General features: G+C 37.8%; 1 protein-coding gene and 1 long non-coding RNA gene across 2 annotated transcripts; one reads left to right on the forward strand and one right to left on the reverse strand.

Moving 5' to 3' along the window:
- Positions 1-13,074: 13,074 nt before the first annotated feature.
- Positions 13,075-14,766, reverse strand: LOC142164333 (uncharacterized). Its single transcript, XR_012695117.1, has 2 exons — positions 14,611-14,766; positions 13,075-13,385 (listed from the first exon to the last, which is right to left on the reverse strand). It is a non-coding gene; the product is annotated as an uncharacterized LOC142164333 (long non-coding RNA).
- Positions 14,767-32,271: 17,505 nt separating this feature from the next.
- LOC107802630 (UDP-glucuronate 4-epimerase 1) lies at positions 32,272-34,080 on the forward strand. Its single transcript, XM_016626157.2, has one exon. It carries the CDS (start codon positions 32,543-32,545, stop codon positions 33,821-33,823), a length of 1,281 nt encoding a protein of 426 aa, XP_016481643.1. The 5' UTR covers positions 32,272-32,542; the 3' UTR covers positions 33,824-34,080.
- Positions 34,081-72,089: the final 38,009 nt, after the last annotated feature.

Below are 72,089 nucleotides of genomic sequence, written 5' to 3' on the forward strand. Positions count from 1 at the left end.
CGGAAGGCTGGCTTTGCATAAACAGCCACCTTTTGGGTCATGTTTAGGATTTTTTGTCCAGTTGACCCACACAGCCTTAAAAATCTTCGTCCCCGAGGCGCTGAAGGACTGTGTTTGCAACATCAGGTTTTTATTATAATTTGAAAAAAAAAACAAAGAGTCGGCGGTCAGGTGAATACCATTTGAATTTTGTCATAATAAGCCGAGCCAGCTTCGGCCGCGTCTTAAACCGTTCTTGCCGAAATAGCCTTAGAGTATCTTTCAGTTGTCGAAAGGTTATTTTCGTAAAAGAATGGACAAGTTGGTAAAGTGTCATAAAATAATCCTCCCCGGCCTCAAAATTCATGTGAGAATTGGAAGGGGCCACATTTGCAAGAATAGCCATTTGGTCGAATTTGACAAACGGGGAAAGGAAGCTGGCCGTTTGTTATTAAGTTTGTAAATCTTTTGATTAGAATATGCGGGTTGTTTGATTTTCGAGTTTGTAGGTCATCTTCAAACCTTTGAAACCCAGTTTGTTCTAATATGAAAATTGAAAAAATGTTTATTATTGTTTATCTTTTATTGGCCCGAACTACGCAAGGTCTGATTCATGCGGGGTCATGATACGTAGGCAATCTTCATAAGATTCGACCACCACTAAAAAAAATAGTATAATAAATAAATAAATATAATAATAATAAATAAATAAAAGAGAGTGTGGAAGATTTTCAGAGGGGCACAATTGTTTAACTGCTTAGGTACATTGTATCTCTGATATATGATTGTCTGTCCAATGCTCTAACACTAACGTGATGACTTCCCTTTGATGTGTCCATATATAGAAAGTGGTTGGTTGTGGTAGCTCCTCCCTGCAAAGCAAAATCAAAGGACAATGGCTCATAACCGCAGAACCGAGTGGGTCGGTATCGATGACCGAAACAATTGTTCGAACGGAACAACGGGTTGGTAGAGGAAGTGAAAATGCTGAGACAACATGTGGCAGATATGTATCAGGCATGGATAACTGGAAAAGCACCACCCCCTCCACCGCCAAGCCTCTTGAACTCTGTCATTTCCCAAGCACCCAACACCATAACGGAAGATCCCCCATACTCTCCATCCCAACCCACTTATGGCAGCTTTCCCAGCTACCCGAGTAGCTCCATCACTCCTCAATGCTTCTCCGCTCCCCAACACCACTTCTTTCCCCGCCATACTTCACTTTCCAGGCACCCGGCTCCACAAAATGCCTACCCACCTACACAAGCCTACCAAAAGCCACCTGGATCAGGTTTCCGGCCCTGTCAACATGCAAGAATGAAGAGGCTATTGAAACGAGGAAAGACTCTCACCCCTATCGGAGTATCTTATGCCAGTCTGTTTGGAAGGCTAAGGCATGCTGGCTTGATTGAGCCACTCCCCGCATGTACTCCAGATCCACTTGCAAGGAACTTTGATCCGGCAGCGCGATGCGCATACCACTCCAATGTCGTAGGGCACAACGTTAAGAGCTGTCGTACTTTGAAAAGGGAAGTGGAGAAAATGATCCAAGAAGGGCGGATTGTGATCAATAACAGTGACATGGAGCACTCGAACCCTATCGAGAGCTTGTCGACGGAGGTTGATGATGTTGAAGCTGGCAATAGTCTTGGCAGTATTGATGCAAAACTTAGTGGCTAAGATGCCAGTTTTTGCTAGAGTGGGAGGACGCTTCGTTTCCTTGGTCAGCAAGAGAGAAGCTTGTGGTGGCTTATTTTGTTGTCATTTCTGTTGTTCGGATTATTAGGGTTATAAGCCGGATATTGTCTTGTGTCAAAACTGTCTTAACTTTCCGTTTTGTCATAGCGGTTGTTTAAATTTTGTCTAGTTTGTTTCAGGATTTTGTTCTGGTTTGTTTTGTTATTCAAACCATTTCACTGGTAGGCTAACGCAAGATCCGGTCTTTTATTATTTCCAGTCATCTTTTGTTTAGTCCTTTTGTCATTTTGTTCAGCGCCGATTCTAGTGACATGACATGCGCACACACTTTGGGCCTAATCTTAAAAGTTAATCATAAAACCCCGGAAAATAAGAACGGTTTGAGAATGTTCAGAGCTCGAGTCATGTGGAACTAGGGCAAGTTAAACACAAAGAAAAACCGTTAAGAGCAAGATCGGCATGAGGGTCGTTCAAGATAATGAGAGTGTCGCCCAACGGTGCTTTTGAAACGGCAAGGAAAAATAAATTGTTTAACATAATTGTCAAGTCCGGCACCATCGGAAGAGACTATAAATCTATGTTCAATTGTGTTGTTTGCACTTGGCATGTTTTGAAGACTGGAATGACGAAGGCATTTTATTCTGCTACCTAAACACTTTATCCTTCGTTACCCCTTTTTGAGCCTTATTTATTTTCTTTCATACCCCTCGTTCGGAATCAGTAGCAACGAAAAAAAAGAGAAAGAAAGAAAACAACAAAAACGAAAAAAAGAGAAAAGAAAAGAAAAGAAAAGAAGAATGATAACAAAAAAAAAGGTCAAATGAAAAAAAGGAATTGGGAGCTACGTTTGACCTGATTCCTCAAAGAGGATACGTAGGCGCTTCACGGCTCGGTCATAGTTTTGAAAGAAAAAATGAAAAAAATCAATTAAAATATCCTCAAGCAAGAAACTGGGGCAAAAGTTGCGTTTGTTGTAAATAAATCTAATTTCGAAGGTTGTAACTAATAACCCCACAAATTAATGTATTTTTTGAGCCTTTTATACCCTTTCTTTCTGGACTATCCAAAACCCACATTACGGTTCAAAGAAAGACCTTCTTATCAGTCTTTAAAAAATGTCAAGTCAGACAAATAAAGAGTCTTACCGGCGAACATAACATTCTGTTCCACAGCAGAAAGGACTCTAATCTCCAACAGAAGGAGTCATACCAGCAACACTCCAAATCCCCAGCTGGAGAGATATAAAACGAGAGAGTCTTATTGGTGAAAACCTTCACAAGCACCATAAGGCGATGAAAGCTGAGAAAAGAACCAAAAATGAGAGAGACTTGATAGTGAAAACCCTTCGGGCACTACAAGTCAAATAAGATTGAGAATCAGATGGGGAATCGCCAATTGAAGATCTTGAAAGATGATTGACGGTAGAGGATAGGCCACATACGCATGTCATGGCCATTAGAGTCGGTATCTGCGTTTGATAGATCTTTATTTATAGTTTCTTTTGTAAAAGAGTCATCGTTTCCTTTGTCTTTTATTTTGTTTCTTTTATCTTTCTCCTTTCATAGAAAAATTCCCCAATAGAGTCTGTCTGGTCAGAACAAGTATGAAATGACTTCAAATATGCCATCAGCTTTTCAAGATGAGATCTGACTAGTACATCCAAGTGGTATAGTCAGCGAGGAACAAGCGCGAGGCCAGTGTCAAAAAATATCCCCAGCAAAAGGGAATTAACCAAAGGATTGACGAGTGTCAAGAGGGATATCCTTGCCAAAACCAAGGTTATAAACCTCAAGGCCAAGGCCCATGAACGGAGCAAGGAGGGCAGTGAGCATGATTTGGCGAAATTCTTACTAGACTAAAAGGTTAGGGAAATGCCGGTTTCCGAACTATGCCACAAAAGAAGAGGGATATCCTCAGCAGAAAGGGATTATCCCCAGCAAATAATATCATCCCCAACAAGTCGTGGAACACAGCGCAATGAAGGAGAAAGGGAAAGCCATCTCAATAGGAGTATCACAGCCAACCACCATGTTTTAAACTAACAAATTTTGTTTGATTTGAAACAGGTAAAGGAAATGGCATTGATGCAGAAACGAATGCCACAAGGGATATTATCAAACTCGGGCAGAAAATTTTCCTTCCATTTAGAAAATTTTCTGGAAGTCAGGTACCCCCAGCTGATAACATTTTATCCCCCAACAGGTAAGTAAATAATTCCCCAACAGTGTTATCCCTAGCAGTTGCGAGGAGTCCAACACAAGGTTGGAAAGTCGGTATCCTCAGCGGTTCCTTTCGGGGAAGGGCAAAACGACTCTCAAGGGAGGTAGTCTTCGAAGGAAGAAGCTAAACAAAAAAAAAGAATAAAAAAAAAGAATAAAAAGATAATAATGAAAAAAAAAGGAAAAAGGGTAAAAAGTCATCCCCATCTAAATAATCCCCAACAGTTTCGAGGGGGGACAACACAAGTAAGTAAATAATTCAAAAAAAAAAAAGCGAAGGTTTCATTAATAGGAGACGCACTTCCTAGTTTGAAATCATTAGAGTTCTACCCATAGGAGATGCATTTCCTCCTAAGTTCGTTTTAGTTTCACCCATAGGAGATGCATTTCCTCCTAAGTTTGAGTTTTACCCATAGGGAGATGCATTTCCTCCTAAGTTTGTTTTAGTTTCACCCCATAGGAGATGCATTTCCTCCTAAGGTTGTTTTAGTTTTACCCATAGGAGACGCATTTCCTCCTAGGTTTGTTTTAGTTTCACCCATAGGAGATGCATTTCCTCCTAAGTTTAAGTTTTACCCATAGGAGACGCATTTCCTCCTAAGTTCACTTTTACCCATAGGAGACGCATTTCCTCCTAAGTTTAAGTTTTACCCATAGGAGACGCATTTCCTCCTAAGTTTAAGTTTTACCCCCTAGGAGACGCATTTCCTCCTAAGTTCGTTTTAGTTTCACCCGTAGGAGATGCATTTCCTCCTAAGTGGTTGTTAAAGATAAAAAAAAACAAGACCTAGTCCGATGAACCTTCTCCTAGGATCAAAATCTTAGTCTGACGAATTTTTCTCCTAAGATAGAGACCTAGTCTGACGAACCTTCTCCTAAGATCAAAATCTTAGTCTGATGAATCTTTCTCCTAAGATACCAAAAAAACAAGACCTAGTCTGACGAACCTTCTCCTAGGATCCAAATCTTAGTCTGACGATTTTTTCTCCTAAGATAGAGACCTAGTCTGATGAACCTTCTCCTAGGATCAAAATCTTAGTCCGATGAATCTTTCTCCTAAGATACCAAAAAGAAAAGACCTAGTCCGATGAACCTTCTCCTAGGATCAAAATCTTAGTCTGACGAATTTTTCTCCTAAGATAGAGACCTAGTCTGATGAACCTTCTCCTAGGATCCAAATCTTAGTCTGATGAATCTTTCTCCTAAGATACCAAAAAAAGAGACCTAGTCTGATGAACCTTCTCCTAGGATCCAAATCTTAGTCTGACGAATTTTTCTCCTAAGATAGAGACCTAGTCTGACGAACCTTCTCCTAGGATCAAAATCTTAGTCTGATGAATCTTTCTCCTAAGATACCCAAAAAAAACAAGACCTAGTCTGATGAACTTTCTCCTAGGATCAAAATCTTAGTCTGATGAATTTTTCTCCTAAGATAGAGACCTAGTCTGACGAACCTTCTCCTAGGATCAAAATCTTAGTCCGATGAATCTTTCTCCTAAGATACCAAAAAGAAAAGACCTAGTCTGACGAACCTTCTCCTAGGATCAAAATCTTAGTCTGATGAATTTTTTTCCTAAGATAGAGACCTAGTCTGACGAACTTTCTCCTAGGATCAAAATCTTAGTCCGATGAATCTTTCTCCTAGGATACACAAGAAAAAAAACAATGTTTGAATTTGAAAAAAAAACAACGATTGAAAAAGAAAAGAAAAAAAAAGAGTCATTTTTAGTTTTCTCAAAATTATCAATGTTTAGTTTTCCTAATCAGGAGCCCGCCTGAAGAGAGGAGTGGCGTTTATTTTTGAAGTTGTTTAAATCTCGCCAACCTAAAAAGAGGAATGACATTTTATTTTCAAAGTAGTTTAAATAGGCGCCCACCTGTATAACGAGAGGAATAATTTTCAGTCTTAGTTTAAATAGGCGCCCACCTGTATAACGAGAGGAATAATTTTCAGTCTTAGTTTAAATAGGCGCCCACCTGTATAACGAGAGGAATAATTTTCATGTCTTAGTTTAAATAGGCGCCCACCTGTATAACGAGAGGAATAATTTTCAGTCTTAGTTTAAATAGGCGCCCACCTGTATAACGAGAGGAATAATTTTCATGTCTTAGTTTAAATAGGCGCCCACCTGTATAACGAGAGGAATAATTTTCATGTCTTAGTTTAAATAGGCGCCCACCTGTATAACGAGAGGAATAATTTTCAGTCTTAGTTTAAATAGGCGCCCACCTGTATAACGAGAGGAATAATTTTCATGTCTTAGTTTAAATAGGCGCCCACCTGTATAACGAGAGGAATAATTTTCAGTCTTAGTTTAAATAGGCGCCCACCTGTATAACGAGAGGAATAATTTTCATGTCTTAGTTTAAATAGGCGCCCACCTGTATAACGAGAGGAATAATTTTCATGTCTTAGTTTAAATAGGCGCCCACCTGTATAACGAGAGGAATAATTTTCAGTCTTAGTTTAAATAGGCGCCCACCTGTATAACGAGAGGAATAATTTTCAGTCTTAGTTTAAATAGGCGCCCACCTGTATAACGAGAGGAATAATTTTCATGTCTTAGTTTAAATAGGCGCCCACCTGTATAACGAGAGGAATAATTTTCATGTCTTAGTTTAAATAGGCGCCCACCTGTATAACGAGAGGAATAATTTTCATGTCTTAGTTTAAATAGGCGCCCACCTGTATAACGAGAGGAATAATTTTCAGTCTTAGTTTAAATAGGCGCCCACCTGTATAACGAGAGGAATATTTTCATGTCTTAGTTTAAATAGGCGCCCACCTGTATAACGAGAGGAATATTTTCATGTCTTAGTTTAAATAGGCGCCCACCTGTATAACGAGAGGAATAATTTTCATGTCTTAGTTTAAATAGGCGCCCACCTGTATAACGAGAGGAATAATTTTCAGTCGTAGTTTAAATAGGCGCCCACCTGTATAACGAGAGGAATAATTTTCATGTCTTAGTTTAAATAGGCGCCCACCTGTATAACGAGAGGAATATTTTTATGTTTTAGTTTAAATATTTCAGGTTTTGAGAGCAGTAACCCCACCGGAAGGTAGAAGGTTACAACAGGAATATCCAGCAGGTAACAATAAAAATCCCCAGCGCCGGGAAGCAGAGGGCGGCAAACTCAGGCACACGAGTCAGAAGGACGCGTAAGGACGCATTTTGAAAGAAGCAGCTTGTGAACATTGAGTCATGCCCAGCGTGGCAAATCTGATGAAGAGAGCCATACCACCGAAGGAACCATTGAAAGGCTTGATGAAGAAGGCCATGTCCCCAGCGGATCAAGCAAAATGAAAACTGGTACTCAGAGGAGCAAAAGGCCCGTACCATCCCTCAAGTTCACAAAATAAAAGCAACGGAGGAAAACGCAAGCCGACAAGGAAGAAATCAAGCGTCCACCTGGAGAGCAAGGACAAAGAAAAGAAGTAGTCAGGCGTCCACCTGGAGAACAAGGACAAAGAAAAAGAAATCAGGCATCCACCTAGAGAACAAGGACAAAGAAGAAATCAGGCGTCCACCTGGAGAACAAGGACAAAGACAAAGAAGAAATCAGGCGTCCACCTGGAGAACAAGGACAAAGGAAGGAAGAAATCAGGCGTCCACCTGGAGAACAAGGATAAAGAAAAGAAATAGAAATCAGGCACCCACCTGGAGAATAAGGGAATACAATTGAAATATTGAAGCCAAAAGCCCGCGCATATGAGAAGGGAGCACACTTAGAATCAATAAAGCAGAGGAATACAACAGGAATCCCCCGCAGGAAACAATAAAGATCCCCAGCTCCGGGAAGCAGAAGGCTACAACAAAAATCCCCAGCATTCAACCAAGTTATAAATAGCAGAAGCTCGCCTCAAGAATACGAGTCAACATCTGAGATGGTCGACAAAAGCTGGACACAACAAAAAGAAAAAAAAAGAAAAAGAAAAAAAATGAATGAATCCGAAGCACGGAAGTAGAGAACGGATGTGATCTGCTCAAGAACTAGCGCCTACAACTAGCAAGTATCAAGGTTCAAATCCAAAGTCTGTATGAAACACCATTCAAGACTCAAGACCAAGTTTCAGAAGACTTGAAGATAGGAATCCTTGTAACTAGTAGCTGATAGGCTTAGTTAGTCTTTTTCAGTTTTCATTTTTTGTTGTAATGACAGGACCGCGGACAGGAACCTCAACGGAACGGCACCTCGATCGGCTCTTCACCTCGGTACACTCTACCATCTCTCTCATTTCCGAACTACACGTGGCCTGATTCCTGTAAAACCAAGGATATGTAGGCAGCTCAGATACCAGGGCTCGGTCACATTCCCTCCCTTTCCTTAGTGTAGTCCGTCCAAGTAATGGTCGGGTCAAAAACATATCTAGTCGTTCTTTGTCGAAAACTCTTCGTGTTTTCAGTCAAAGAGGGGCAGCTGTAGACACCTGATTTTTGACCCTCCCCGAGAATTTTCACATTTTTAGCGTGAATATGTGAAATTGAGTCTAATATAGCAATTTTAACTATTTTTACTTTATTTTGTTGCAAAAAAGAAAAAATCACAAAAATACATATATATATTTTAGTTTATGTATTTCTCATAAACTTGAAAAAATACAAAAATTGTACTTTATTTTGGTACTTTATATAAATTCGAAAATTACAAAAAATAATTCTATTAATGTTTTGTAGTCATTTTAATTTTTGAAAAAATACAAAAATACTACTTTATATTTTATTTTTATATAAAAACGAAAATTACAAAAAAATAGTTTTATTAATATTTTGTAGCTATTTTAAATCATGAAAAATATACTTAAAAGATATAGTTTTGTTTAAATATTAGTCTTATTTTTGGTAGTTATTTTGCTTGCATAGGACTAGTTAAGCAACGTCGTGTCCTTAATCGGGTCCGAGAAAAAGAATAATATTCGGGTTCAAACTTACCCGCTTTTAGGCCTAATTTTCGGACCTAGCCCATAATAATCCGAGTCCGCCACACGTGGGGAACACGGACGGAATCCCATACACGGGGAACCCCACCACGCGTGGGGAACACAAGCCTCGAACCCCACCACGCGTGGGGCTCATTTTTCGGGACAAATGGGCATTAATACACGGACAAAACATTTTGGAAAGAGGAGGATTTTTGAAATTTTGGACTGGGAAATTTCTTGAAAAAACTGGTGCACTGTTCACCATCTTCTTCAAAGAAGACACCAACGAAACCCTACCACCAAGACTCCAAACGACCACCTCCATCGACGCGTCAACCACTGCTCGTCGCCACCACCAAACGACCACCCCGTCTCCTCCCAAACTCCCTCGACGACCATCCAAACTACCAGCCTCCGTCGACCCACTGTCGCAACCAAACAGGTCCGTCACCTTCCCCAGCACCACGACCAACAGCAACCACCAGCTCCCTCCATCGTCTCACACAGCCCACGACCATCACTTCTCCTCCTAGCTCCATCGTTGCACCCACCACCCCCCCCCCACCCCCCCACCCCCACCCCCGTCGTCAAACACCACCGCCCTCACGTCCAAGAACCAGAAAAAAACCTACCCGTCGCCACTGCCCAAACGACCCCTCCCTCCTTGCCACGACTGACCAAAAAAACACACGCACACGCCAGCTGAAACTTAACCGAAAACATTCGAAAAGTAGCCCAGAAGTTCTGTCCGGGGCGAGGTCGTTGAGGTCGTCTTTGGTTCGCCGAGGTCCGGTACGTCGAGGTTGGTCGTTGAGGTCGCTGTAGAGGTTTGGTCCATGGCTCTATGCGTTTCTGTTTGTTCAGGTTAGTAAACCTCAATGTATTAGACAAAGAAATGCTATTTTAAATGTTCGAAGATGCAATATAGAAATTGGTATGATAATTTTCTGCTTATGTTTCACCGTATGCATTTTGGTTCATCTTTGTGTTATGTTATTCTTGTTTACTTGATGTCATTTGATTTAGTTGTATTAGGAGTTCTAGGACACAATTTGACGTTGATTCGTTTTTCCCTTCGTTTTCTTAGTTTATTTGGACAAAATTAGTATTAGTACCTGTTGTTACTACGCCCGAAACACTCATTCGCTTAACTTCTTTTATTAAACTTTTGACAAGTTATGAGATTTTAGTTGTAAAGAAGCGGTAAGTTTTAGTATGGTTAAAGGCGTAAAAATGACATCCTTTCAAAATAAAAATAATAATAAATAAATAAAAAAACGAGACTAGCTTCGCCAAAATAAAAATGTGCAGATTGCGGAGCCCTCACAAAATATATGTATTAAATGCTTAGATTCCGGGACGTGCCGTTTAGCAAAATTCACGGCCCTACCCAATATAATAATGCGCTAGTTGCTTTAGGTGCGCCTTTAATAATGTTATCTCCCTAAACTCGGGTGCACATTGATGCGACCCAAATCCAAATCTCAACGAAATCGAAATGTGTCTCTAATCACGGGTACATTGACTGTGACGTGGTATGAGATGCATTTCCATGACGTTGTAAATCCTTTTAATAATGAAGGAGACGAGCCTCGACAAACAAAAAATGCACAAGTCGCGGGGCCCTCTAAATGTATATATATTAAAACACTTAGAATTCGGGACAGGCCGTTTAACGAATTTTACGGCATTCCCCAAAATAACAATACGCTAGTTGCGTTAGGCACGTCTTTAATAATTTATCTTCCGTAATTTGGGTGCACATTTATGTGACCCAAATCCAAATCTCAACCAAGTCGAGATACGTCAATAACCACGGGTGCATTGATATAACGTGGTTCGAGATATATTTTCACGATGTTGCAAGTCCTATAAAAATAACAATGAATGATAAAAGTGGTTAAAAGATAAAATTGGCACATAAGTTCACATTTGTATAAAATCAGATAATCAAGCCGAATATAACAGTTGAGCGACCGTGCTAGAACCACGGAACTCGGGAATGCCTAACACCTTCTCCCGGGTTAACAGAATTCCTTATCTAGATTTCTGGTACGCAAACTGTAATATGGAGTCATTCTTTTCCTCGATTCGGGATTAAAATTGGTGACTTGGGACACCCTAAATCTCCCAAGTGGCGACTCTGAAATAAATAACCAATCCCGTTTTGATTGTCCTTTAATTGGAAAAAACTCTCTTGCGCCCTCGCGGGTGCGGAAAAAGGAGGTGTGACAGCTCTGGCGACTCTGCTGGGAACTAAACACCCAGAACCACTGGTTCAGGGTTAAAAATTCGAGCTTAGAATAATTGTTATTATTTGGCTTTATTTATTATCTGATTATTACATGTTTTGAGCCTAATGTGCTAAATGCTGCTTTTACCGCTTTGATATTATTTGAACTGTATATAAACTATGCCGAAACCTTTCTCTTCTTACCTCCGGGGATGTGCTTACTGGTTGAGACTCCCTATTTTGTTAGTGCCATACCCTGAATAAAAGAGGCTCGGAAAGTTTCTAAGCCGGCTGGCCTTTTGGTTCCCGGAAAGGAGCTCCTTCCTCAGCTCGAGTTGTCCGCTCGGGTACACCGTCTAGAACACCGACCCAGGTTTTTGAACCTAGTATAACAAAGCCACATGCCGGATCCCTAGTAGGAACGTTTATTTGCATCATGTGCATTTGACTTAGGGGACTCAACATAGGGGTTGGGTCCGTCTAGGACAAGCAACCTGAAAATAATAGACCATCTTTTTGGGAAAGCACATGGGGAACATTTGTGGAATCCAAAAAGCCTTGGAATTCCCCTATGTCCCCCACGCTTCATTTTTGAAAAGCACATGGGGAACATTTGCGGAATCCAAGAAGTCTTGAAATTCCCTATGTCCCCCATGCCACATTTTTGAAAATATAATAAATATAAAAAATAAAATATATATGTATACATATAGAAAGAAACATTGGAAATTCAAAAAAAAAAAAGATTGTGTATGTTTTCATCATCCACAAACTAGACAATAGTGGAAAAGAGGAGAAAATAACAGTGTAGAGATGTGGCTACTTATTGTTAGAAAAAAGAAACCAATGTCCGAGTAGTATCGAAACTCTGCCAAAATTTTGAGAAAATGAAAAAAAAATGTCTTATTAGTTTGTTATATTAAAAAGAAACCAATGTCCGAGTACTAAAAATGTCTTATTAGTTTGTTATATATGAAAAACAAATGTCTTATAATGAACGAGACGAGCCTCGACAAATGAAATACATAAGCTGCGGGGCTCTCTATAAGTATTTGTAAAACTCCTCAGACTTCGGGATGGGCCGTTTAGCAAAAGTTCACGGCCTTCCCCAAAATGATTATACGCTAGTCGCTTTAGGCGCGCCTTTAATAATTTATTTTCTTAAACTCGGTTACACATTTATGTGACCCAAATCCAAATCTCAACGGAGTCGAAATGTGTTGATAACCACGGGTACATTGATGTGACGTGGTTCGAGATACATTTTTTTTACAATGTTGCAATTCTCTGTTAAAATAATGATGATAATAATAAAAGCGGTTAAAAGTTAAAATTTGCACATAGATTCATAATTGTATAAAACCAGATAATTCAGCCGAATATGACAGTTAAGCGACCGTGCTAGAACCGCGGAACTCGGGAATGCCTAACACCTTCTCCCGGGTTAACAAAATTCCTTATCTGGATTTTTGGTGCGCAGACTGTTAAACAGAGTTAATCTTTTCCTCGATTCGGGATTCAACCGGTGACTTGGGACACCATAAATCTCCCAAGTGGCTACTCTGAATTAAATAATAAATCTCGTTTCGATTGTCCTTTAATTGGAAAAACTCCCTTTTACGCCCCTTTGCGGGTGTAGGTGAAAAAGGAGGTGTGACACCATCTGTGAAAGAAATATTCCAAAGTCAATCTCAAGTTATCTCAATGCACAATCAAAGAATGAAAGAAGGGAAAATATTCCTAGATGTTCAATAGCCTCAAGATCATAAGTATGGGCGCCTACATACCCATGAACAAAACTCTACTAAACATTGCTCCATACCTCGGGACTTAAAGCCTAAGCTCTGATACCAACTTTGTCACGACCAAATTTAGGATCGTGACCGGCGCTTAGGAGCAAGTGCTCCCAAGTAAGCCTCATCGGTAATTTTACAGAAAATCGGACAGAGTTTCCCTTATTTTTGGACCATCCCAAAATGTTTCCTGTCTCAAATCAACAACCAAACATCCTAATATCATACCAAACAATTAACAACTTGTCAATTAACCAATACAAGTCTCCACCATAAATAAACCACCAACTCACCACTAGAAATATTAATTTATCTCCAACTTTGATAAATGAGAGCGATACTCAACATAAGACTATAATAACAAAAGAATACTCATGACACTAAAATAATGACTATGGAGCGACTCTAAGAGTTCAATGAAAAGACCATTACAATAAATAAAATCTCTGCCCACGCGAACAAGTGCGAGGCTCACCGAGAAATATCAACTCGTGCGCTCTAACTAACGAAATCCTCGCCTGCGTTAACTGTTGTCTCTGTAAAAAAATATTAGCGGGAAATGAGTCACTAGCTCAGTGAGTAATAACACTTAACCACAACCGTTTTTATTGGGGATAAGTCAGAAAACATGCTAGTATATCAAACAGAAAATAACATAAAATGTCCTTTCAGGAACAATAAATAATTTTCAGTCTCGTCATGCTTTTTTGTAGATTAATACAAGTAACAGTTCGGTAATAAGCTCGGTAACCACTGTCTAATATCAATATTCACATTTGGGAGGTTTTAATGAACGGATCATGTAATCGGTATAACTGTGGACTTCTTCGCAAGAAGCCAAATATAACGGTAGTCCCTACTCGAGGGAAATCAGTAACGGTATGCTAGTTCTACCTTCCCACTAGCGAGGGCTATAACGGTAATCTATAATTACAAGGTACACCAGGTCTAACGAACCCGCCGTTAGCTACGGGATCCTTCAATATCTACTCTCATTTATACTTGTCTCTGTAATCCGTATATACTCATAGAAAATATCTTAAAACAATATAGGCCATTTCGGTTCTTATCGAATCATATAATTTCTTTTCGATAACAGTAAATTCAAGTAATGGTAAAACAGATCTAGTGACAACGAAAATATTTAAAACAACGGTAATCTTCTCAAATAACTATTTCGGTATCATATCGAGTAAAAGACTTGTCCCACGTGTAACTTAAAATAATCGGTAACATATTCATATTAAAAATCATGTGTAAATCATGCAAGTTATGAAAACACAAATTGCGGTAAGATTACTACCACAGTACTTGTGCCGAAATACCAAATGCTTCACCTCGAGCAATGCATACAAATTTCTCCAATCAATCTATAATTACATAATATCGATCTCATGTTAATTTCCTTATTTAGGCTAATTCATAGCTATTTTAGAAAACCCAATCATCGGGGTTCATGTTTGAGTCTTAATTGTGGATTTCTATTTACCCATACTATGAGTAATTTAAATCAGTCCAAAAATCTTGTAAATAAAAAGGTATTTATATTTAATCATAGAACTAGTTCATAATTCTATCAACTTCAAACTATTTAATATACTTTATTTCTCCAAAATTAAACCTATCAGTACCTAAATCAAACCTTTATAGCCTTACTATCTATAATAATTATTTATGAAAAAACTGATATGAAATTCTTTTGTACTACATGAAATCGCGTAGATGTAGTAAAATAATTCAACTGATAAGAAGAAGGTTAACCTCTTGAGCCGAAGGATTCAATTTCAACCCCCAGTTCTTCTTAAATCCTTTGTCCAAAGCTTTCTTCTTCTTACTCTCTTTTCTTCTTTTCTCTTTCTTTCCTTCCCTGCTTTTGTATTTTCCCGTTTCCTGAAGTTTCTGCTTCATCCCCTAATCCTTTTTAATATTTTAGGGCAGATGTTTGTTATGGGCTTCGGCCCTTTGTCTTAAATTCTTTGTCCCCCCCCCCCCTTTTGATTTTTTCTTTTTTAGCTAGTTTCTTATTGTTGTTATTATTATTATTATTATTATTATTATTATTTTGCTAATGACCAATACACCCTTATTAAAAATATAGGGCATTACAAGATATCGATAGTCCACCATCAAGAGTCGTGATAGATGAATAGCATCTCTCTACCGTTAATTAAAGTTCTCGAATTCGAATCTTGAAATATAAAAAATACTGGCAATGAGTACTTTTGTCTTTAATAAATCTTATACAACAGTCGGGGAGTATCCAAAAAGTGTGCTTAGGTAGTTCTTTCATTGAGCACAATAGAATGAAGAGGAATGGGGACCAGGAATGTCAATGGATATTTAAAAACTGACTAAAACGATCGAACTGTACCGTATGTACCAATTTTTAGGTTTCTTTTAATAAAACCGTAAGTCTTTATATAAATCTATAACGGTACCGATAATAAGGATAGGTTTTTTATTTTGTAAAAATAAATCGAAAAAAATACGGAACTGTACCGAATAAATTTACATTATTTAAAACTAATAAAACATTAAATTTTTCTTGGGACCTTGGAATTATAAAAATTGTTACAAGCCAACAAGTAATTAAACCCAAACTATTATGCTACTCCTATTGAAATTAAATTATTTCCAGCATATTCACTAGCAAGATACAAGGTATTTTAGCGATTATGAGTAGCAAACTACGATATATTAAATATGTTTCCTTTTGTATGAGTTAAATTTATCTTTTTGAATATTTAATCTTCTATAGACTTTATTCTTGAGACATAGCATGGTTAATATCTTTCCACTCGTATGATTTATATTTTTCTTTGTATTTGCTTAGTTTCTTCTACACTGTTGTAGAATAGTTGACGGATCTATACTATGGACATCTTTCATATTTTCTTAATTCATCACCTTTTAAACTGTAAAAATGTCTAGAGAGTTCTGATATGTCCTATAAAATACGTATATTATTGTATTCTACTTCTACTAGTGATTGTTACATGATATTTAAAAAAATACCGAAAATTAACTGAACTGTACCGATACCGAAGAGAAACCGACATGATTTGGACGATTTTGAAAAAACTAATTTTAATTATACATAATAGAATAATCAAAAAATAGTATGATACAAATTTTATAAAATAACCAGCCGAATCAAATATTAACACCCTTTATCGGGGACGACAACACAAATATTGAACACATGATAGAAACCCGAAAAAGAAGATATCAATAGTCCAATTTGCTAAATTCATTGGCCTTCCATTTCCCAAAATCAGTCGTATTTGCCGTACAAATAGTAATTAGAATCCTTAAAAAATTAGAATCTCTATGCAAATAGTTGTAGTCTTTATGGGTACGGAAAAGGGCAGTGGTGGAGTAAATGAAATTTGATATTTCACAGCTCATATGCTACTGGATACTATCTCACCAAAAGTCAGAATTTATACCCACTTATTGCGCCACACATCATTCATATTTCTACTAAAGTTAGCTCTTCTTGGATTGAGTAGATTCAAACCTTCGCATTAGAGCCGATAAATTAGTCACCGATACTTATGCTAAGATAGACTATATATATCACAATTACTTTATGGCACCGGTTAGGAATATCGGGAGGTCAAATAATAAGGTGGTAGGTTAAGAGATAGTTAAGTCTTGTCTTATGTCATAACTTTGTGGGATTGGTTTGGTAGGGATACTATTTCGTTTTTACTTTGTATATTTCTTATGGATTTCATGTTGTTCCTATTTTTTCTATTATTTCTGTGGTGTTACTGATTTTGTCTCCTTTTGTCTTTTTGTCCTCTTGAGTCGAGGGTCTTTCGGAAACAACCTCTCTATTCCTTCGAGGTAACGGTAAGATTTGCGTACACAGTACCCTCCCCAGACCCACTAGTGGGATTTCACTGGGTCGTTGTTGTTGTTATGGTGCGGACATGCAGTCAAGGGCAGATCTTTCCCTTTGGTATCGGGTTCATCGGAAACCAATACTTTCAGCACAAAGTATAAATTTATATGAATTTACTAAAATTACCGCAAATAATATGTATGAACTCATAACTTTAAATATATTATGAGTTTAAAGCTAAAAACCTTAAAAGTTTAATTCATAAATTAAATATTGTATCCGTCTCTATATGCTGGACCCTGCATGAATGCATGATGCATATCACGTATCAGGTTGCCCTTTTTTCTTCAGGTGATCGTTAAAGTTTGAACTAATCAAACTTATGACCTCAAGATCTATGTTGTATCAAGATTTTTTTTCATTTTCTGACCTCGAATCCAAAATCTCTTATTAAGGATGGCAAGATTCTATTCATCTCATTGCAACCTTGATGTTCTTATTTTTATCTGTATTGCAAAATATGATAAGTAATCTCTATTAAACTCCATATATCATACTATTATTTAGGGTGCAGTCCTTCTCTAGAACGCATGAAATATTATGCATTAGATTGCTCCTTTTTTTTTTCCTTCCGATGTTTGTTACCCTCATTAGAGCTTCGACTAATTAGGATTTGTGTTGTATTAAGATTTTTTTATTCTCCAAACTAGAACCTGAAATCCAAGGATGGAAGATATTATTTATTTCACCATAACCTTGAGGATCTTCTTGATTTTATTCGTATTGCAAAATATGATAAGTAATCTCTAGTAGATTCACAACTACCTTCATGCTTACAATTCTAATTTCAATATTAACTACTTTTTCAAGTAGTGTATGTACATTTTGTATTTACATTAAATTTATTAAATTGGGAATCTTAAAGCAAAAAATATTTTTGAAATATTTGAGAATAGCGTAGTCAAAGAGAAAAATAACAAGAAACATTCTTCCTTTCCAACTTTACTCCATGATTCCTCTCTTATCTTATAAGTGGCCGTCCATTAGCCAATCATTTTAAAAATATAAACATAATATTCTCTTTTTTATTTCTCTTAGGGTAAATTATTTTATCGCTCTAACATTTTATTAAAAATCAAAATTCCTTCCAACTTTAAGACAGAGATATTCTTCTGCTCCTATTTTAATATCCAACCTTTGTCCGATATAATTTTAAAAACATGACTATTCAAATATTTTCTTGCAAATAACTGTTTAAATTTCTTGCTAGAAAGGATAATTGATAGATTAAAGTTTTTTATACGCCAGTCATAAAATAATTTTAGAAGAATATGGAAATTGAGTAAACAAACAAATTGCAGTCACTAAAGTTAAATTTCATGGCATGTAAATAAAGTGACATATGTACATTATTGTAGTTCATATTATTATTATTATTATTATTATTATTATTATTATTATTATTATTATTATTATTATTATTATTATTATTATTATTATTATTATTATAAGTTTATAACAGACAGAATGAGCTTGTTAGGTCAAAAGAAGACTTCACTTTAAAGCAATCACGTCATTAAGTTCACATTCAAACCTTATTCTATAAGCTTTGTTTATTTTAGTCTCATTCCAACCACCAAACGTTGGCATCTTATCATTTCTTTGAAAAAAAAATTACAGAAAAAATAAGCAAAAGAGATTCACTACTTTTATTTAAAAAATAAATAAATAGTCCCATTGGTCGGCTTACATCTAAGTATTTTTTTAATGTATTTATTTTGGTTCATTTCATGTGATACCTTTCAGTTGTTTCTAGAACTAACTTCAATAATAGAAAAAAATAAAGTGAATCAACTTCATATATTTCAATGGATGAATACTTATATAATCCAATATAATGATAAACTTGTTTATTTCCAATAATGATAGTGTCCGTTTAGAGGTGGAGCTAGGATTCTAAGGTTGTGGGTTCTGATTTTGTCGCCGAACTCGAATTTGTTTTAGTTATTGGGTTCGCAATTTTTTTTTTTAATATTTACTAATATTTTCAATACAAATACAGAGTTTAAGCAAAAGCCACTAAGTTCGACCGAACCCGTAGCTGCGACACTACCTCCGCTCCTGTCCGTTAGTTTGCAGGCATATCGACTATTTTATATCAATACAAACAACGCATAACTCTGTTTTTCCCCCTAAATTCGCTTTATTTATTTATTTTTCCAAATATCCTATAGTTTAAAATGCAAAACGTACTTGAAATTATTAAATTCGACCACCACCAAAAATTGTAATAGGATGAATAGAATCTCTTTATCCTTAAGAAAAAAATTTGGATTCGAATCTTGAAGTAATATCTTGGTCAGAAGCGCTCCCCCTTTAGGGGTCTTACACGAAGTAAATTAGAGTAATTGGGAAAATTTAGGAGCTCAGTTGATTGATTACCTAAACTTTCATCTTATTTGTGAGGGTTCGATTCTCCACCTTGTAGTTCTATCTCCCATTTTTCCTCCCAACTTCCAAAATTTTTATTAGAAAAAAAAGGAGAAAAAAATCCGGAGTAATTGAGGACTCTAATGCGGATACCAAATAGAGGTGAAAATGAAAAATAGTTCAGTCCCCTCAGCTTCATAGAAACTTCATCAAGGCAATAAATATAGTAATTTTTAAGTAAATTAAAGATAATAAGTCAATCAGGTTACACTGATTATCTACAAAATAAAGCTGGCAAACAGACTTTTTATAGTGAGACAAAACAAGCAGAAAATGTGGGCATGTATGAGAAAACTGCCACCGTCCTTAGGGGTAAAATTGGGATTTCACCTGCCGATTCAAACTTGTGTGAGCTATTGAAATTCAATTTCCATACATTGATATATTAAGGTGTAAATATTTGATTAGAGAAATTAAAAAAAAAAAAAAAGGTAATACTTTTAGGCATTATTAATGCAATATTTGATTGTCGTAAAAGGAAAATGAATCTCAAAAAATTAAAGAGTCTATACTCTATAATACAACCGAGAGGGGTTGCTCTGATGGTAAGCAACCCTCACTTCCAACCGAAAGGTTGTGAGTTCGAGTCTTTCCAAGAGCAAGGTGAGAAGTTCTTGGAGGGAAAGATGTCGGAGGTCTATTTGGAAACAGTCTCTCTACCCTAGGGTAGGGGTAAGGTCTGCGTACGAGATTATACTGGATTGTTATTGTTGTTTGTTATTGTATACTCTATAATACAAAAGATTGTAATTCTAGAAGCTTCTTTTCATACACGTTCAAACACATCACGTGCATCCCCTATTTATAATTGAATAAACATGACAAATCTAATTAAATTCATTTGTAGCTAGTATTATAGCTAAACTTCAAGAATAAAACTCATTTATAGCTAGTATTATAGCTAAACTTCACTAGAAATAAAATCAAAACTAATTAAATTATGTATAATTGAACCATAATGCTGCGCTGCATTGTTTGCATTTATGGCCTCATCTAATGGAGTATACTAAAATTTATTGTATTACATTCAAACCTCTCTATAACAGCCTCGTTTGTTCCGAATATATTATAATATAACATGAAAATTAGTTCTGGAAAAAGGTTGACTTTTATAGTGAAGTGTTTGTTATATAGGGATGTTGTTATAAAGACCTCTCACATTAGAAATTGCGATCAATTCCTATATTATTCGCGCACCTACTTACCACAATCCGGTTTCAAGTCCTTTATTTTAAAATGGAGGAGTAATTCAACTTTTCTCTCTTCGGGACTAAGAGAACTTATTTACTAACTAATTGAAAAACAAAAAGATAAATAGAACGAGGTTATTTTTTAGAAATTACCCGTCGATGATGAACCAATACGCAAATTAATCCTAATTTTATAAAATGAAACAGAAACGGATATTTCGTGAAAAGTTCAAATTGGATATTTTGGAATATAATTTGAAGAAAAATATTTATAAATCCACCTGTAATTATTTAACTATGCGTATGATACTCTGATATAAATGTATCATTTTAATTTAAATGACACACTTTTCTTATTAGGTTGTTTCAAAAAGAATGACATATTTCTATATTTAGAAATAATTCAACTTCAAACTTTTTATTTTACTCGTTTTACCCTTAGTGAGAAGATTTTATAGTCACACAAATATCATAACCTCATAAAGCTTTTGTCCCTTAAGCTTTTAGGACCACATATTTCAAAAAGTCTCCTTTTTCTCCTTAAATTTTGTGTCAAGTCAAATTACACCATTTAAATTGAAACAGATGGAATAATTACCAAGAAAAAACACAGAAGACGATATTATGTCACCATATATGAGACCAAAAAGTAAAATGGAGAAGCATTCCGGGATGATAGTAAAGGGCAACCTGATGCACAAAATATCTACGTTTACATAGGATCTGGGGAAGGGCCGCACTGCAAGAGGAGTGATGCAGACAGCATACCTTAATGCAAGCATTAATGAGTGCTTCCACGACTCAAACTTGTGATATATAGGCAGAGGTGGATACAAGATTTAAATTATATGGATTTAATTTTTAAGTGTTTTAGCGAACCCATTATATTTTTAAAGTTATAGGTTCATATCTATTATTTTTGTAATTTTAATGAATTTTTACAAATAAATTTTTACTCTACGTCAAAAGTTATGAGTCCAATTGTACTTGTTGGTAACACACTACATATGCCCCATGTATATATGTTACACGGGAAGACAGGGGTGGACCCACCTTGAATCAAGGAGTGTCATGCGACACTGCTTCGTCGAAATTTTTTATTAGATATATATATTATTACTGGGCGTGATTTTGCTGGCCGAGGTTGCAGGTTCGAACTTTACCCTAAGTATATTTTTGGCAAATATGACCTCTGTGGCTAAAAATTATCGTTATGTAGCATCGAACCCACGACTTGTCTCTTAAAAAAGTATCTCGCCAATGGGTCAAGGCTATATATTACCTACAGATGTGATGCTAATAATTTTGCAGTCTTTTTATTAAATATCGACACCGTTTATGAGAAATTTTATGTACGCCCCGCAGGAAGATATTCACCATACCATATTTATTTGTACAATTTGAGGTACTCCGATCAACAAATAGTACCATCGTAATATTAAGGGGTCGTTTGATAGGATGCATTAGATAAAATACTGCTTGCATTAGCTTTGTGTATTAATAATACCTTGTTTGATAAACATTTTGAACCTATGCATTAGTTATGCAAGCATTAGTTATACATCCTATTTGGTATTATCCTATGCATAACTAATGCATAGAAAACCATGGTATTAGCAATGCAATGGGTTTTAATGTATGCATTAGCTTAGTTAAAGACAAAATTGTCCTTCAAAATTTATGCTTGATTAAAATATGCTAGTTATTATATTAATGCAAGTTTAAAATAATTCAAATAGTGAGAAATAAAATTATATCTCTAGTAAATAAATAAATACTTAGCATATTTCCTTTTTTATAGATAAATATTTAGTTCTGTATTACAATATAGGTAGACAAATCAAATAATTTTTTAAAACTCTTTCATATAAAAATATTTCTCAACGTATGTTTCTTTTAAAAAGTTTTAGAGTAATGGACTGGTTTTGAGGGTATTTTGTAAACAAGCAATTCTTTTAGAAATTGTGCAATGCTTTAATACATCAAACCAAACAATGGATAAGAAATATGTCAGCATAACTAATACCAGCATAACTAATGCAAGCATAACTAATACCAGCATTACTAATACACCATATTCAGCATTATTCTTATGCACCCTTGTGACGATTCGGCCGGTCGTCTTAAGAATTAACGCCCAAATCCCATATTAACTGCTTTTCCCGTATTTATTTTTGCTATTTTGGGTTGCTGGGACGTTCGGTTTTGGAGTTTCGGAGAGTTTTGGGACACTTAGTCCCTAAATGAGAGTTTAAGTGTTGGAAAGTTGACCGTAGTCGGAACGATGTGAAGACGGTCTCAGAATTGAAATCTGATGGTCCCTTTAGCTTCGTTGAGTAATTTCCGGGTTGGGAGCGTGTTCGGAGTGTGTTTTGGATGTCAGTAGCTAATTTAGGCTTGAATTGCCGAAAGTTGAATTTTTGAGGTTTCCGGATCGATAGTGAGATTTTGATCTGAGGGTTGAAATGGAATTCCAAGAGTTGTAGTAGCTCTGTCATGTCGTTTGGGATGTGTGTGCAAAATTTTAGGTTATTCGGACGTGGTTTGGTTAGGCTTTTGATCGAAATCGTATTTTGAGGCAATTTGGAGTTCTTAGGCTTAAATCCTTGATTAATTCGAGTTTTCGATGTTGTTTTAGGTGTTTTAAGGATTGGTACAAGTTGGAATAAAGTATTAGGTGATGTTGGTGCTTTTGGTTGAGGTCCCGGGGGGCCTCGGAATGATTTCGGATGGTTGACGGAAAGATTTTGAAGTTAAGAGATTGCAGATTTTTGCTGGTACCTGTCATAACCGCGCCTGCGGCGTGGAGACTGCAGAAGCGGATTCTTGACTTTTCCTTCAGATTCCGCAGATGCGGAAGTTATACCGAAAAAGCAATTTCGCAGATGCGAAAAAAAATGATCGCAGATGCGGTCCTGGCCTTTTTAAATGGAAGTCGCAGGTGCGACATAGGATCCGCAGATGCGGTCCCAGGGCCGCAAATGCGGTAATCGATGGGCAGAACATATAAATAGTTGCCTTTGTGAAATTTAGCTATTCTTCCACCATTTTCATCCGGGTTTGAAGCTTTTGAGTGGGGTTTTTGAGGAAAACAAAGGGGATTCACTAGGAGGTAACGTTCTTCACTTTATAACTCGTTTTCATATGATTAAAGACCTAAATAATGGTAAAAATTTTGGGAAAATGGGGTAATTAGGGCTTGAGTTTAAGAAACCTTTAAATGAGGATTTGAGGGGTCATTTGGACTCCGATTTCAGTGTTTTTGTTATATATAGACTCGTGAGAGTACGAGGTTTCTGAAAATGTAACTTTCACCGGATTCCGAGACGTGGGACTAAGGAGCATTTTGGTCATTTTACCTAATTTCGCGTATTAGCTTTGAATTAAATCGTAAAATCAGTCACTTGAGATGTTATTTACAATATGCAATTAAATTGAATATATTTGAGCCATTTGGAGTCGATACTTGTGGCAAAAGTGTGGTTTCGGGTTGAGTTTGAGCTTGCTCGAGGTAAGTGGCTTGTCTAACCTTGTGTGGGGGACCTTCCCCTTAGGATTGGTATATTTAGTAATTGAAATGCCTTGTACATGAGGTGATGAGTGCATAGTGCTTACTAGTATGTTTCCTTTCCTATTTCTATTACTTGCACTATTAAGCCTATTGTTAGCTTAGGAAAGCATGTCTAAGTGACTTAATTGATTCATTTGATGTAACCTGCCTTACTTGAATTATGTGGAGCATGCTAGGCTAGAATCACTTATTGCCTTAATATGAAGTTTGCTATTTTTGTTTATCTTCCTGCTACTGCTGTGTAATTATTTTGGGACTACGGATGTGGGATTCCGGTAGCTCCCCCTTGTCTGCTTACTTTGGGACTACGGGTTAGGTTCCCGGTAGATCCCCCTGCACATTTACTTTGGGACTACAGGTTAGATTCCCGATAGATCCCCCTGCACAGTTATATGGAACTACGGGAATGCACCCGGTAGATTTCTCCAGTATTGGGTATTTATATTTGAGACTACAGATCAGGATTCTGGTAGATCCCTGCGCATTGATAGTTGGACTATGGGACGATATCCTGGGAGATCCTTCGGATATATACATGTGATGGACTACGGGACGGTATCCTGGGAGATCCACTGGACAGTTGTAATTGGGACTACAGAACGGTATCCTGGAAGGTGCCCGGATGACATTTACTGACTTGAGCTGTATTTCTTCTATGATTTGTGGTCTTTGAGCTAGTTGTTGTTGTTCCTTCCATTCTATGATATTTTCTTACTGTTGCACTTATTTATACTGCTTCATTTCATACCGTTCAACCTTATATTTTATTTAATCTCAGTAGGGCCCTAACCTTTCTCGTTACTACCCGACCGAGGTTAGACTTGACACTTACTGAGTACCGCTATGGTGTACTCATACCCTTTATACGCATGTTTTTCATTTGCAGATCCAGATACCTCTACACAGGCTACCATCCTTGAGGCAGAGAGAGCTTTTGGAGTATAGGTACATCTGTCGTGTCCGCAAACCGAAGAGTCTCCATCTTTATTCTATCTTGTAGTTGTAGCCCTTCTATTTTACTGTTGATGTAGACATTTCAGAGTTAGAGCATTTTACTATATTTCTTTCAGTTTGTGTTCCCGTGAGTTTCCGAGTGCCGCAAAGATGTATCAGGACTTGAGACAGCACTATTGGTAGAGGTGGATGAAGAAAGATATAGTTGGATTTGTAGCTAGGTGCCTCAATTGTCAGCAGATGAAGTATGAGCACCAGAAGCCGGGTGGGTTGCTTCAACAGATAGAGATTCCGGAGCAGAAGTGGGAGTGGATCACCATGAACTTTGTAGTTGGACTCCTGTGGACTTTGAAGAAGTTTGATGCTATTTGGGTGGTTGTGGATCGGCTGACCAAGTCCGCTCATTTCATTTCGATGTGTACTACTTATTCTTTTGAGCGGTTGGCAGAGATTTATACCTGGGAGATTGTTCGTCTGCATGGTATTCCAGTTTCCATTATTTCAGATAGAGGTACTTAGTTTACATCACGGTTTTGGAGGTCCGTTCAGCGTGAGTTAGACACTCGGGTAGAGTTGAGTATAGCATTTCACCCTCAGACGGACGGACAGTCCGAGCGCACTATTTAGATACTTGAGAATATGCTCCGTGCGTGTGTGATTGAGTTTGGAGGGCCTTGGGATCAAGTTCTTGCCATTGGCGGAGTTTTCTTACAACAACAGTTATCAGTCCAACATTCAGATAGCACCATATAAGGCTTTATATGGTAGGCGGTGTAGATCTCCGGTGGGTTGGTTTGACCCGGGTGAGGCCAGACTATTGGGCACAAATTTGGTTCAAGATGCTTTGGAGAAGGTTAAGGTGATTCAGGAGAGACTCCGTACAACCCAGTCCAGACAGAAGAGCTATGCGGACCGGAAGGTTCGTGATGTTTCCTATATGGTTGGAGAGCGGGTTCTACTTCGGGTTTCGTCTATGAAGGGCGTCATGAGGTTTGGAAAGAAAGGAAAGTTGAGTCCGAGGTTTATTGGCCCTTTTGAGATATTGAGGCGTGTTGGGGAGGTTGCTTATGAGCTTGCCTTACCTCCCAGCTTGGCAGGAGTTCATCCGATATTTCATGTTTCGATGCTCCCGAGGTATCACGGTGATCCGTCGCACGTGTTGGATTTCAGTTCAGTCCAATTGGACAAGGATCTATCATATGTTGAGGAGCCAGTGACTATATTGGACAGGCAGGTCAGAAAGTTAAGGTCAAAGAACATTGCATCAGTAAAGGTTCATTGCGGAGTCAGCCGGTCAAGGAGGCAACTTGGGAGACCGAGCAGATGCGGTCCCAGGGCCGCAAATGCGGTAATCGCTGGGCAGAACATATAAATAGTTGTCTTTGCAAAATTTAGCTATTCTTCCACCATTTTCATCCGGGTTTGAAGCTTTTGAGTGGGGTTTTTGAGGAAAACAAAGGGGATTCACTAGGAGGCAACGTTCTTGACTTTATAACTCGTTTTCATATGATTAAAGACCTAAATAATGGTGAAAATTTTGGGAAAATGGGGTAATTAGGGCTTGAGTTTAAGAAACCTTTAAATGAGGATTTGAGGAGTCATTTGGACTCCGATTTCAGTGTTTTTGTTATGTATAGAATGTAACTTTCACCCAATTTCGAGATGTAGGGCTGAGGGGCATTTTGGTTATTTTACCTAATTTCGCATATTAGCTTTGAATTAAATCGTAGAATCAGTCACTTGAGGTGTTATTTATAATATGCAATTGAATTGAATAGATTTGGGCCATTTGGAGTCGGATACTCGCGACAAAAGCGTGGTTTCGGGTTGAGTTTGAGCTTGCTCGAGGTAAGTGGATTATCTAACCTTGTGTGGGGGACCTTCCCCTTAGGATTGGTATATTTGGTAATTGAAATGCCTTGTACGTGAGGTGATGAGTGCGTACTTGTGCTGATTGTTGAAAATCCAGTTTTCTTTAAGTGCTTACTAGTATGTTTCCTTTCCTGTTTCTATTACTTGTACTGTTAAACCTGTTGTTAGCTTAGGAAAGTATGTGTAAGTGACTTAATTGCTTCATTTTATTTAACCTGCCTTACTTGAATTATGTGCAGCATGCTAGGCTAGAATCACTTATTGCCTTAATATGAATTTTGCTATTTTTGTTTATCTTCCTCCTGCTGCTGCTGTTGTGTATTTATTTTGGGACTACGGATGTGGGATTTCGGTAGCTACCCCTTGTCTGTTTACTTTGGAACTACGGGTTAGGTTCCCGGTAGACCCCCCTGCACATTTACTTTGGGACTACGGGTTAAATTCCCGGTAGATCTCCCTGCACAGTTATATGGAACTACAGGAATGCACCTAGTAGATTTCTCCAGTACTGGGTATTTACATTTGCGACTACAGATCGGGATTCCGGTAGATCCCCGCGCATTGATAGTTGGACTATGGGACGGTATCCCGGGAGATCCTTCGGATATATACATGTGATGGACTACGGGACGGTATCCCGGGAGATCCACTGGACAATTATATTTGGGACTACAGGACGGTATCCCGGGAGATCCACTGGACAATTATATTTGGGACTACAGGACGGTATCCTGGAAGGTGCCCGGATGACATTTACTGACTTGAGTTGTATTTCTTCCGTGATTTGTGGTCTTTGAGCTAGTTGTTGTTGTTCCTTCCATTCTATGATATTTTCTTCTTGTTGCACTTATTTATACTGCTTCATTTCATACCGTTCAACCTTATATTTTATTTAATCTCAGTAGGGCCCTAACCTTTCTCGTCACTACCCGACCGAGGTTAGGCTTGACATTTACTGAGTATCGCTGTGGTGTACTCATGCCCTTTCTGCGCATGTTTTTCATGTGCAGATCCAGGTACATCTGCACAAGCTTATCATCCTTGAGGCAGGGAGAGCTTTTGGAGACTTCGAGGTACATCTGTCGCGTCCGCAGACCGAAGAGTCTCCATCTTTATTCTATCTTGTAGTGGTAGCCCTTCTATCATACTGTTGATGTAGACATTCTAGAGTTAGAACATTTTACTATATTTCTTTCAGCTTGTGTTCCCGTGAGTTTCCGGGTTTTGGGATAGTGACGTAGAAGTTTGAGATATTGTGTTGCATATGCCGAACGATATTTTTTTTTACACCGTTTCTTTCTAGTATTCTTGGTTTTAAATTTATATTTCCGCAAGTTTCGATCTGTTTCCGCACTTGGTAGGCTTACCTAGTCGTAGAGACTAAGTACCGTCACGACAATTTACAGAGGGTGAACTGGGGTCGTGACAACCCTACCAAACGACCCCTAAATGTGATACGTCTATAATTCGAATAAGTAAACTAGCAAGAACGAGTTTAATTTTAAGAATAACTACAAATTAAAGTGAGAATGTAATTATTTAACTATTTTTATTAAATAATAAAAATTTATATGTGAGAAATGACGTGCAGCCACTGTTTGTCATATTGTACAAAACCGGCCCAACGAAATGGTGTCCACTGCCCATGTTCTGTGTGTCACCATCAGTGAGACTCATAAAAATACTCAATTGTACTGTAGGACCCACTCCACACCTCTCGAAAGAGCGCGTGAACGTACAACTCTAGCCGTGTGGACGCTTTATATAGGAAAATTTTATTTTGTGTCTCGTACAACTGATACTCGTTGTATGAAGCAATTTTTTTGTCTAACAGTTTTGTGGACCCAGATTTTTGTGGACCCAAAAGTGTAAGATTGGGGTCCACAAATTTGTGAGACAAAAAAGAGCCTCATACAACTAGTGTAAGTTGTATAAGACACAAAATAAAACTTCTCGCTTTATATACGTCCCTCTAGTTAACATTGGGCCATATGGCTTCATCATAAATACACTTTGCTTTTGTGTACATATTTGCAAAAATAAAAATAAAAAAAGTGCTTCTTATCCACCCCCTTATATTTTCAATAATCCGATATCTGAAATATACTAATTCGATTAATTTAAGTTGGTAATACAGTCAAATTTTTTTTATAATAGTCATCGTCTAATATAACATTTTACTGTAAGTACTAATTAGTGGGAGTTTGGACGTAAGAATTGTGAAATTCTGGAAAAACAAGTATAAAAAAAACCAAGTGAAAATGATATTTGAAAATTAGACTTGTGTTGGGACATGAATATAAGTTGGAGTTGTTTCTAAATTTTTATGAATGAAAAGTGAATATTTTGACAAATTAATTTTTGAAATTCATTTTCAAGTGAAATTTGAAATTTTAATGACCAAACAGTGATTCTGAAAAAGTAAAAAAAATTCAAAAAAAGTGATTTTTTTTAATGGTCAAATGGGTTGTTAAGTCTTTTTTGGAACTACTTTTTCATGTTGTGTTATATTATATAGTCTTTATAATAACACTTGATTGTAATAATTAAAAAATATTAAAACAAACAAGGTTGTTATGAAAAGGCTAACAACAACAACAACAACAACGATCCAGTATAATCTCACAGGTGGGGTCTGGGCTAAGTATCCGCGAAAATAAAGAGTGTTATTAATTGACATTCATCTCTTCTTTACCACGTCTATGCAAATCAAGTTATCATAAACAAATATTGAAATAATCATTAAAATAACACCAATTTGGCATATTTGAACAAACACATTACGTGTAACACTAGAATTCATTTAATTTATGGAAATTCAATAGTTCTTTGATGGAAGCAAGAGACAATTTGATAAATTAAAATGCCATATAAAACAAGGTCAATTATTTACTTCACTTAATACAACATCCTTACGTGTAGATTAGTGATGTTCACTCACTCCCTTATTGACAATAACCCCTCATTAATATAGTGACGGGGCGAACTTTATACCTTCGAAATTTTAGAACGATAACTTCAAATACTAATAACTTAATTTTAAGATTCGGCAGAACATCTTTTAGCTACGGCCCTAATATTAGTACATATGTGCTAATCAAATAAAGGTGAAAGAAGCAAAACTAAAGAATATTAATGTAAATGGAATTTAAAAAGAATAATATATTTTGATGATTTAATTTCCTCACTTTTAGAATCAGAATATTATTCATGGATTTTGAGAGGAAAGCAAGGGGGAGCACATTGAGAGAGTTGACTCCAACTATATGCATTTTAATTTTTTACAAAATTTCCGAATAATAAATAATAAAAAAATTCGGCACATGATTTACTATCAGTTATGTAATTTGAGTATTCGTATATTTCAAGTTGCAGAATTAAATTGGTAATTATTATTTACTTTCAATTTTTTTTTATCAAACGTTAATTCTATACACTCCTAATAAGTTCGATTTTGTTTCTTTTTTATGTAGTTACAAATGTGTAATTTTATATAGATAAGGAAATCACATATTTTTTCATTTTTATTTTAAGAATTAACATAATCAACGGTCAGAAAAAACTTATTCATTTTTTGACATATTACTTTTATACTGCCCAATCACAACTAAAATATACGTACATATTTTCGAAGTGCACTAAAGCATAATTTTTTTAAAAAAAGTATACATATTTTTATATTAATTTTACTTAATTATGATAAATTAATATACTTAGTATATAAGCATTCTAGTAACAAATTACGAATAAGTTTTACCCAAAAAAATCCATACATGAAGTGGGACATAAGAATTATAAAATTCCAAAAAAAAAAGTGAAATTTTTTTCAAGTGAAAATGATATTTGAAAATTAGAGTTGTGTTTCGACATGGATATAATTTTGGGTTAATTTTGAAATTTTGTGAGTGATTTGAGTGAAATTTTTGAAAAACATCTTTTTTGAGTTTTTAAAATTTTAAAAAAATTCAAAATTTATTTTCAAGGGAAAATTAAAAATTTTATGACCAAATACTGATTTCGAAAAAAGTAAAAAAAATTCTAAAAAAAATATAAAAATTCTTATGTCCAAACGAGCTCCAAACATGACAGAGAACTTAGCTAGCAAAATCTTAGTAGGAGTAACTATATATAGTAAATCTAAAAAACGACAAAAACCTACTTATTTAAGAACATAATGATTGAAACAAGATTCATTGGAATATCAAATCAGTAATTAAGATCTATAAACAAATTTACACCATCTTCCAAAAACTTTAACCAAAGTTAGAAAAGTCAAAAAAAATAAGCACACAATACCAATTTGAAAATAACTTTCCAACACATTCCAAAAATTTCACACCACATATATATCAATTTAAACCATTTTCCAAAAACAAGTTTTAGTATATTTTTACTTTACTAATACTCCCTCCGTTCCGGTTTATGTAAACCTATTTTCTTTTTGATCCGTTTCAAAAAGAATGACTCTTTCTAAATTTGGAAATAATTTAACTTAAATTGCCAATTCTACCCTCAGTGAAAATCTTTTATAATCACATAAATACTATGGACCCTTTTTTGAGTTGTTTAGTTATTAAATAGAGTACCAAGAAGGTGTGGCTGAATGAAAAAGACTTTACTATCATCAGTAACAGTAAAGTTATTTTCATGTGACTTATAGATCACGAGTTTAAACAGTAGAATTAGCTATTAATGTTTGTATAAGGGTATGTAGGCTGCCTACATCACACCTTTTAGGCGAATGCAGAATACAATCAAACATCTCTATAACAACTTCGTTTATTTCGAATATTTTTTGATGTTATAACGAAGTGATGTTATAGAGAACATATATTATAATATAACATAAAAATTGGTTCTGGAAAAGCTTGACTTTTATAGTGAAGTATTGTTATATAATGATGCTGTTATATAGAGGTCTAACTGTACTTTGTGCACCCGGCTGCCCTGTTTGTTTAGAGACTTCAAATTCGAGCTCGAGAATAAAGTTCTCATTAAACTTCAAAAATTTATATAGTGGATTTTTTTTATGTTGCTGATTTGGATTAATCAAATTAATGGTTTTGGACACCAATAATAACAACAACGAAATCGGTGTGATTCCGAAAGTGGATTTTGAGAAGGGTAAAATATACGTAAATCTTACATTTACCTTACGCAAGGTAAAAAGGCTGTTTCCTATAGACAATCGGCCCAACAAAAATATTTGCTAAATAAACTTGCTATGACAATCTGAATTAATCATACTAGTAATTCTGAACACAGAACAATTAAAGAAAAAAGGTTATTAAATGAACCAAATATAAGTTATTACCAATAACCTTTTCTCCTAAAAAGGGAAAATCCCATTTCATTTTCAAACTTTTACTTTTTTAAGATTTGTACTTCTTGGCATTGGCTGTCTCCTTATTTCTCGTCAGAATTTTCTTTTTTAATCTAAACATATTAAATACTTTTCCTATTTTCTTCTCTCTCTCTCTCTGTTCTTTTAACGCGTTCACGCGTTTACAATTGTCTCTTATTTGTGGCCATCCACTATATATATTCCTCCTTCTTCCTTCTTTCTTCCGCAGGTGCAGACTCCAATTTCACAAAAAATTGTTCTCTGCATCTGCTTCTTATTAGAAAAAAAAAATCCCCATTTTTCAAAAATCCCCCCAAAAAATCTTAAACCCAGTATTTTTCTTGTTACCATATTGAGAAAGGTAGAGGAAAAAAATACATTCTTGATTTTCCGGCGAGCATTCTTCATTTTCCGGTTGAAAGATGCCGTCGTTAGAGGAAGAATTGTTTCCGTCAACACCGGGAAAGTTCAAGGACAGGAACCGTCATTTCCACAGATGTTTTGCTTCAACAAGTACAATGTTCCTTTGGGCATTATTCTTGATAGCTATAACGGCGTCGTATTTGTGTTTCCAATCATTCATGGATACCGGCAACCGGTATTTCTCCGCCACGTGGGGCGGTCATCATTGGGAGAAACAAGTCCGTACTTCTGCTCAGATCCACCGTTCTAACGGTATGTCCGTACTTGTTACCGGCGCAGCCGGTTTTGTCGGTAGCCACGTGTCCCTCGCCTTGAAAAAACGAGGCGACGGAGTCGTGGGACTCGACAACTTTAATAATTACTATGACCCGACGTTAAAAAAGGCGCGAAAAAACCTCCTCAATGACCACAATATTTTCATAATCGAAGGTGACATAAACGATATGCGGATGCTAGCAAAGCTATTTGAAATTGTTCGTTTTACGCACGTGATGCATTTAGCGGCTCAAGCGGGTGTCCGATACGCGATGGAAAATCCGGGTTCTTACGTTCATAGTAACATTGCCGGTCTTGTAACTCTTCTAGAAGCTTGTAAAAATGCCAACCCGCAACCCGCTGTTGTATGGGCTAGCTCCAGTTCCGTATACGGGTTGAATGAAAAGGTTCCATTTTCTGAATCGGATCGGACTGATCAACCCGCTTCGTTATATGCTGCAACGAAGAAAGCGGGCGAGGAAATTACTCATACGTATAATCATATTTACGGGTTGTCAATTACCGGGTTACGGTTCTTTACGGTTTATGGCCCGTGGGGCAGACCCGACATGGCGTATTTTAGTTTTACAAGGAATATTTTACAAGGGAAACCGATCACGGTTTATCGGGGCAAGAATCGGGTTGATTTGGCCCGGGATTTTACGTACATTGATGATGTTGTGAAAGGGTGTATTGGGTCACTTGATACCTCGGGTAAGAGTACCGGGTCGGGCGGGAAGAAACGGGGACCCGCTCCGTACCGGATTTTTAATCTAGGTAATACATCGCCGGTAACTGTCCCGATGATGGTTGGGATTTTGGAGAAGCATTTGAAGGTTAAAGCAAAGAAGAATTTCGTCGAAATGCCCGGAAACGGCGACGTTCCGTTCACACATGCGAATATTAGTTCGGCCCGAAAAGAATTCGGGTATAAACCAACAACCGATTTACAAACCGGGTTGAAAAAGTTTGTTAGGTGGTATCTCTCTTATTACGGCTACAATCAAGGAAAGTCTGTAAAGTGATAATATCCCCTTTTTTTTTCTCTTTTTAATTCTTTTTCTTATTGTGGTTATTTTTGATTTTTTTTCTTCTAATTACGAGGGGAAAAAAGAATTTGGAGGAAAAAAAAAAGGAAAAGAAAAGGTGAATACCAATTCTTTTTTTAATTCGGGGGAAAGAGGAGAGAAGAAGATTTGATAAACTCCCTTTCCCCTTTGTTAGAAGATATTGTTGTTGCTTTCCTTGTAAAGGATAAAAAAGTTTCTCATTCTTTGTCTCATATTGTGTCTTTACTTTTTATGTAAAATTTTATATACCATATTCTTGTTTTTCTTCTATTTTATGACAAAGTATAATAACAAGATCAAATGGTACACAATATTTAGAGCCTGTTTGGAAAGCCAGCTAGGAATTGGATTTGAATGTAATTGAATGTAATTACACCGTGTAATTACAAAGGTTGCATTTTAGTTTCTTTCCTTTGTTTTTATTTTTATTTATTTTTCATATAATTTTATTTCTATTTTTATAATTTTATTTTTACTTTTTAGTTCCTTTTGAAAATTTTAAAATATATTTTTCTTTGTACATTATTTATCGTTTATTAGTCTACTTTTACTTCTTGTGATTCCATGTAATTGCTTATATTTTATTTATTATTTATTTTATTATTCTATTTTTTGAAATTACACCTCCTAATATTAGAAATAATGAGTCATTAACAAACTTGGCATATAATGAGTGATGCAATTGAAATGAAATTTCCCTGTTGAATATGATTATAAACTTATTATGTTTCCTAATCTTAAGTTGTAATGAAATCTACTATTATTATATTGGAATTTAACATATGTTATTTTTTGGATTTTGAAATTGTGTTATATTCATGGTTTCAATTTACTTATTCTAGTAGAATTGCTCACATGTTGTTCATTTTTTTAGTTAGAATTGATAGATTAGTTTTGTCAAACATTTGAATAATGTTATGACATTATATTTATAATATTAATTTATTTTATCAAACATGAATTCTATGATGTTCTTACAAGAGCAAGGTGGGAAGTTCTTGGAGGGAAGGATGCCGGGGGTCTATTTGGAAACAGTCTCTCTACCCTAGGGTAAGGGTAAGATCTGCGTACACACTACCCTCCCCAGACCCCACTAAGTGGGATTATACTGGGTTGTTATTGTTGTTGTTGTTGTTGTTAAATATCTAAACTAAATATTATTAATTTGGAATATATAAAAACATTATTTTTACAATATTAGTTATAAATATATGATTATTAATTAATGTATATTCACGAAAAAATATACATCTTAAACACCAAATATAATATCATTTATACTTATTTATTATATTAACTTTTAAGTTTTAATAATTACTTCATTTAAAATTTAATCTAACTATGTAATTACACTTGTGCAACAAAACAATAAACTTGTAATTACACTGTAATTACATTATGGCAAACAAACATGTCATCGTAATTATATAACTATGTAATTACTAGTAATTACACCAATTCCAATTACCTGGTGGCTTTCCAAACATATCCTTGTAGTGTAAAAATTTATGTTGCTTGGACTCTTTAAAAATATTGCCGCACTCATGTTGGATCCTTCAAAAAAAAGTATCTAACACGTACCCAGAGACATTTTTTGAAGAGTCCGAGTAACATAGGTAAAAATTATTGCTATTGCCTACTAGTAATAATAAAATAATTAGCAAAGTGTTACTAGTGTAAGTAGGGATTCAATAGTGTTAAGGTCAATATAATTTGCACCCAATATGAAGCATTTTTCATCCAATTTCAATAGTTAAGGTGGTAGAGTTGAGTTTGTAATTTATAATAGTGTTTACATTAAATCACATTAGCTTATTATAGCTAGTACTATTATAGAGTAAGGTAAAAGAGTAAGCAATAATTAAAGTATGGCTGAGTAATAATTTAACACATCTACAGAATCATTTATTCATAAAAAGTAGTATCAAGTTCAGTAACATTTTACCTTATAAAAAAAAAAGGTAACATTTTTACTTTTATATTAGTATTTTCTTGTAGAATGTAGTTGGAATTTGGATAGCCATATGGTTTTTGCTACATATTGGTGTTTTTATTAAGGAAATACAATTAAATCTGTTTATAACAATTTTGTTTGTTTCGATAATTTATGATTGCTATAGTGAAGTGTTGTTATACACACAAAAAAAAAGAAAAAGAAAAACTTGGCCGTTGTAGTGAATTGTTATGAGTAACCTAATGCACAAAGCATCCCGGGTTCATGCATGGTTTGTGGAAGGGCCGCATCCCAAGGGATGTAATATAGACAACCTATCGTAATGCAAGTATTAGTGATTGTTTCCACGGTTCGAATCTGTATTCTATATATTATACGAAGATAATTTTACCGTTACTTCAAGCCAACTGTTATTATAGAAAGAGCTGAATGTATAATTATTTTGGTAAAATATTTAGTAATAGTAGAATTTGTATAGGCAAATGGGATTTTTTAAAGACAGCTAAGTTGAGCAATAAATAGCGGAAAGGGGACAGCTAAGCTTGACTGTGAAATACGGCTGTAGAGGATTTTTATTAAATTTAAGGGCCCACAACCATGTGAATGATGTAATTGCTCTTATTAAAAGGTTTTTATTTTAGGCCGTTGGATTGGATTGGATTGGGCTGAATCGTACGGATGCGATCCAACTGTAAAGCGACAATCTAAGTTCTATTCTATTATTTCTTGGCTTTTTCCTACCGACACTTCGTGAGGAAGTGCACGGTTGGCTACTAAAAATATATGTATTTATTTTTAAGTCATCGTTTAAAATATCTTTAGTCTTTAGTCACTGCTTTAATAAACTTTAACTGCCCGAACGAAAATACCTTTTTGCTCATGTCCTTAACTTTTGTACTTAACTTCAGGACTTCACGACTACATGACCTTAACTTTTGAACATGAAACTCTAAGTTCAGGACTTCAGGACTACATGTCCTTAACTTTTGAACCTGTAACTCTAAGTTCAGGACTTCAGGACTACATGTCCTTAACTTTTGAACTTGGAACTCTAAGTTCAGGACTTTAAGGCTACATGTCCTTAACTTTTGAACTTGTAAGTCAAAGTTAATGACCTATTGTCCTTAACTTTTGAACTTGTAACTGTAAGTTAAGGACTGCTTGTCCTTAACTTTTGAACGTGTAACTGTAAGTTAAGGACTGTCTGTCCTCAACTTTTGAACTTGAAAATCAAAGTTAAGGACCTATTGTCCTTAAACTTTTGAACGTGTAACTGTAAGTTAAGGACTTCTTGTCCTTAACTTTAGAACTTGTAACTGTAAGTTAAGGAATGCATGTCCTTAACTTTTAAACTTGTGTCATTAACTATTGAACTTAACTTTAGGATTTCAAGACTACATTTCCTTAACTTTTGAACTTGAAACTCTAAGTTCAAGACTATGTCCTTAACTTTTGAATTTAACTTTAGGACTACATGTCCTTAACTTCTAGGAAAGAATTGCATTTCCTGTTTACTCATCACTCTTTTTCTTATTTTCACAACTTTTAGATCTAAAAATAAATTCAAGGAGCTAAGAGCAAATAAACCCTATTACATTAGACTCACTAGAAAGAAAAATAATCAGCACACCGATTCTGCCACAAGAGAAATGGCAGAAGCATAATAGCTTCTTGAGAAAGTAAAACAGTAGCAATGTTTTCTTCGGAGGAATCTCATTTGGAGGCCAAATTTGTCTTACGCGAATCACAGCCATGACAATGAAGACGATAGCAAGTCCAAAAGTAAGGAAAATCCCGCCGATCATAACAACTTAGAAAGGGTAACACTGTTTTTTTATATTAATTTTAATAGACTAGTGGTTACTATTGCTAAGCATTAAAAATGCTAGATAAAAAGTAAATACCACTTTAAAAAGTGGCTACCCCACACAATTTTTACACACTTCGTACAACTTGGTTTCTTGGGCTTTTTTTCTTTCAAAATTGGGCTTTGTGGGCCCATGTTGTTTTTATGTAGGGACACGAATTTTGTGTTTGTGTGTGTTGGGGGAAGGGGTAGTGGGGTTGTTTATTCTGATATCCTATTTTCTATTTCTTGTTTCTTATATACGTATTGAAGTCTCGACTAATTTGGACGTGTAAGTTTCAATAAAACAAAAAACACTACCTACCATAAATATTTTCAGTCGCAAGGCTTGATATCATTTCTCAATACTTCTAATTAAGGTGAAGAAATTCGATCCATCTCACGATAATCCTTGGTGGTACTTTCATCGATCCCACTTTAATTATAACAACTGTGTACGCAGACCTTATCTATGCACTGGGGTAGAGAATCTGTTTCCAATAAACCCTCGACTCCCTCCCTCCAAGAATTCTCCGCCTTGCTCTTAGGGTGACTCGAACTCACAACCTCTTGGTTAGACGTGGAGGGTGCTCATCACTAGAGCAACCCACTCGGTCCATTTTAATTAATTTTTTAATTATTTTCACACATATTACGAAATTTATCTTTTAGCATTAATTAACAATAAATTTGGCCATATTAACTTTAATTTGTTCATTGGATATACAACAAATACTCATAGGCTCTTTGCTCCAAGGGTAGGGGTGGCAAAATGGTTCAAAGAAAATAGTTAATCTGTGACGACCCGGCCAATCGTCTCATGAGTTACCGCTCTATTTCCCCATTTATGCTTCTTTATGCTTCGTTATCTGTATTTTATGGTATCGGGTTGGTCAGATCGAATCCGAAATGATTTTGGTAAGGTTTGAGACACTTAGTCTTTTTTAAGGGAGTTTGAGTTAGAAAAGTCAACCGAATGTTGACTTATATGTTAGAGGGCTCGGATGCGAGTTCTGATGGTTCAGTTAGCTTCGGGAGGTGATTTATGGCTTAGGAGTGTGATTGGAATGTGCTTTGGAAGTTCGGAGTAGAATTAGACATGAATTGGCGAAGTTGATATTTTGGCGATTTCCGATTACTAGGCGAGATTTTGATATAGGGGTCGGAATGGAATTCTGAGAGTTGTAGTAGCTTTGTTGTGTCAATTGGGATACGTGTGTAAAATTTCAAGTCATTCGGACAAGGTTTGGTTAAGTTTTTGATCAAAATCGTATTTCGGAAGATTTTAGAAACTTAGGCTTGAATCCGATATGATTTGGTAGATTTGATGTTGTTTGAGGCGTTTTGTTGATTAAAACAAGTTTGAATAAGGTATTGGGTTATCTTTGTGCTTTTGGTTGAGGTCCTGGGGGCCTCGGGGTGATTCAGATGGTTGACGGAGAAGTTGGATGTTTGTGGAAGTTGTAGATTTTCTGCTTCTGGTATTTCCGCACCTGCGGATTGATGTCGCAGGTGCGAGGGAGAAGGCCGCAAATGTGAAATGGGACTGGCGAGCAGATACCGCAGAAGCAGTCAAGATGGCCGCATTTGCGAAGCTACAGATGCGGAAGTCCCATCGCAGGTGCGATTTTGAGTTTTAAGTGAAGGACCGCAGAAGCGGTGATTTGGATGCATATGCGATACTGTAGAAGCAAGCATTGTACCGCAGTTGCGGAAAGGCCTGGGCAGATGAATTAAAAGAGCCATTCACGAATTTTAGGTTATTTCACCGTTTTTGACTTCGGCTTGAGAGCTTTTGGACGATTTGGAAGAAGGATTTCAAGGGAACTTCGTTAAGGTAAGGATTTTGGACCTAAAACACATTTCTATGTTAGAATTTCATGGATTAAGGTTGTAATTAAAGGAATTAGAAGGTTAAAATTGGGGAAACTAGGGCTTAAGAACTTAGGCCTTTAATTGTGGATTAAAGGACCATTTGGGGTCGGATTTGAGAACTTTTGATATGTATGAACTCGTGGGGAGATAAGGAATCTATTGATGTGAAAATTTCCGATTTTCGAGACGTGGGCCCGGAGTGAGGTTATGGTAATTTCGGGATTTGTGCACTTTGTTGATTGTTTTTGCTTGGGTTTTGTTCCCTTAGCATATGTTGATATACTCATTCTGATTTTGGATAGATTCGACGCGCGTGGAGGCCGATTCTAGGGGCAAAGGCATCGCGAGCTAGAGATTTAGCCAGTTCGAGGTGAGTAATGATTGTAAATGATGTTTTGAGGGTTTGAAACCCCGGATTTGCACATCGTAGTGCTATATTGAGGTGAGGCACACGCTTGATGACGAACGTGAGGTCATGCACTATTGGGGATTGTGACTTGGTCCATCCTGATTGATGATTTTACCGCGTATTTGATTGAAAATTATTTTCTATCATCATTATTTGGGCTGAATGCCATATTTGGGCCTAGCGCCAACTATTTGAACCCGTCGGGGATTTTTATTGATATTTCCTCATTGTTTTGACTTTACACTTGAACTCAGTCATGTTATTTTTCACTGTTTTACTACTCAACCATGTATGTTATTTTCCACTGTTTTACTATTCAGCCATGTTTACTCAATTTTAATACTTAAATTATATTTTAAATGATGTTTGGGCTGAGAAACACTGTTTTACTATTTTTTTTAGTCAATCCGCTAGGCACTGTTTTACTATTGCCTAAGGGGCTTGTGATGATTTTGGCTGAGTAAGGCTGAGGGCTACGTTGTGAGGAAACACTGATACTGATATGAGGCTGAGGGTCTGAGATATGTACGCCACGAGGTGGCTTGATTGATATGAGGCCGAGAGCCTAGTTTGATGACACGAGGTGACTTGTTATTGCGCTTGAGCCGTAAAGGGCCCCTCCCGGAGTCTACACACCCACCAGTGAGCGCGAGTACCCATTGTGATGTGAGATTGAGCCCGAGAGGCTGGTATTGTTCTGAGATATTGCCCGAGGGGCGGATTTGTTGATACTGTGCCCGAGGGGCGAACTTCTATTTGTTTGCTTTACCTTAATTACCTGTCAATTACTTGTTTACTTGTTGAAAGAGGATTTTACTTGACTTTTCTCTGTCTTACTGCTTTTAAATGGTTTTACTGCTTCATCATAGAATGCCTTGTGCCTTAAGTGTTTTCGAACTTTCAGTCGTTATTTACATTTGTTACTCACTGAGTTGGAGTACTCACTTTACTCCCTGCACCCCTGTGTGTAGATTCAGGTGTTGCTGATCCTGCCAGTGCGAGTTGAGAGCTCCCGACGGATATTCGGAGTTCACGAGGTAGCTGTTTGACGTCCGCAGACCCTTGTTTCTCCCTCTATATCATTTCTATCTCATATCAGACTTTTGTACTAGTTGTAGACCTTTCAGACTTGTATTAGGTTTTATAGACGCTCATGACTAGTGACACCCCGGTGAGGGCTGTGTTTGGTTTGTACTTCCGCATTTTATTGACATTATCCGCTACTCAATATTGCTATATCATGTTTTAGACTGCTTTTATACTATTTAACTATTTGAAAAAGTGAATTGGGTTTAATCGGCTGGCCTTGTCTTCACGAGAGGCGCCAGCACGACCGGGTTCGGGTTTAGGGTCGTGACATAACCACCCATATTATCCATTAAAAAATGGGTTGGATAACGAACTATTTAAAAACGGGTCAAATATGGATAAGAACTATATTATCCATTTAGAAAATGGATAATCAATGGTTAACCAATGGATAACCAATGGGTCTAACTTTTACATTTGTAAAACATCAAATTGGGGGTTCCTCAAGTTAGGGAGACTAAGAATTCTCCCAAAAGTGATCATATGTAAGAAGTCATGGATAGTATGGTTATCCATATTATCCGCCGATTAACTCATTTTTTATCCGCATTAAATATGGGTTGGGTCGAATAATTTACCCGTTTTTTCACTACCCGTTTTCAACCCAAACCATATCCGACCCGACCCGTCCATTTGCCACTCTTATCCAAGGGCAACTTTGGAAAAAAAATTAATTTCTTCTTGATATTTGAAAAAATTAAATATTGTTGACCACAAAAAAATACCAAAAAATTAATTAAAGTGGACCAAAGGGAGTGTTGTAATGTCCTCTTCAATAATTAATTGATTAACTAATTCCACCTATTGATATGATGTTCTTTTTTTATCCTTCTTTAATACTCTCTAGTCCAAAATAAGTGTGGTTTAGTTTTGTCAAAATAATTTAATACAAAATAAGTATCATTTATAGAAAACTAATAATGTATTTATTGTTATTTTTTCCAAATCTATCATCACTCCCATAAATAAGCCATTTAATTTTCTAAAAAATCTTATTCGAGACAAAAGATTAGTTAAGAAAACTCTTATGATTAATACTTTTTAAATATATAATTTTACTAAATTTTTAAAAGTACTTATTTTGGACTAAACGGTAAAAATCTCCTTTTCTAGTTTTTCATGTTAAAAAAAAGTATGAAAATATTTTTCAACCAAACTCCATTTGGGATATACTTTCTAGTTTCCCCAGAAATGGAAATATTAGTTCAGATATGTTTTTCAAATTTCGCAGAAAAATGAAAAATAGTTTGTGTTTAGTTGACAATACAACAACAACAACAACCCAGTATAATCCCACTTAGTGGGGGTTGGGGAGGGTAGTGTGTACGCAGACCTTACCCCTACCCTAGAGTAGAGAGACTGTTTCCAAATAGACCCCCGACATCCTTCCCTCCAAGAACTTCTCACCTTGCTCTTTGGGGAGACTCGAACTCACAAACCTCACGGTTGGAAGTGGAGATTGCTTACCATCAGAGCAACCCCTCTTGTGTTTAGTTGACAATAGTTTCAGAAAATGTGAAAAGGATTTCAAAGAAAATTTAAATACCTTTTGAATACAAACACCAATATATTCGTTTCTTTTTCTTTTTGAAAATAAGACACCAATATGATTTAGAAAAGGACTAGACATCCACCGACATATGTGGACCTTAATGTGCACTAATAATCTATAATTTTGATTTTTAAGTTTTTTTATAATGTTGACAGATTGTCATGTTTGGATTTTCATAATTGGTCCAACACTAAAGTTTTGAATGTTAAAAATAAGATACTTTTTGTATGTTAAAAATAAGATACTTTTTGTATGTTATAATAACTCTTGCGGGAGAAGGTATTTCTTTGCCTTGATTGAAAGGAAATAAGAGAATGATAGTGAGTAGTAGGATCTTAAGTTAGTGTACATAAGGGGCAGATAAAGTATTTGAAATATACAGTTAAATCTCTCTATAATAGATTCGTTTCTATCGATATTTTTTAGCTGCTATTATGAAATGTTATTATAGAGAACATAACAAGAAAAATTAGTTCCTATAGAAACTTGGCTATTATAGTTAGAGGTGGATCCAGGATTTAAAACTCTATAAATTCAACATTTAAGATTTTTAGCATTGAACTTATCGTATTCTTAAATTAATGGGTTCAGATCAACCATTTGTTGTAATTTTAGTGAATTTTTATACATCAATTTATGCTTCACGTTGAAAGTACTGGGTTCAGATGATTAACCCGGTACCATTACTCTACATTTGCCCTTGATTATAGTTAAGTGATGTTATAAAGGATAACCAGAGGTCTGAATCGACTAAAGCAAATTCATGACGTAAAAAGTCCACTATGAGGCTTTTAGCACTCGATACCAAACAGACTCCATTCTCAAGATCGAACCCGAGTAAAGTATTTGACAATTGCAACAACTTTGTTGAGAACGAGAATCAAGTTAATTTATAATGGGTAAAAACTGTCTCCTAAAGAAAATAATACTATAAAGGACAACTTGGTACACTAAACTCTCGCTATGTGTGGGGTACGGAAAAAAATCGGACCACAGTGGTCTATCGTATGTAGTCTTACCCTGCATTTCTGCAAGAGACTATTCTCACGGCTCGAACCCGTAACCTGACCTTTTATAAAATAATATCATGACCTTGAAAAATACTTTGGGTATTTGATCTTGATGTATAAAAGATCATAATAGTATTTTTGTATACAGGTAGAATCGGGCTTGCCCGATTTTGTCATTATTTTGAGATCAGTCCTCGGGCTTGCATCGAGGGTCAGCCTCGTAATAGATCAGACCTGAACATGGAGACAAGGTGCCGAGTTCGGGGATCGAGGCACCCGTCGAGATCGAGGTCCGCGACGATCAAGATTGGACATGACGAGCTTCGAGCGGAACACAATAGCGGAAAGGCAAAATATCCGTAATCGGTCGGAGATCACGGTGAAATCTCGGAACGGATCAAATCAAGGGCGATTATTTGTATCAATGATTTACTTCCGTAATTAAAATTGTACCTCAATTAGGATTCCTCTAGTATATAAAGAGGGATCCCCATCTTTTGTAGACACTTACATTCATACAGATCAAGAAAATGTAATATTTCTTTCTTCTGCTCATCAGCTTACTGGTCTTTTACTATTATTCTTCAACTATTGTTCTTTAACTGTTCTTACTTACTACTCTCGATAGTTCACCAGCTCGAGGATACTGTCCAAACATCGATTTGTTTTAAATTCTTGTCAATATCTCTAAATTAATTAATTGGTATTAAGTGAAATCATGCATCCTTAAAACCACATTACAATTTTAATTGTTACTCAATTTTTAGGGTAAACAGTTTGGCGCCAAATGTGAGGCTAAGAATAATAGTGGTTGCTTAATATCTTGGCCTTCATAACACACACTACTTTTACACTTACTCTTGTAAGTATTTTTGATTTGAGGAATCAACATGTCAAACTCTCAAGTGGTACCCACTCACACTGACACCGACCTTAGTCTTCATAGTGAAAATGAGCACGTAGTCTCCCCGGAAAACGAAGTACCTCCAGTCAATCCCAATGCACCACATGTCGTGGATCCGGTTGATGTCAATTCTCATGTCGCCATTAGTGGGGATTTAGGCGCTGATCCTAAAAATAGCGTCCACAGACACGCCCGAGCAACTGATCGGAACAAACAAAATGGTGAAGAAGGCGAAATTAGCCCCCAAATGATATTTCACACGCTATAAACTCAGCAAGCCACGATAGAGCAACTCCAAACTCAGAATCAAGCCCTCAGCAGAATCGAACTCGATACGTCACAGGAAGTGGCTCATATGGTCGAACCTGTGCAGGAAATATTGAACGATAATGGATCGGGAACTGATCCCGCTATCATGAAGATGCTCGAGGAGCTCACCAAACGGATTGAATCAGAAGCAAATAATATCGAGGCTAATGATAAAAAGGTAGAAACGTACAACTCACGAGTTGACCAAATACCGGGGGCACTCCCGATCCTAAAGGGTTTGGATTCAAAGAAGTTCATGCAGAAACCTTTTCCTCAAAGTGTAGGTCCGAAGCCCATTCCTAAGAAGTTTCGTATGCCGGACATCCCCAAGTACAATGGGACTACCGATCCTAATGAGCACATCACTTCGTACACATGCAGAATAAAGGAAAATGAATTAGAAGATGATGAGATCAAATTTGTTTTATTGAAGAAGTTCAGGAAAACCCTATCCAAGGGAGAAATGATTTGGTATCACAATATACCACCAAATTCCATCGACTCGTTTGCCATGTTGGCAGACTCTTTCATAAAGGCACATACTGGAGTCATAAAGGTTGCGACAAGGAAATCGAACCTCTTCAAAGTGAAACAAAAGGACAATGAGATGCTAAGGGAATTAGTATCTCGTATTTCAGATGGAACGCATGGACCTACCCCCGATTACCGATTATTGGGCTGTCCAAGCCTTTACTGTTGCACCCCGTAAGTTTAACAACCTTGATACCGATATATATATATTTGATATGGTATTTTGAGTGGAATATTTTTGTAAAAAGTTTGAAAATTATGATTTTATATAGTTAATAATATTACTACTTTCGAATATGTTTTAAATTATACATATAATATGAGAAAGGTTTATGAGATTTTCTTTATTGTAAAGATAAAATGTTACGACCCGGATTTCCCACCCTCGAGAGCGTGATGACACCTACTAATAAGAGCTAGGCAAGCCAACCCTTAACTACCTTTTTCATTAGCAAATTACTTTTTTTTTTCAATTACCAACGATAACATGAAAACAACGGAATTAAATAAATAAGCGGAAGTCAACAGTTTTTATAACTCAAGACTACGTCTATTTTAACTTTCAAAACCTCAATACCCAAAACCTGGTGTCACAGTATCACAAACTGTAGAGTCACTACAAACAAGGCCTGAAGAAAATACAATAAATTGTTTCTGAACGAAAGAAAATGAAACAGGGAATAGAGATAGAGGGAGACGTCAGGGCCCACGAACGCCTGCAGGTCTACCTTGGGTCTCCGGGTGGACTGAAGGAAGCCCTCCAACTACTGTCCGTAAGCTACTCCGGGATCTGCACACAGTGCAGAGTGTAGTATCAGCACAACCGACCATATGTGCTGGTAAGTGTCTAGCCTAACCTCGGCGAAGTAGTGACGAGGCTAGGACCAGACTACCAAATAAACCTGTGCAATTTAAATATATACAGCGGAAAGGAAAATGCAGAAATAACCAGTAAATGTGGGAAGGGGAAAACATGTGGTTGGGGAAATAACGGTTCCGAATAGAAAGCATCAAGTAAGGAAAGTAACAACATAACTAGAATATCATCAAGAATCAGAAATCAACAATTTGCACGACATCACCCTTCGTGCTTTTACTCTCGTTCTGACCAAATCAATCATATAATAACAACGTGCACGACATCACCCTTCGTGATTTTACTCTCTTTCCTCAGCATATAGTCAATGATAATCTGTACGGAATGGCACATCGTACAACATGACATCACCCTCCGTGCTTTACACTCTTTCCTCACCATAGCAAACAATGCACGGCATCACCCTTCGTGCTTTAACTCTCTTCCTCACCCAAACAACAATCACAAAAACAAGGGGCCAGAGAGTAAACAAATAACAATAGAAATCCCGAAAAGGGAACACAATTAAACAGTTAAATCCCGGCAAGGGAACAATATCAATAATCTCTGCATCCCGGCAAAGAAGATAATTAACAAAGCAACAAACATCCCGGCAAGGGAGCAATTTAATAACTCTTTCTTTTTCTTTCACTGTTACTTCATAACTCACTTTACCATTTGAGCCAGTGCTCCAAAGGGTCCAATCATCTTATATACTTTCACACTTTGTAATATAACTCGAGCCAATGCTCCTCGAAGTTCAAAAGTCATAATTTCTATCACAAGCTTTTCACAACATAAAGAAATCATCACTAAGGCATGAAAGACACCACAAAATCAGGATATTCACAACATAAAGACTCACGGTCATGCTAGACACCAACGTATAGATACTAGTCACCATGCCTATACGTTGTACTCAACAATTATCACATAGCAAATAGGACTCAACTCCTAATCCCTCAAGCTAAGGTTAGGCCAAACACTTACCTAAAACTTTCACGGCCAAGTCAATCCTCAATTACCTCTTTTCCTTTTGAATTCGGCTCCAAATCAATTGTATCTATACATGAATGACTTCATAACATCAACAAAAGCTAAACAATTCGAATCCATTGCCTAATTATAGCTTTTCCGTCATTCTTCCCGAAAACCCAAAAATCGACCCCGGGCCTGCTTGGTCAAAACACGAGGTTCAGACCAAAATTAAATCACTCATTCATCCATGAGCCCGAATATATAATTTGTTTTCAAATCCGACCCCAAAACGAGGTCTAAATCAAGAAAAATCAAAAAGCCCTAACTCTACCCAAATCCTTAATTTTCTACCTTTAATCATATGTTTTAGGCCTAGAAATTCATTAGATGTTGGGGAAAATGGAAGAAAACGAGTTGGAGATTACTTACCCAAGAAGTTTTGGTGAAAAAGTGCTTCAAGGATTGTCTTGGAGCTTTGGAGAAAAAGAAGTTTTGCAAAATTTTGAGAAATCCCGTTTGCATTCTGTTTTTGAAACTTAAAATAACTGGGCGATTTAAAGCTACGCGTTCACGATGGGTCAGGCCTTTTGGCCTTCACATTCGTGTCAAAGGACTCGCGATCGCGAAGCTACAGCTTCTCGAGCCCTCGCGTCCGCGTGCAAATGAACGCGTTCGCGATGAACAAATTAGGTGGCCCTCTCCTGAACCCTACGCGTTCGCGAATGTAGGGCTGCGTTCGCGAAGGATTTCCCCCCTCAGCTTCGCGTTCGCATCCCAAAGCTCGCATTCGCGATGAAGAAACTGTGCACCTGGGATCTTTGCCTTAGGCGTTCGTGAGTGGGACGACGCCAATGCGAAGAACAAATTCCCTGTGCACTGACTGTAGAAAACCTGCAACTTTTACGAGGCTAAAACCATTCCGAAACACCTCCGAAGCACTCCCAAGCCCTCGGGGCTCCTAACCAAACACTTGTACTAATTCAACAACATCATACGAACTTATTTGTACGATCAAATCGCCTAATAACCTCAAAAACAATGAATCAAACCTCAAAATCAAGAATTTTTCCAAAAACTTCATCAAGATTCAAATTTAGTATTTCAAGTTCGAAACACGTCAAATGACGTCCGATTCCAACCAAATTTTACAAGAAGAACTTAAAACATATATAAGACATGTACTGGGCGCCAGAACCAAAAATACGGGCCCGGATACCATCGCTTTCTAATCAAATTTTATTTCCAATTTCCTTAAACATTTTCATATAATAATTTTACTTAAAAATTTATTTCTCGGGCTTGGGACCTCGGAATTCGATTTCAGACATATGCCCACATCCCATATTTTCCTACGGACCCTCCGGGACCGTCAAATCACGGGTCCGGGCCCGTTTGCCCAAAATGTTGACCAAAGTCAAACTTATTCATTTTAACATCAAAACTTAGCATTTTTCACAAAATTTCATATTTAAGCTTTCCGGCTACGCGCTCGGGCTGCGCACGCAAATCGAGGCAACTATAAATGAGGTTTTCAAGTCCTTAGAAGCACAAAATAGATAAGATGGGTCATCCCATTTTCCACCTCTAAAACAACCGTTCATCCTCGAACGGACAAAAGAAGGAAGTACCTGAGTCGGGGAATAGATGAGGATAACGGCTACGTATATCGGACTCAGACTCTTAGGTCGATGTCTTAGGAGGCTGATCTCTCCACTGAACACGAACAGAAGGGAACCTCTTGGATCTCAACTGACGAACCTACTGGTCTAGAATGGCTACCGGCTACTACTCATAAGATAAGTCCTTGTCCACTCGAACACTGCTGAAATCTAACACGTGGGATGGATCGCCGTGATACTTCTGAATCAAGGACACATGGAACACTGGATGCATGAATGATAAGCTCGGCGGTAATGCAAGTCTATAATCCACCTCTCCCACTCGATCAAGAATCTCAAATGGACCAATGAACCTAGGGCTAAGCTTGCCCTTCTTGCAAAATCTCATCACGCCCTTCATAGGCGACACTCGGAGCAATACCCGCTCACCAACCATAAAAGCCACATCTCGAACCTTACGATCTGCATAGCTCTTTTGCCTGGACTGAGCTGTACGAAGCCTATCCTGAATGATCTTGACCTTGTCCAAGGCCTCCTGAACCAGATCTGTACCCAACAACCGAGCCTCTCCCGGCTCAAACCATCCAACCGGAGATCGACACCGCCTACCATATAAAGCCTCACAAGGGGCTATCTGGATACTTGACTGGTAGCTGTTGTTGTAGGCAAACTCTGCTAAAGGCAAGAACTGATCCCACTTAACCTGCTGACAATTCAAACACCGAGCCACATGTGTAACAATTTCCTTCTTTATTCTATGCCACCAATAATGCTGCCGCAAATCTTGATACATCTTCGCGACCCCCGGATGGATAGAGTACCGGAAACTATGGGCCTCCTCTAAAATCAACTCCCGAAGGCCATCCACATTAGGCACACAAACTTGACCCTACAATCTCAAAACTCCATCAGCATCTAAAGTAACCTGCTTGGCACCTCCACGCTACACCGTGTCTCTAAGGACACACAAATGGGGATCATCAAACTGCCGATCACAGATATGCTCCAATAACGAAGAACGAGCGACCGTGCAAGCTAATACTCGACTAGGCTCAGAAATATCCAACCTCACAAATCGATTGGCCAAAGTCTGAACATCCAGAGCAAGCGGTCTCTCACCGACTGGAATATAAGCAAGACTGCCCATACTGGCTGACTTTCTACTCAAAGCATCGGCCACCACATTGGCCTTTTCCGGGTGATATAAGATAGTGATATCATAATCCTTCAACATTTCCAACCACCTCCTCTGCCTCAAATTCAACTCCTTTTGCTTGAACAAATACTGAAGACTTTTGTGATCAGTGAACACCTTACATGCCACGCCATACAGATAATGTCTCCAAATCTTCAGCGCGTGAACAATGGTTTTTAACTCTAAATCATGCACCGGATAGTTCTTCTCATGAATCTTTAACTGCCGTGAAGCATAGTCAATGACCTTGCCATCCTGCATCAACACTGCACCAAGCCCAATACGAGATGCATCACAATAAACGGTATAAGGCCCTGAACCTGTGGGCAAAACTAATACCGGTGCCGTAGTCAAAGCTATCTTGAACCTCTGAAAGCTCGCCTCACACTCGTTTGACCATATGAACGGGGCACCCTTCTCATCGGGGCTATGATAGATGAGAACCCCTCCACAAACCAACGATAGTAGCCTGCCAATCCCAAGAAACTCTGAATCTCTATAGCTGATGCTGGTCTAGGCCAGTTCTTGACTGCCTCAATCTTCTTTGGGTCAACCTGAATACCCTCTGCTGATATGACATGACCCAGGAATGCAACTGAACTCAACCAGAACTCATACTTCAAAAACTTCACATATAGCTGACTATCCTTCAGAGTCTGAAGAACCACTCTGAGATGCTGCTTGTGCTCCTCCTGGCTGCGGGAATATATCAGAATATCATCAATAAAGACTATCACAAACGAGTCCAAATAAGGCCTGAACATTCGGTTCATCAAATCCATAAAAGCTGCTGGGGCATTTGTCAACCCGAATGACATAACCAAGAACTCATAATGCTCGTACCGAGTGCGAAATGTTGTATTAGGGACATCGGATGCCCTAATCCTCAACTGATGGTAGCCATATCTCAAGTTAATCTTTGAAAATACCTTGGCACCCTGAAGCCAATCAAACAAATCATTGATCCTCGGCAATGGATACTTATTCTTGATTGTAACCTTGTTCAACTGCCGGTAATCAATACACATTCTCATCGAACCATCATTTTTCTTAAGGAACAGCACTGGTGCCCCCCAAGACGAAACATTGGGCCTAATGAAACCCTTCTCAAACAAGTCTTGCAACAACTACTTCAACTCTTTCAACTCTGGCAGGGCCATACGATATGGCGAGATAGAAATGGGCTGGGTGCTCGGGGCCAAATCAATACAAAAGTCAATATCCCTGTTGGGTGGCATACCCCGCAGGTCTGAAGGGAAAATATCAGGAAACTCACGAACAACGGGCACAGAATCAATAGAAGGGACCTCAGCACTAGAATCACGAACATATACCAAATAGGCCAAACACCCCTTCTCGACCATATGCTGAGCCTTCACATACGAAATAACGCTGCAGGTAGAATGACCAGGAGTCCCTCTCCAATCTAAATGGGGCAAATCCGGTAAGGCTAAGGTCACAGTCTTGGCATGATAGTCCAAGATAGCGTGGTAAGGTGATAACTAGTCCATCCCCAATATAACATCGAAGTCGACTATGTCTAGAAGCAATAAATCCACGCGAGTCTTAAGACCCCAACCACCACAATACAGGAACGATGGATTCGATTGACCATAATAGAATCACCAACCGGTGTAGACACATAAACAAGAATACTCAATGAATCACTAGGTATGACCAGGTACAGTGCAAAATAAGATGACACATACAAATACGTAGACCCTGGATCAAATAGCACTGAAGCATCTTTATCATAAACCAGAATGGTACCTGTAATGACTGCATCTGAAGCCTCAGCCTCGGGCCTAGCTGGAAGGGCGTAACATCGGGCCTGGGCCCCACCACCTTGAATTACCTCTCTAGAACGGCCTACTGCTGGCTGGCCTCCACCTTTAGCGGCCTGAGCTCCACCTCTAGGACCTCTACCTCCACCTTTAGCACCTCTACCCCCACCTCTAACTGGCTGAGCGGGCTGTGGAACACCTGGTGCCTATATCATAGCACGAGAACCCTGATGCTAAGAGCTACCCGGTGCTCGAGGGAAAAATCTGGCAATGTGACCCGGATCACCACAAGTGTAACAAGCTCTCGGCTGCTGAGACTGTTGGCCCTATCGACCTGAATGAACACCTCGAAAACTCTGAAGCGGCGGTGCACTGATGGGAGCTGGTGGTACACTGTAAGACTGTTGATCAGAATAATGCGTCTGAGAACCATGACCTCCTGAAGTACCATGTGAGACTTGGAGAGTTGACTTAAAGGGCCTAGGAGGATGGCCTTTACCATATGAATCTCTACCTCCAGACGAGGTACCACTGAATCTGCCTGAATGACAGGGCCTCTTATCCAACCTATGACCACCTCCCTATGACAGAACTATCTCAACTCTGTGGGCCACATTGTCCGCCTCCTGAAAGGTGATCTCGCTACCGGCCTCCTTGGCTATTTGAAGACGAATCGGCTGAATAAGACCATCAATAAACCTCTTCACCCTCTCTCTCTCGGTGGGAAGTATGACAAGAGCATGTCGAGCTATATCGATGAACCTGACCTCATACTGGGTGACCGTCATGGAACCCTGCTGGAGGCACTCAAACTGCCTCCGATAGGCCTCTCTCTGAGTAACAGGGAGAAACTTCTCCAGAAACAACACTGTAAATTTCTCCTATGTCAAAGATGGCAACCCAGCTGGCCTGGCTAAGCAATAATACCTCTACCAAGTCTTGGCAGATCCAGACAGACAAAAGGTAGCAAAATCAACTCCATTGGTCTCAACAATCCCCATGTTCCGAAGAACCTCGTGACAACTATCCAGATAATCCTCGAGATCCTCAATAGATGCACCACTGAATGTAGAAGTGAAGAGCTTGGTGAACTTATCCAGCCTCCACAAAGCATCGACGGACATAGCCGCTCCATCACCGGTCTGAACTACTACACCCGGCTGAACTGCTCCAGCTGGCTGAACCGCTGGAATCTGAATCTGGGAAGCCACCTGCTCCGGAGTGTGAGTAGCTGGAGTCTGAGCCCCTCCTCCAGCTTGAGAAGTGGTTGGTGCTACAAGAAGCAAAACTGCTCGGGTGACACTCTCCATTAGGCCCACCAATCGGACTAGAGCGTCCTGAAGAACTGGGGTGGCAATGAACCCCTCTGGGACCTAAGCTGGGCCCACTGGAACTGCTGGGGCCGGAACCTCCTCCTCAAAATCAACCTGAGGCTCCGCCATTGGTGCTGCTGCTCGGGGCTGAGCTCTGCCCCTACTTCGGCCTCTAGCACCGGTCTGAACTACTACACCCGACTGAACTGCTCCAGCTGGCTGAACCGCTGGAATCTGAATATGGGAAGCCACCTGCTCCGGAGTGTGAGTAGCTGGAGTTTGAGCCCCTCCTCCAGCTTGAGAAGTGGTTGGTGCTACAAGAAGCAAACCTGCTCGGGTGACACTCTCCATTAGGCCCACCAATCGGACTAGAGCGTCCTGAAGAACTGGGGTGGCAATGAACCCCTCTGGGACCTAAGCTGGGCCCACTGGAACTGCTGGGGCCGGAACCTCCTCCTCAAAATCAACCTGAGGCTCCGCCATTGGTTCTGCTGCTCGGGGCTGAGCTTTGCCCCTACTTCGGCCTCTAGCACGGCCTTGGCCTCGCCCTTTAGCATGGCCTTGGCCTCGCCTTCTGCCCCTAGTGAAAGCTGCTGCTGGGGGCTCGGGCTACTGAGCGGTAGATGAGGAAGCGCGTGTTCTCGCCATATGCCAAAGAATAGAGTAGAAATCCAATTAGCATCGAGAAACAAATCCGCACGACAAGAAAGAACAAATGTGAAAATTTTCCTAACTCTGTAGCCTGTGGAGGATAAATACGGACGTCTCCGTACCGATCCCTCAGACTCTACTAAGCTTGTTTGTGAACTGTGAGACCTATGTAACCTAGAGCTCTGATACCAACTTGTCACGACCCGGATTTCCCACCCTCGGGAGTCATGATGACACCTACTAATGAGAGCTAGGCAAGCCAACCCTTAACTAACTTTTTCATTAGCAAATTATTATTTTTTCAATTACCAGCGATAACATGAAAACAACGGAATTAAATAAATAAGCGGAAGTCAACAATTTTTATAACTCAAGACTACGTCTATTACAACTTTCAAAACCTCAATACCTAAAACCTGGTGTCACAATGTCACAGACTGTCTAAGAGTCACTACAAACAAGGCCAGAAGAAAATACAATAAACTGTTTCTGAATGAAAGAAAATGAAACAGGGAATAGAGGTCTACCTTGGGTCTCCGGGATCTGCACACAGTGCAGAGTGTAACATCAGCACAACCGACCCCATGTGCTGGTAAGTGTCTAGCCTAACCTCGGCGAAGTAGTGACGAGGCAAGGACTAGACTACAAAATAAACCTATGCAATTTAAATATATATAGCAGAAAAAATGCAGAAATAACTAGTAAATGTGGGAAAGGGAAAACATGTTGTGGGGGGAAATAACGGTTCCGAATAGAAAGCATCAAGTAAGGAAAGTAACAACATAACTAGAATATCATCAAGAATCAGAAATCAACAATTTGCACGGCATCACCCTTTGTGCTTTTACTCTCATTCTCACCAAATCAATCATATAATAACAATGTGCATGGCATCACCCTTCGTGCTTTTACTCTCTTTCCTCACCATATAGTCAATGATAATCTGTACGGAATGCCACATCGTACGACATGCCATCACCCTTCGTGCTTTACACTCTTTCCTCACCATAGAAAACAATGCACGACATCTCCCTTCGTGCTTTAACGCTCTTCCTCACCCAAACAACAATCACAAACAAAGGGGCAAGGGAGTAAACAAATAACAATAGAAATCCCGGAAAGGGAACACAATTAAACAGTTAAATCCCGGCAAGGGAACAATATCAATAATCTCAGCATCCCAGCAAGGGAGATAATAAACAAAGCAACAAACATCCCGACAATGGAGCAATTTAGTAACTCTTTCTCTTTCTTTCACTTTTACTTCATAACTCACTTTACCATTTGAGCCAATGCTCCCAAGGGTTCAATCATCTCATATACTTTCACACTTTGTAATATAACTTGAGCCAATGCTCCTCGAAGTTCAAAGGTCATAATTTCTTTCACAAGCTTTTCACAACATAAAGAAATCATCACTAAGGCATGAAAGACACAAGAAAATCAGGATATTCACAACATAAAGACTCACGGTTATGCGAGACACCAACGTATAGATACTCATCACCATGCCTATTCGTCGTACTCAACAATTATCACATAGCAAATAGGACTCAACTCCTAATCCTTCAAGCTAAGGTTATACCAAACACTTACTCAAACTTCCACGGCCAAGTCAATCCTTATTTACCGCTTTTCCTCTCGAATTCGGCTCTAAATCAATTGTATCTATACATGAATGACTTCACAGCATCAACAAATGCTAAACAATTCGAATCTATTGCCTAATTATAGCTTTTCCATCATCTTTCCAAAAATCCAAAAGTCGATCCCGGGCCCGCTGGGTCACCACACGAGGTTCGGACCAAAATCAAATCACCCATTCATCCACGAGCTCGAATATATAATTTGTTTTCAAATTTGACCCCAAAACGAGGTCTAAATCAAGAAAAATCAAAAAGCCCTAACTCTACCCAAATCCCTAATTTTCTACCATTTATCATATGTTTTAGGCCTAGAAATTGATTAGATGTTGAGGAAAATAGAAGAAAACGAGTTGGAGATTACTTACCCAAGAAGTTTTGGTAAAAAGTGCTTCAAGGATGGTCTTGGAGCTTTGGAGAAGAAGAAATTTTGCAAATTTTTGAGAAATCCCGTTTGCATTCTGTTTTTGAAACTTAAAATAACTGGGCGATTTAAAGCTACACATTCTCGACAGATCTCTCACGTTCGCGATGGGTCAGGCCTTTTGGCCTTCGCGTTCGTGTCAAGGGGCTCGCGATTAAGAAGCTACAGCTTCTCGAGCCCGCACGTCCGCGTGCAAACGAACGCGTTCGCGATGAACAAATTGGGTGGCCCTCCCCTGAACCCTACGCATTCGCGAATGTAAGGCTGCATTCGCGAAAGGGTTTCCCCCCCAGCTTCGCGTTCGCGTCCCAAAGCTCGCATTCGCGATGAAGAAACTGGGCACCTCAGATCTTTGCCTTACGCGTTCGCGAGTGGGACCATGCGAACGCGAAGAACAAATTCCTTGTACACTGACTACAGAAAACCTGCAACTTTTACAAGGCTAAAACCATTTTGAAACACCTCCGAAACACTCCCGAGCCCTCGGGGCTCCTAACCAAACACATGTTCTAGCAACATCAAACAAACTTATCTGTGCGTTCAAATCGCCTAAATAACCTCAAAAATAATGAATCAAACCTCAAAATCAAGAATTTTTCCAAAAACTTCATCAAGTTTCAAATTTAGGATTTCAAGTCCGAAACACGTCAAACGATGTCCGATTCCAACCAAATTTTACAGGAAGAACTTAAAACATATTTAAGACCTATGCCGGGTGCCAGAATAAAAAATATGGGCCCAATACCATCGCTTTCTAATCAGATTTCATTTCCAATTTTCTTAAACATTTTCAGAAAACAATTTTACTTAAATATTCATTTCTCGGGCTTGGGACCTCGGAATTTGATTCCGGAGATATGCCCACGTCCCATATTTTCCTACGGACCCTCCGGGACCGTCAAATCACGGGTCGAGATCCGTTTACCCAAAATATTGACCAAAGTCAAACTTATTCATTTTAACATCAAAACTTAGCATTTTTCACAAAATTTCATATTTAAGCTTTACGGCTACGCGCCCGGACTGTGCACGCAAATCGACGCGACTCTAAATAAGGTTTTCAAGGCCTCAGAAGCACAGAATGGATAAGAAAATAGGTGATGACCCCTTTGGGTCGTCACATAAAAATTATTTTCTCACAAGAAAAAAAAGTTATCTTTTTACCATTTTAAGAATTACGTGTACGAAAATTTGTACTCTTTATATGAGATTAGAAAATTATAAGTTGAGAAAACATATGTATTTTAACATGGATATTTTATGAAATAATAGTGTATGTATTTATTTTATATAGTACCACACGACCATGATAGTAAAGTATATTATAGTATGATATATAGAGTATACTAGTATTAAAATAAAATGACACTTAGAAATTTTTAAATGGCTAATTGATTAAATATTTGGTAATGAAGTAAATGTTATAAATCCTGCAAATGGATCCATCCACTTGCAACGATGGATGTTTCCCATAACAGGATTTGGATTGGTTATGTATCCATAACTGGTTTGAGATTGGTTATATATCCAAAACAGGTTTTAGATTGGTTATGTATTCATAACAGGTTTTGGATTGGTTTTGTAACAACGAAATGTTTCTATAAATAGGTTCACTGATAAACCTATTCCACACTCAAAAACGAAGAAATAAATCCTTTCTTCCAATGTTATCATTCTCTTCTATTATTAGTCCTTGTTAATTACATAGTTCTTGCCATATTATTTTTATTTCGTAACACGTTATCAGCGTGAGGCTCTAATCCTTTCCATTACCATTTTAAGGTTTATTTTCATATATCCTCCAGGTATGTCTTAATATATGTTACATATTTTATATTAATTCAAGTTCTTATAGTAGCTGTTATGTCATCACAGAAAAGAAATTGGTAGACATAAAATAATTATATAGTAATTGGTATCAGAAAGCATTTGGTTAGAGATATTGTAAAAATCTTCCATTATTTTTAATTGGTAGAAATACTCATTAACTCCTCTTAACTGAAGATGACCTTAGTAATTTTATTTAACCAATTTCTTTTAGATCTATATTCAGATATAATATTTTTTTTAAAAAGGATATATTTATGTGTAATTGAAATGACTTGATCAAGTGTTTTGATTCATTCAATAAGTATTGGATATGCATATGTTTCTCACTTATCATGGAAATCTAACTTGCTACTAATATATTGTGAAAACACTTACAGTTGTCCAGTAAAATTTTGTTTTTATGTATTCTATAATATTTGTCAGATACCATCATAATTTATTACAAGTTATCTGCTACAAATTTAAAGTCTATAAATATATTAATAATTCTGAAGATGGGTCTTTAAAGAAAAGAATTTTAAGATTCATTTTATTTGGAAGACGAGAGGATAAATAGTAGCTAGTAGATGTTAATGCTTAGTTATACGATTTATTTGTTAATGAATCATAATGATCTCTTAATCAATTTCTACATGGTTGTTACTACTTTGTTGATGGTTTACCAGTACCTAAAATTTATCAAAAAATAGTAATTATTTGTATTAGAAGATATACCTGAACTATATTCAGTTTCATGATATACATGACTAGCAGATGTGATTCTATTCTTATAACTAATTTTGTTTTTGCTTATTACCACAAGAGTGATAATAATGCTGCTCGGTGGGCCGGGCCTGAACCGGACCGGACCGGGCCCGCGGTCCTAACGGGCCTGGTGGGCCTGGTGGGCCGGTCCTGGGTGGGCCGGTCTTGGTGGGCCTCTGAGCCCGTCACGGGCTGGTCTCCATGGTTGAGCCCACGAGCCCGGGACCGTTTGGCCCGGGACCGGCAGGCGGGCCTGGGCCGGTCCTGGCGGGCCTGGCGGGCCCAACGGCTATTTTAAAAAAAAAAAAAAAAAAAAAAAAAAAATCAAACGGCCATATTTAAAATCTAGCCGTTTGGGCTGAAAATATGACCGTTTTTTAAGTTAAAAAAATGGCCATTTGGCCCCCAAACTTTATTTTAACCCCAAACTTTATATAATTACACTTTTCCCCATTTCTCAACTATAAATACCCCCTCATTCTTTCATTTTTATTCACCAATTCATCAATATCTCTCAATATCTCTCAATCTCTCTCAATCTCTCTACTACAATTACTTAATTTATTGTTGAAATTTCGTGAAAAATTGTGAAGTTGTTGAATTGAAGTTTTCAAGTGTTCAACGATTTTCAATTTTCAAGAAGTTGTTCGGCAATCCGGTAAACTCGTTTCAACTCTTACGTTTTTATAATATATTTTTGTGTGGTTTAGTTTGCATAATTATAATTAATATGGCATTTACTTTGAAAAAAATGTTTGGTAAAGGAAAAGATAAAACCGGTGAAAGTAGTGGCCAACCAACTACCCTTCCCCCGGCTCCCCGACCTAGAAAAGATAAGCAAGTTGAAAGTAGTCGCCAACCTAGACGTCCTCCTCCTTCCGTAATTCTTGATAGTGATCACCCTTGTTTTCAATTTACCGATAGTGAATTTTATCATAATGTTGCACCAGGTGATAGATTAGATGATGAAATTATGAATGCTCTTTATCCTAATGAAACCATCTTAGAAAATAATGAGGAAAATGAGGATGATGATGAAACTCAAGCACCGGATTTAGATGATACACCTACTAGTCCTCTTAATAACCCAAGTGATGCACCGGTCGACCCACCTGTAGAAACTCCTACTTTTAATAGAGAACCTGCTAAACGCTTAGAAACATCATTAGTTTGGAATTTTTTTACTCAAGTAAGAGAAAAAAATAAGGCTAAGTGTAAAACTTGTGGGAAATTAATGTCGCATAAATATGTAGGAGACCGTAGCGGCACAGGTAGTTTGACTAGGCACATAAAAACACACCCTAGAGATAAGGCTAGATTTTTTCAAATGAAAGCGCATCTAGAGGGGACAAGTGTAGATTCTGCGATTAACCCTAGTACAGGTTCAAATCTAGTTCAACCAGGAATTAACACTGTCACTGGAGGTATTTTATATTACGATCCAAATAGAGATCGTGAAGAATTAGCAAAGATGATTACTGTTATGTGCTTACCTTATACTTTTGCTTCTAATCCTAATTGGGTTCATTATATTAGAAGAGTGTTTAATCCTACTTATAAAGGTTGGCCTCGCGCAACAGTTAAGAGTGATATTTATAAATTCAAACATGAATATGAACAATATTTGCGTTATTTATTTACTCATATACCTAATCGGATTTCTATTACTACTGATATTGGTAGAAGTGGTAATGATTGTGATTACCTAACTGTTACAAGTCATTGGATAGATGAAGAATGGATAATGCAAAAACGCATAATTGCATATAGAATAATTAATTCGCGTCACACAGGTAAATTTATAGCTAACACTGTTGCAGATATTTGTAGATATTTTTGCTTTAGCGATAAAATAATGGCAATTTCAATGGATAATGCTTCTAGTAACACCAGTGCTATAGGCATGCTTACAACAACACTAAATCCTGCATTTACTAATATTTTCCATGTTAGATGTATTTGTCATATTTATCATTTAATTGTCGGTGATGGTATGCGAATATTAAACATAGAAATTGAAAAGGTTAGAATGGCTCTTAATTGGCTTTTTTATTCAAACCGTAGAAGTAGACTTAGAGAGTATTTTAAAAAATGTGATGAATATGGCCTTAGAGAAAGAAAGGTTCCTAAACCTTGCCCGACTAGATGGAATTGTATGTACGAAAGTTTAGTAGTAGCATATGAATATAGAAACCCAATTAATGCAACGTTTAATTCTCGGGTAGGTGGTGAAGATGATGATGAAATGCTTACCACTCAAGATTGGACTAATGTTAAAATTCTTTTAGATTTTTTAGAACATTTTCAAATTGCAACAAATGCATTTTCTGGGCAATATTATCCTACTATTTCAAACTGTTTAGTTTATATTGCAGCACTATCTGATTTGTTTGTTGAATTTAGTGAGGGTGGGGATATTTATGAACTTGCTATAAATGAAATGAAACAAAAGTTTAAAAAATATTTTTTTCCTATCCCTCCTATTTATGGTCTTGCTGCAATGCTAAATCCTACAATGAAATTGGGAGGTCCTCATTTTTGGTATTCAAATATTTATAAGGCTTTAGATCTTTCAAATGAGGAAATTGCGACACTTGCAGATGCAAAAGCTTCAATTAAGATTAACGCTCAAACAGTTTATAATGCTTATCAACTTGCCTTAGAGCATGCTAGGCCAACTATTCCAACCCCTACTTCGTCTAGCTCACAATCCTCTAAAAGAGTTGCGGGCTTAAAAGCTCTTAAATCTTGGACGGAGTTCAGGGGGTCTCAAGGTGAAAATTATGATGAAACTTCACATCTAAATGAGCTTCAAGTTTATTTGTCTCAGGGACTTGAAAAGGAGAATCCAGACGGCTCTTTTGATCTTTTGGAATGGTGGAAGGCAAGGGAAAAACATTTTCCTGTTCTTGCAAGGATGGCTCGGGATATTTTATCAATTCAAGCTTCAACTGTTGCATCAGAGAGCGCTTTCAGTCAAGCAAGACTGCAAATAGGTGATCATAGAGCGTCTATGAGGGATAGCTTGGAAAAATCAGTATTGTTTAGAGATTGGATCCGCTCGGAAAGAAGAAACTTTGGAATTGCAGAAGCACAACCGGCGATAGATGAAGCTTATGAAGAAATGATAGCGGAACTTACGGAGGATTCGGCTTCGCCCGGAAGTGGTGATGAACAAGCTTCTTTTCCACCACCACCAACGCAACCTCCTCCGAACCTTGAAGGATTTATGAGATTTGTTAGAGATAATACATAGAATAATATGTAACTTGTATTTTGGCACATCTTCCTTAGTTTTTTTCCTTCTAATGGTGGTATTAGTACCTTGTTGTGCTCATTCCATTGGGGGAAGGATGACTAAGAAAGATATGTCATTTTTTGGTAATAAAATTTATTGCTTCTACCCATGAGCTTCTTTTCGCAATATTTCTTTGTCTATACTTAGAATTATTTATATGCTACAATATATACATAATATACAATATATATACTACAAGAAAATATATTTATAAGATACAATATATACATAAGATACAATATATATACTACAAGAAAATATATAAGAGAATATATATACATAAGATACAATATAATATACTACAAGAAAATATATTATGCTACAATATATACATAATATACAATATATATACTACAAGAAAATATATAAGAGAATATATATACATAAGATACAATATAATATACTACAAGAAAATATATTATGCTACAATATATACATAATATACAATATATATACTACAAGAAAATATATTTATAAGCTACAATATATACATAAGATACAATATATATACTACAAGAAAATATATAAGAGAATATATATACATAAGATACAATATAATATACTACAAGCAAATATATAAGAGAATATATATACATAAGATACAATATAATATACTACAAGCAAATATATTATGCTACAATATATACATAATATACAATATATATACTACAAGAAAATATATTTATAAGCTACAATATATACATAATATACAATATATATACTACAAGAAAATATATAAGAGAATATATATACATAAGATACAATATATATACTACAAGAAAATATATTATGCTACAATATATACATAATATACAATATATATACTACAAGAAAATATATAAGAGAATATATATACATAAGATACAATATAATATACTACAAGAAAATATATTATGCTACAATATATACATAATATACAATATATATACTACAAGAAAATATATTTATAAGCTACAATATATACATAAGATACAATATATATACTAAAAGAAAATATATAAGAGAATATATATACATAAGATACAATATAATATCAAGAAGTGATATTTATGCATGACAATTTAGTGTTTTACTATTGTTTTGTTATTTTCTTTTTCGTCAAGCACTTTAATAATTAGATATACATATATACTACATATTAATATAGCCATGATACTACAAGAAATTGTCTTTAAAAAAAAAAAAAAAACCCGCTAGGCCCGCGAAGCCCACGAGCCCGGCCCGTTAAGCACAGGACCATGTGGGCTTAGGCCCGTCACGGGCCGGTTCCACCCATTAGGCCCACGAAGACCGGGACCGCCAGGCCCGGGACCGCCAGAGCCCGGGACCACGAAGCCCGGGACCGCGAGGCCCGGCCCGTTAGGCCCACTAAGGCCCGGGCCCGGGACAAAATACAGCCCTAAGTGATAATTGATATTTTCATAAATGCTCGGAGTTAAGTCCCACGATACACTGAGAATGATACATCAAGTTCATGTGCACCTTAATAATAAGATGCTGGGTTCGAGTCCGGATGATTAAGGCATAATATGCATTTATGAAGGTAAGACATTTGGTTCAAGTCCCACTGCATCATATTGATGATGATTTTGAAAAATACAATATAATTATCGTGGCCATATGAATTTGCATAGTCGTGGCAAGAAACGAAATAATAATCGTTATCATGACAGTAATTATAAAAAGGAGAACAATAAGGGTTCACAATATATCCTTCAAAAGGTGAAGGCAATGTTTACTATCAAATTGGTATGGAAAATAATAAATCACGTCGCAATGATTATTGTCACGACCCAAAATCCACTAAGGGTCGTGGTGACGCAGGACACCATTGTCAGGCAAGCCAACACTGAATAACTAGTAACTTCTTGTTTTAGGACTTATTGAAATCGTTCCTTTTATACATTAAACAACAGATAATGAAATTCATTGAAATAAGGAAATGTCTTTAACCAATTTAATATTGAACAATCCTATAACCATCCCAGAACCCGGTGTCATAAGTGCATGAGCAATTTCTAAGAAATAATGTAATACAGCAACCGTTCGGAATACAATATTGGACAAGAAATAAATACAGTAATCTGAAAGAGACTTGCTGGCTGCGGTCATCTCGGAAATGCAGCTTACCTAAGTCTCCATGTCAACCATGGTGCTACGCTCACTAGGCCACTAGAGATGCATGTGCCTGTACAACAAAAATGCATCGAAGTGTAGTTTGAGTACAAAAACAACGTGTACCCATTGAGTATCCCGTCTAATCTCGAAAAAGTAGAGACGAGAGGTTGACTTTGACACTTGCTAGCGGTTCAACAATAACATAGTAAAAATGTGAGGAAATCGTGGATTTATATAGCAGTTATAACTCATAAAGCCAGAAAGCAGGTAAACACCTTTTCAAAAAGGATTTCCAAGATTCACTTTTCATTATATTTTTCAATTTATATCGGACTAGGAAAGGCAAATCAGCATTTATAATTCTCAGGCAAGCAATACAAGCATGCGCATATCATGCTGAAGTCGTACGGCCCGATCCAACAGAAATATAAATTGTGCACTGCCGAGGGTCGAACGACGCGAACCATAGATACATCTATTACCCCTATCGCGGATTATCCATGCGACGCGGTCAATATAAAATAAACAAAGACCCTGCTCGCGAATCATACATGTGACGCAGGTACACATAGAATCACTTATTCAAACAGTTAATCAAGACTTCGTTAGGGAACGACTATCCGAGGAAAATACAAATTCTCTTTTTTTAACGATTTAAGAAAAATAAAGTTTAATCCTTTTAGAAATTCATATACCAATTCGATAGAATCTAAGCAATTCAAACCGTCAATATGATTACCAATATTTCCAAGTACATCATACTTTTGGGTCCTAGACTACCTGGACAATAGCATAATAGTAGCTACGCACGGACTCTCGTTACCTCATGCATACGTAGCCCCCACAAATAGGAGCACAAACCCAATTATTTCACCTATGGGGGTAGTTCCCTCTTACAAGGTTAGAAAGGAGACTCACCTCGCTCCGAAGATCCATAATCGGCATTCCACGCTCTTCCGAAGACTCGAATCAATGCACAATGCTCCAAAACTAGCCAATAATTATAAAATCCATTAATACATGTTCAATTACTCATTACAATCCAATTCATAACAATTCCTAACCCCGATCGAAAAGTTGACAAAATTGTCCTCGGGCCCATGTGCCTGGATTCCAAAAAATTTCGAAGATAAGGTTTACCCATGAACTCCCGAACTCAAATATATGATTTTCTCTTAATTTCATACCCAAAGTCGTAGTCAAATTCCAAGAATATCAATTTTCTAGGTTTTTCCTCAAACTCCAAGTTTCTACAAATTTCATGCTCAAATTTGTACATAATCAATGTATTTAACTCAAGATAGGTGTGGATAGCTTACCTTATCGTTGATGATGAAGACCCCCTCTTGAAACTCTCCAAAGCTGCCCTAAAGTAGAGAAAAATGGGTGAAATGAACTCAACCCCGCTTTTAAAACATTCTGCCCAGCGACTTCCGCACCTGCGGACCCTTGAATGTTTCTGCGGTTCCGCAGGTGCGGCATTTCTACCGCTTCTGCGGATACCTCATCAGGCCCTCCCTACCGCTTCTACGATTCAACCACCGCAGGTGCGGTTCCACTTCTGCGGCTTTTCGACCGCATCTGCGGTCCACTTCACTTTGGTCCAAACCGCATCTGCGGCTCCTCTTGACGCTTCTGCGGATCCGCACCTCCGGGCCTATTCTCGTAGGTGCGGTTATGACAACAACCAACAACTTCGGGCTTCCAAAAATTCAAATTTCGATCCGTTAACCACCCGGAATCCACCCAAGGCCCCCGGGACCCCAACCAATCATACCAACCAATCCCAAAACATATTACAGACTTGCTCGAGGCCTCAAATCATATCAAACAACGCTAAAACCACGAATCGACATCCAATCCAAGCTTTATGAACTTTAGAATTTCAAACTTCTACATTCGATGCCGAGACCTATCAAATTACGTCCGATCGACTTCAAATTTTGCACACAAGTCTTATTAGACATTACAGACCTACTTCAACTTTCGGAATCAGATTCCGATCCCGATAACAAAAAGTCCACTTCCGGTCAAACTTCTCAAAACCCTTCAAATTTCTATCTTTAGCCAAATGACTTCAAAATGACCTACGGACCTCCGAATTCACTTCTGATCGCGCTCCCAACTCTAGAATCACCATACGGAGATACCCTCAGACTCGGAATCCCAAACGGACATCGATAACACTAAAATGCACTTCAACCCAAACTTATGAAATTTCTTCCAAAATGCTAACTTCCACAATAGGCGCCAAAACGCTCCCGGGTCATCCAAAACCCGATCCGGGCATACGCCCAAGTCCGAAATCATCATGCGAACCTGCTGGAACCTTTAGATCTTGATTCCGAGGTTGTTTACTCTGAACTCCAATCTTAGTTAATCCTTTCAACTTAAAGCTTCCGAAATGAGAATTCTCTTCCCAAATCAACTCTAAACTTCCTGAAATTCAATTTCGACCATGCGTACAAGTCATAATACCTGAAATGAAGCTTCTCATGGCCTCAAACTGCTGAACGGTGCACCAGAGCTCAAAACGACCGGTCGGGTCGTTACATTCTCTCCCACTTAAACATATGTTCATCCTCGAACGTGCTAAGAACTGTGCTGGAGTTGTCCAAAATCACTGTTTAACACCTCGATCACCTACCCGTGCTTTCACAACTCAGCTGGGCACCCTAGCTTGATCAATCTGAAGATATCCTTTTTTACTTAAGCAAGCAAGACTTAGAGCCCAATTCCAATATCCAAAATTCTCTGCCAGGCCTGTTTCCAACATACGAACACCGTCTCAATCACCACACGATGTGCTAGAATATGACTTCATACCTTTGCTGAATTCACACCTTGCACCGCTTTATTCACAGGACCACAATAACATCCCCTAAGCATAATAGTCGAAATTCCACGAATCTGATGCTCCCATTGCACCTCATGACATACATAGGTTTTGCTCTAACTCTTACAATACCGACACGACGGATAAGATGTGTAGAAATTCATAACCAACTGTCGAATCAACAATCATTAGGTCTGTACCCCTAACAAGAACCATCGCCTCATTCTGAACCAAATTATGGTCTTAGCTCTTTAGTAGACCTCATATAATCAGATTGCTCTGATCCTAACTCTAATGATCTCTTCTCACCCAGTACGTACTGCTCAGGCAATAAGCCACCCCAGACATGATCTAAGTCTCATATGATGTCATAATGTGCCAATATGCTACCAATTCGAACGCGATACAAAATGAAAATGACTCTGAAAAGCAAATCCAATTACCCCGCTCGCGAATCATACATGCGATGCGGTCAACATAATTAAACAAACACCCCACTCGCGAATCATACATGCGATGCGGGCATACAACTATTATGAGTTTTCCTCAGGAAAAGAGGAAATAAAACACATAAATACAGATACGGGGAACTATACTCAACATTTCACTATTGCGGCGCACAACTCGATCCAAACAACATACCCATGGCGGCGTGCCACCCGATCCACACATAAAGTTCACATAAAGAGATACACACCGAGCTAGATTGCCCATTACAACAAAATACCGAATATCGGTCACAAGCACACTAAGTGAATAATACTATCCATGGGGAGATATATAGAGCCATAACCTACAAAACTCAAGCACAACTGAGGTGCGATTTATGATCTGAATCTCGAGATCCATCCTGCTCGTATAACATCACCTCTACGCGGAACCTCAACACATACGGAATTCACCAAGTCGTCTCACAACTCACACGACGCAATATATCATTATATGAAATAGATGATAATGAAATAACACCCCAACTACTCTTCCATAAGGAGCACATCGCTGAAATGAACACATCTGCCCTGATATAGAGCCCATATTCACATTTAAATCCATCCATATGCCTCAAGCTGATTCTGATCACACTGAACTAGGCTAATAACCTTTCAAAGGTACATAATAACTCCCTTTTTTTCTCAAAACACATAAAAACATCATCATAACCGGAGTAATCATCCATAGTCCACAACCTAATAAACCGAGTGCCCTCCAGGCATCAATTCTCAATTCAACAATATCACTACAATCTTCATACTTGGTTTAACTCTTCAATCGATCAAGTGACTACATGCCACACTTATACCACCTTCCCGTGGGGCATGCTCCCCCAACCTTCCGTAACGGATAACAGGTCTGTTCACTCAAACCACCAGCCGCACTAATGCTACAAAGCGATCAAGAATTCTTAACCAGGATGCAAAGCATTTTTCACAAAACACCAATCTCAGGTGACGCTAAAGACAATACCAACTTACCTTAAACACCGAAACTCCTTTTCTGCTCATCCGAGCTCGTGACATCCTTGCCAACACCGAACTGCAACCTTGATCTTCACTTCAAATTCCATACTACTCACTGCACCCAACAGGCCAATATACGATAGAACACGTTTTTTTATCATAACTCCGGGACCACTAATAGATTAACACTTCATCATATAAAAACTTTTCAATTAACTCACTTCAGGAGAACCATAGCAACATACATGTGAATTCTCATAACCGTAGGATATGCAAATATCTAAGTAGTGATCTAAGCCACTATAGCCCTTTCGGGATCCGCCTACACATAATAGGCCATAATAGAAGAATACTTTTGAATAACATCAATTACGGCGGCCGACAAGCCTCACACGTACCACCACAAATCACTTGCATAACTGATCACGCTGAAGGAACTGATAACCACCACCAATATGCCAATTCAACTATGGCTAGCCAATCCATCTTTGTCCAATTTATCTATGATTGCCATAGAAACAATAATGAATCCATTCAACACTTACCACACTCTATCCGCACTCATCCTGAGTGACCTTGAATCACGAGATCATGCTGTCTAAAATCCCACGAACCATTTCATACCTCCCTTGCGTGCACATTCGTATCCCCAGCTGGCATGCCCATTCTGATTATCCCTCTACGAATTCGAAGTCTTTCCTCATTTTCCTCCCAAATGTTACACTGTAAGTCAAAACATCATAGAACGTTCTGGGCCTCTTCTCATAGGCTGCTACAAAAGCTTGATTCTTAACCGTACCTATAGGCTCAAAATTATCAGGCACCACACTCTAACCTTTGAATTCACTAGGACTGTTGTTGAGAGCCACCTGCTCTGACTTGGCCCCGAATATAATCAACTCTATGAATGTTCTAGCACATGAATACCCTCTTAACGAAATACCTGGCAGAATCACTTCCCTTGGAACCCGTATCTATACAAAGCACAAATCCTGAATCCTTTCCAAATCTGAACATGATCCAACAAGCCCAATCATAGCACACCTTTAACAATCCTTTTGCTCAAATTACCACTTATGTTCTTTTCCCGTAGCTGAAATATCCAATCAACATGCTAATAACCGGAAGGCTCGCAAGTAGTTAACCATGCGACCCAATCATAGGCAGTGAGACTCTCCCACTTAGCTCGAAGCCACTATTACCCAACTCTGGAATTCACCAGGATTCTTAATCTCTTATTGATATAACCTTGCACAATCAACCGCCAAAATTCTCGGAATCTTTCTGTAAACACCCCTTTTTATACTCTGAATCATCAACCACATTCGCACGACCGATATCTTCGATGTATAACCAATAGAATTCTTCACAGAAGCCTCACCAACCACGCGACCGCTAACCTGCTCACAGGGAATAACCCACTTATGGAGATCACTTTCCGACATCTTCCAACGCTAATGCATGGGGTACAATCACTACGATATCAATAACCCATCCTGAGTCCTAGCTCACTCTCTAGCTGCACGAGTCCATTCACCCCTCGTGGACATCAATTAAATGTGCGGCAACATCCTTCCAATTCAAAGTTATGCTGTATCCTTCTTCATTTCAAGCTGCTCCTTCCCATTACCTCCAATCTCCTGCCGCATAATAGCCCACACTTCAAATTAAATTCGTAGACCCCAGTCACCAATCACTAAAATTCCCAAGTCATTCCAAACTCTCCTTAAAGTGCCTAGTCATCCTACTGCAATGCCCATATGCAACTCCGCCACTCTCCCACTTTGACAGAACTCATCCCTTTAATCGACTACTCGACCTTTGCTTCTTATACTTGGCCTTCTAGAAATTTTAGCCACTGCCTGACATTGCCCACATGTCCTTCCTCATACTATGCTGCTCAGTTGTTGCCTTAAATAAAATCTATCTTCGTAGCACTTGAACCCATAATCGCTACTAGCTCCAAACCTTTCTGAAGATCATCTTTCAAGCCGTCAACATTAGAAATACCGATTCGATCTAAACCACCGCACCCAGCGATATTTAACAGTCGTTTCTCCAATATTATTTCACAATGCCCTACCCCAAGGCGAATTGCAGAAAATCATAACACCAACGAACTTATCATATACAATTGAGGATGACGACACTACATTGCAGATGAAAATTCCACCACGCTCGAAAATACCAAGTCTCGTTACCCATCACCGTGAACCAGAACACTCTCAGCCCGATTGCATTTCCCCTGTAGGGACTGGTATACCGAATCTCTAGATCATGCACTGAGTAAACCTCCCTTTTAGTCATTCACTGCCTCGACGCATAGGCAAACATCCTACCATCATAACAATACAGGGGAACAATCGTTCATAGGAATCATGGCAACTTGCGCCTAGCCTCAGAGCTCTCAGAAGTACCGCTACTATGCTGAAACAATAGAATATCCTTCCACAAGGCGATGGTAATAGTCCAATCAATTATACCGGGAAAAACATCCCGCACCACATCTGTAGTACCATTACAATTCTTAAATTCTCTATTTACAACAAGCGATTCGCGTCGTGTAAGATTGAGTAGGAAGGAAACAAGGGCCTAAGCCTCAAGGAATCAAGAAGGGAATTACTCCTAACAACCTTGTAGTCTTCCGAAGATAAGTACAGACGTCTCCGTACCGATCCGCGAAACTCTACTAGACTTGCTCATGACTCTTGATTCCTAAGGGAACCTAGTGCTCTTATACCATGTTGTCATGACCCAAAATCCATTACGAGTCGTGGTGGCGCCAGACACCATTGTCAGACAAACCAACACTGAATAACTAGTAACTTCTCGTTTTAGGACTTATTGAAATCGTTCCTTTTATACATTAAACAACAGATAATGAAATTCATTGAAATAAGGAAATGTCTTTAACCAATTTAATATTGAACAATCCTATAACCATCCCAGAACCCGGTGTCACAAGTGCATGAGCAATTTCTAAGAAATAATGTAATACAACAACCGTCCGGAATATAATATTGGACAGGAAATAAATACAGTAATTTGAAAGAGACTTGTTAGCTGCGGGTCATCTCAGAAATACAGCTCACCTAAGTCTCTGTGTCAACCATGCTACTACACTCACTAGGCCACTAGAGATACATGTGCCTGTATAACAAAAAATGCACAGAAGTGTAGTATGAGTACGAAAATAACGTGTACCCAATGAGCATCCCGTCTAATCTCGAAGAAGTAGAGACGAGAGGTCGACTTTGACACTTGCTAGCAGTCCAACAATAACATAGTAAAAATGTGAGGAAATCGTGGATTCATATAGCAGTTACAACTCATAAATCCAGAAAGTAAGTAAACATCTTTTCAAATAATAAAGGATTTCCAAGATTCACTTTTCATTATCTTTATCAATTTATATCGGGCCAGTAAAGGCAAATATCCACATTTATAATTCTCAGGCAAGCAATACAAGCATGCGCATATCATGCCGAGGTCATACGACCCGATCCAACAGAAATGTAAATTGTGCACTGCGACGCGAACCATAGATGCATCTATTACCTTACTTGTGGATTACCCATGCGACGCGTTCAACATAAAATAAACAAATACCCTGCTCGCGAATCATACATGTGACGCAGGTACACATAGAATCACATATTCAAACAGTTAATCAAGACTTCGTTAGGGAATGACTATCCGAGGAAATTCCAAATTTTCTTTTATTTAATGATTTAAGAAAAATGAAGTTTAATCCTTTTAAAAATTCATTTACCAATTCGATAGAATTTAAGCAATTCAAACCGTCAATAGGATTACCAATATTTCCAAGTACATCATGCTTTTGGGTCCTAGACTACCCGGACAATAGTATAATAGTAGCTACGCACAGACTCTCATCACCTCGTGTGTACGTAGCCCTCACAAATAGGAGCACATACCCAATTATTTCACCTATGGAGACAATTTCCTCTTACAAGGTTAGAAAGGAGACTCACC

The sequence above is a fragment of the Nicotiana tabacum genome, chromosome 9, assembly GCF_000715075.1.
Source record: "Nicotiana tabacum cultivar K326 chromosome 9, ASM71507v2, whole genome shotgun sequence".
NCBI classification, from domain to species: domain Eukaryota; kingdom Viridiplantae; phylum Streptophyta; class Magnoliopsida; order Solanales; family Solanaceae; genus Nicotiana; species Nicotiana tabacum.

Bases quoted from the DNA above. Each gene is read 5' to 3' on its own strand.
- LOC107802630 (XM_016626157.2), top strand. From the start codon at position 32,543: ATGCCGTCGTTAGAGGAAGAATTGTTTCCGTCAACACCGGGAAAGTTC.